Source organism: Nicotiana attenuata, chromosome 8 (genome assembly GCF_001879085.1).
Source record: "Nicotiana attenuata strain UT chromosome 8, NIATTr2, whole genome shotgun sequence".
Classification (NCBI taxonomy): Eukaryota; Viridiplantae; Streptophyta; class Magnoliopsida; order Solanales; family Solanaceae; genus Nicotiana; species Nicotiana attenuata.
The window spans coordinates 4381693-4453781 of NC_031996.1; the positions used below are offsets into that span (position 1 = coordinate 4381693).

The 72089-nt window shown below is 40.1% G+C and overlaps 2 protein-coding genes across 3 annotated transcripts; one reads left to right on the plus strand and one right to left on the minus strand.

The window, feature by feature from the left end:
- On the plus strand, positions 1117-10347 carry LOC109230776 (nuclear transcription factor Y subunit A-1-like). The gene is made up of 6 exons (XM_019396202.1): positions 1117-1273; positions 5293-5589; positions 5935-6050; positions 6173-6241; positions 8337-8501; positions 9546-10347. The coding sequence occupies exons 2-6, from the start codon at positions 5334-5336 to the stop codon at positions 9846-9848; spliced, it is 909 nt and encodes a 302-aa protein (XP_019251747.1). The 5' UTR covers positions 1117-1273; positions 5293-5333; the 3' UTR covers positions 9849-10347.
- On the minus strand, positions 11000-17067 carry LOC109230777 (translocation protein sec62). 2 transcript variants are annotated; one of them, XM_019396205.1, is made up of 5 exons: positions 16851-17067; positions 15038-15352; positions 13386-13587; positions 12145-12373; positions 11000-11434 (listed from the first exon to the last, which is right to left on the minus strand). In XM_019396205.1, the coding sequence occupies exons 1-5, from the start codon at positions 16881-16883 to the stop codon at positions 11185-11187; spliced, it is 1029 nt and encodes a 342-aa protein (XP_019251750.1). In that variant the 5' UTR covers positions 16884-17067; the 3' UTR covers positions 11000-11184. The 2 variants fall into 2 exon arrangements, with proteins under 2 accessions (XP_019251750.1, XP_019251749.1); XM_019396204.1 differs by having other exon boundaries at positions 16803-17067.

Sequence of the window (72089 nt, forward strand, 5' to 3'; positions counted from 1 at the left end):
CATAAAAACTCCGATCCGAGCTCATACACAAATAAGTCAACTCTTGGTCAAACCTTTCAAATTCAAAGCTTTCAACTGAAACTGTTCTTTCAAATTCATTCCAAATTTTCCTGAAAACCAAAACCAACGATCTACATTAGTCATAATACATAACTTATTTTTTATTTTGGTACTATGAAAACTAGGGGGCGTTCAAGCAGTTCGGATTAGATACGAAAATTTCGGTTCGAATTTTCGATTTTCGGATTAAAGAAATAACAATCCGAATCCAATCCAAATAAGCTCGGATTGGATCGGAATTTTTTAAGTTCTATTTCAGATTAATCGATTTGGATATTTTAAATTTTCGATTTTGAGCCTATAAGTTGAGATGCTTATTCTTTTTACAAGAACGAATATCCAAATGAAATACTCATGTTAAGTTGCATGAAAAATATCCAAGTAATGAAATTATTATCAAGGAAGTGAAATAGAAACATTAATACGACCGATAAGAAATAGCAATAGTAAAACCATGTCCAAATAGAAAGTACTCTGACAATAACTTAATAACTAATACTGAAGTATATGAGATAATATGTGATGACTAGGATATTAAACTTATTACTATTAGCATATGGATAATGGACTAAATATAAAGTATAAAAAATTTGGATTTTCGGATATTCAAAAATTCGAAGTATCAAATATTTAATCCGAAATCCAAAAATTTTAAAAATTAAATCTAAAATTAATCCGTAATCTGAAAATCCAAACCAAAAAATAGAAAAGTAATGGAATTTCTATTTTGTCCAAACTATGCTCACTCCTAATGAAAAACAGAAAAAAAAGGAAAAAGAAGCTTATAACCTTTTGGACATGTGTAGATGAGAGAGGTTTCGTCGTTTCGAGGGGGTACGGATTCTAGATTTTCCAACAGGTGACTGTGACTCTATCCTTTCTCTTTTTAATCTTTTTCTTTTTCTTATTACACAGCTGACTCTATCAACTCTTCAGATTTTACGTTCACTTTTTTTTCTGTTTACATCATCAATTTAAGTAGTAAATATATATATATATATATATATATATATATATATATATATATATATATATGTAACTTTAGTACTACATTTTTATCCATAATAATTTCGTCACACTAGGGGAATAGAACTCAATTGACTGCTCTCAATTCTGCCCCCTTTTTTTCAACCCAAAATTCTAGGGCTTGTGTCTTTTACCAATCACTAATCACTCCTCACTTCTCTCTCTTTCTTCTCATATCCTCGTACGGGTAAGTTTCTTTTTCCTTTTTCCGTTTATTTTTTTCATCTTCAATTCTAAAGATTTGAGCTTTTTCATGAGATGGGTAATTTTAATTTCTTAAAAAGGTACAATTTTTGTGTGTTTTTTTTATATGGGTTTGTGTTGGAATCCATGGTTCTTTTCTGTATTTTCTCTATTTGGAGTTTTTTTTTGAATTGGGTAATTGTAATTTATTGAAAAAGGCACAATCTTTATGTGGTTTTTGATATGTGTTTCTGTTGGAATCCATGTTTTTTTTTTCTGTTTTCTCAATTTGATTTTGATTTCGGAGCTTTTTCTGAAATGAGTTATTCTAATTTATTGAAAAAGGCACAATTTTTAAAAAAATATATTTGCTTATGTTGGAATCTTTGGGTTTTCTGTATTCCCTCTTTGATTTTCATTCTGGAGCTCTTTATTTGAAATTGCTAATTATAACTTTTTTGAAAAAGTCACAATCTTTATGCGTCCTTGGTGTGTGTGTGTGTGTGTGTGTGTGTGTGTGTGTGTCATATGGAGCTCTTTCTCTTGGGTGGGAGGAGCTGGGTAGTTCTAATTTCATGAAAAAGGTGCTATCTTTGTGCATTTGTATATGGGATTGCATTAGAATTTGTCAGTTTAGGTTTTGCTAATCCATTTCTGATCATGGTCTGTTAGGGATATTGGATGCTTTAATCTTGTTCTTCTATGGATAAAGAACAAAACTAATCATAATTGTATTTCGATAACTATTGTGCACAAAGAAGCTCTTTATGAAAGCTCGTAGGAGGTCATGAATTCTCATTCAATGAGTCCCTCTTAGGTGTAGACAATTCTTGAATTTTGGTCGAAGGTGTGATTGTTGATACAAGTGAGATGTGTGATAGTTCTATCAATAGGGGCATCTCATTCTTTACTAGTTGGAAATTTGATCTTCTCTGCAAACAATGTTGTCAAAAGCTCCGAGAGCCTGTTGGGGCTTTAATTGAAATTAATTAATTAAAGTGTGTTTACTAAAGAAATGCGCAAGGAAAAAAAACAAAATCATAACGCACACGTATATATATGTAACGCAAGAAAAGAATCTACCAATACAAACAACTGTATGAACAAAGTAATCGAGAAAATTACTAATAAGTTTAATATATCAAATAAAACATGTAAAGTAAGTTAAAAACCATATAATTTTGATTTCGATTGGAAGATTCAGTTTGAATTTTCTAATTTGGGTTAACTGACTAGTCTTGTGTTAACTTTTTAAATTTCTTTTTCTGATAAACTATAAATTCATTCGTAACCTTTCTTTGACAATGAATATGTTTCTTTACCAAGATATATATTGTCTAATATGCGTGTTTGTTATGTGTTTGTGTGAATGTATGTTTTTTGTTTTCCCTCTTTGATTGTCATACTGGACTCTGGAGCTCTTTCTTTTGGGTGGGGGGTTGGGGGAGCTGGGTAATTCTAAATTTCATGAAAAAGGCGCTATTATTATGCATTTGTATATGGGATTGTGTTAGAATTTGTCGGTTTAGGTTATGCTAATCCATTTCTGATCATGGTCTGTTAGGGATATTGGGTGCTTTAATCTTGTTCTTCTATAGATAACAACAACACCAATAACATACCCAGTATAATCGCACAAGTGGGTTATGGGGAGGGTAGTGTATACGCAGACCTTACCCCTACCAGGTGAAGTACAGAGGTTGTTTCCGATAATCATAATTTTGTTCTTCTATGGATAAAGAACAAAATAATCATAACTGTACTTCGATAACAATTGTGCACGAAGAAGCTCTTTATGAAAGCTCCTAGGAGGTCATGAATTCTCATTTGATGAGTCCCTCTCAGGTAATAACAATTCTTGAATTTTTAGATGGGGTTGGTCGAAGGTCGAAGGTGTGATTGTTGATACAAGTGAGATGTGATAATTCTATCAATAGGGGCGTCTCATTCTTTAGCTGGCATTTTGATCTTCTTTGCAAATAATGTTGTGAAAAGCTAAAAGCGCCGAGAGCCTGTTGGGACTTTAATTGCAATTAATCAATGAAGAATTAACCCGAATAGCAGCTCACCCAATCGCTTAAACTAAAAATAGCCGGTGAAGGTATAATATATGCATAATTTATGTATTATATGTGTATAATTATGTATAATCAATGTATAAATTTATATTGCTAGAAAAAGTAAACCATGAATACGACCGGCTATTTGTAGAAAGATCCCTTAATTAATTAAAGGGTGTTTACTAAAGAAATGCACAAGGAAGAAAAACAAAATCATAACGCACACATATATATGTAACGCAAGAAAAGAATATACCAATACAAACAATGAAAAAAGTAATCGAGAAAATTACTAATAAGTGAAATATATCAAATAAAACATGTAAAGTAAGGTAAAAACCATATAATTTTGATTTCGATTGGAAGATTCAGTTGAATTTTCTAATTTGGGTTAAATGACTAGTCTTGTGTTGACTTTTTAAATTTCTTTTTATGATAAACAATAAATTCATTCGTAACCTTTCTTTGACAATGAATATGTTTCTTTACCAAGTTATATGTTGTCTAGCGCCATTTTTGTTCCAAGGTAGGGTTCCTGGGTGATGAGGCACAAACCTTAGTGCGCCTCACCTGCACTGAGGTGCTGCTTAAGCGATGTGAAGCGCCCCGGCACAGATTCATGTCGCTTCAAGGTCTTAATGCCTCAGATGAGCTTCGGCGACATTGTTTTAGGAGCTGAAGTGGTGTTTGCCAGCCGGGGTGGATTTTATTCCCTTTGGGTGATATTGCCACGAGTTAAGGCATCCAAGGATGTGGCCTAACGGTCAATCAAATGAGATGAAAGGTTTGGGAGACCTTGAACTCAGCAGAGACAACATGCTTGGTCATTTTTTCCATTTTGCCTAAGCCTTGGTGGGTAGTGGGTTTACTAGGTAACTATATTGGTGGAAGGTAGAAGGTATACAATGCAATAGTCAGCCGGTCCAGACACCAGCAGTTCCAAAAAAAAAAAAAGATGGTTGATACAAAACGACGTGTTTTCTCTTGCATGTCAGTTGATTATAGTCTGCTGAAGTTCCAGGTAGTTCTAATATAAAACGATGTGTTTTCTCTTGCATGTCAATTGATTATAGTCTGCTCAGGTTCCAGGTAGTTCGAGCAACCGAAATGCCTCATTTACCAGTGGAATCACTCTGCTTTTTGTGGGTTTTTGTTGGCCGTGGAAGTTGCTACAAATTTAAATAATATGGGTTTCTTTAGTTTTTGTGTGCAAGATTTAAGGGGGGAAAAGGATTTTGCATTGTGTCTATAAATTGAAGAAGTTGTTCTATCTTTACGTTTTCTTCCCTTTTTGGGTTGAGGATTATATCTTATGAGAAAGAGTATTGTTGGTATGAGAAGTCTTGACTAATCTCTGATCAAAAGGTTCATAATGTCACTTTACTTGGACAATCAAATAGTCTTAACTAATTACCCAAAAAAAAATAGTCCTAATTCTGCAATTTGATATAGAAATACCTCCACTTGTGAAAAATGTAAATTTGAAAAGTGCTTTAAGGGTTCTGCTTTAGCTTTTAGGCAGTTGTGCCTACTTAGTTGCTAGATGTGAGGTTATTTTAGACCGGCACTTTTGTGTAATTGATATATTGGAGAGTAAAGTTTCTTACCTTTTTTTTTCCTCTTTATTCCATTTAGCAAAAAGCTTTTGGCTCCTTACGCTTGGGATTGAAGCACATTTGTTATTGTTGTACTTTCCGTTTTGAACTTACTAAAAGATGCACATATATCACTTGGACAAAAGACTTGAAAAGATAAAAGTGTTTTTCCAAGTGAAAATGAAGGCCATGATTGTTAAATTCTAGTCAGCAAATCCCATGTTTCCTCCATAAAAGTGTAGATCTAGAAGTTATCTGAATGTGTTGTTTTCAGTAGCTGGACTTGGAACTGCATATGCAGTGCTTCTCTTTAGATGTAAACTCCCTGAACCCGATTTCCTGAACTCGTTTGTTGTCCTTGCAATCAGGACACTCTATTGCGGAAATCTCTGAATAAAGCTACGGCAGTATGCCATCAAATACCAAAAGCGCGAATCGGGAGGAACCCAATGCTTATAATGGTCCACGTTCCGCTGTGTATTCTGAACCTTGGTGGAATAGTGCTGGTTATAATCCTGTTTCCCCTGGGTTGATGAGGGGAACTGCATCAGATTCGTCGTCATTGGAACAATCTATGGATGGCCAATCACAGTCTGATGGTGGAATCAATGAGGAGGATGATGATGCTCCTGAAAAATCACAAAGTATTGTACCTTTGCATGCAGGTATCTCTTCAATTTTTAATGTTGTTAATGATAAAACAATCATGGTCGTTAACATATGGATAAGGTCTGGCTTTGGTGATTGGTTGGTTTTATAAAAGTTCCGACTTTTTTTTTGAAAATGATAACAGAAAGAATTAAAAAAATTAAAAACTAAAGGTTCCTCCTTTTTTTTTCCAAAAAAATATCTTTTAATTGTCTTTACCTTTTGTGAAAATTACTAAGTAATTGTCCTTTGTTGTCTGCCCGTAATTGTATCACTTAATTCATTTTCTGAAAAGCAATCTTATTGATATTGTTATACTAGTTAAATGTGTTGGTGTTAACGACATCTTGTTTCAAGATTAGATGGGAGTTACGGGCAAGCGGATCAAAATTTTCAGCCAGCTGCGCCAACCATACCTCCAAAACTTGATGGCACCCTAACACAGACCCAACAGCTTGAACTTGTTGGGCACTCTATAGTAAGTATGTTTGACTTTTCTATGGGTTTTGAGATCTGTTATAGTTATCTGTTTTATGGAGTTATTGAATTGATAATGTCATATGGCTAATGTGAGAGTTATTCTGTTTGATTGACATCCAGGCCTGTGCTCCTAATCCGTACGTTGATCCATACTATGGTGGGATGATGACAGCTTTTGGCCAGCCTTTGGTATGCACATATTTAAATTTTCAAGTCAACTTCACGTTTTTAATTCCTTATTCAAATACTTCATCTAAGCTCTTCAAAGTGAAAGATAACCTCACACTCTCAGACAATATTATTGATCATGCTGCTGATTTGAGTGACCGGGGGTATTGTCAGTGCTGGATACCTGCTTCTGTCTTGTTTATGGTGTTTCTGGAAAGTGTTAAATCATATATGTGTGTTTGTCTGCTGCTGAGCCTCTACTAGCTTTTTGTCACTTACCGTTGTTTTAGAAACACTCATCTTCTCAGACACTACTTGCTGTCAAGAGCTTGTGCTTTACTGCCTTGGAATATATTTTGGTAGTGTATTACTTTCTCCGCTATTGTTCAGGAAGACTGGGATAGCCCATTCTTGTGGAAGTTTTAGGTCTGATTTGTACGTCTATGGATGCACTACACCAGCGCCATTATTAGGCGTTGCAGGCACTACGTTTAAGTGCTTCGTTAAATTTCCAACCAGAATGATTGAGAAAGACTCATTACTTAAAGAATGACTGAGAAAAATTTACCTAAGTTCAATCTTATAATACAAGAAATCTTAAGAGTTTCTTGTAGCACTAGCAGGAGCGAAACGGTTCTGAAAAGGAAGCTTGTGCTTTTGCGCAAATGGGAAATCTAGAAACAAGGAGAGATGTTACAACTCATTGTCAGTAAGGGAGTTTGGATTCTTGATTTGGGGGTGGGAGGTTAGTGAGAGCATCTTTGATTCCGTTATAAGTGAACCAACACAGTCAAGTGTAAACTATATAACACTTGTTTACAAAGTTTACAAGGTCGCCTTCCATCCTAATCAATATACTTGGCGTTTTCTTATGAAAATTGTTGCTATATACGGGTTACTGTCTTCCGCAGAATTGAGTAGTATAAAAGGACACTCTTCTCTGCTTGTTAAGTCATTAAGTTTATTTGGTATCATTTTAGTTCAAACATATGATGCTATGCGTCTTCTTTGACATCTCTTTGAAGAATATTTCCTTGTTCGGTTCTACTTAATTTCAGGCGCTAGCGATCAGTCCTAAAAGATGAAGCTAAGCTGTCACTGATTCTGATATTCATTTTTAATGGTACACGATGCGTGTCTGTTTTTTCTTTAGGGTTAGGTACTAGCATATCATCTCTCATTCCGGGGATACCCTTGGGTTGGAATTTTCTTTCTATCTATTTGTGCCCTTTTTCATGATGTCTTCATATGATCATTTTGCCAAACCAACACCCTTGACTTTGTATATTCTTCGAATCACAATTGGTCAGAGAGCAGCAGTTGCACAACTCCTTAGCCTGTATCAGTAACATCTCTTTCTAACTGCCAGGATAGTAGCATTTTGAATTTGAATCACTTAGCACCTTGACATGCAAATCCTCCTCTTATTTTGCTGAGAATCCTCAGAGAGTTCCCTTTGGCCTCTTTTTTTTCCCAATAACCGTGGTGTCCGGGCCAGCTTGCGCGCACCTCGACTAAATCCATGGGATGCGTGCTACCTCTCACTATCAAGAGGTACCAGGTAACTCTATCCACCAGGCTTGGGAAGAAATCACCTAATGGAAGTGAACCTGAGACTTCATGGTTATAACCCACTTCATTGACAGACCATACTCCCTTTGCCCTCTTTTATCTTGAAAGCTGAAGATGTGAGCTCGTGCGCATTTCTGCATCTCTATTCTTTTCTCAACTTAGAAAGCTGAATCCCATGGAAATAAAGGCTATTGCTCGATCTTCGCTTCATGAATGACTCGTCTATGACATATTGTTGAAAATCACCTATTGGAGCGTTTTGTGCCAAAAGAGCTCTAAGATGCATTTCGCATTTCACCTGTTTCTACATTCCTCTTTTACAAGTTGGATTGGCTAAATGAATTCTCAAATTCATCCGTTCTGTTCCATTTGATTAGAAAAACAAAATAAAACATATAACACTAGTGAAAAATGACATGAAAAAATATCAGTATGTCAGCTTAAGTCTGATCTGGTTGGTCTAATGAGCATTATTTAATCTTAGCTCTAATTTATGGCAATATTTTTGTTTTTTGAGGTCCTTACATATTGTTGAACTATTTAGGTTCCTCCACATGTACTTGATATGCACTATGCAAGGATGCCCTTGCCACATGAAATGGCTCAAGAACCTGTTTATGTTAATGCTAAGCAGTATCGAAGGATCCTGCAGCGACGACAGTCACGTGCCAAAGCAGAACTTGAAAAGAAGCAGATAAAAGCTAGGAAGGTTAGTATGTGCTCCACCCACAGGCCGCTCTTTCCATTTTCTCTTTCCTCCCTTTCTGTCTGGAAATTGTTTGGCACCTTTTACGAGTACTTACCACATAGTGCAAGTGTTCTGGAGATATATAATCTTTGACCAACTGCTTGTACCAATCCAATTGGTATAGAGGCAGATCTGTCTTAGGCGCTGATGGGACTTCCATATTTTCTGACTGGTTATAACAGTATGTAATGAAATTCTGCTGTATGAAGAATTTTATATTTCAATGGAGGAGGACAAAGAACTGATGTCCTTATCGGAAAAAAGGACAGAAAACGGATGATATATTCTTTTTGAAGTAAGTAAAAAGTATATGGCATTAGTGCCCTCTAACTCAATACACCTTTTCTACGAGGAAATAAAGGCCATCAACGCTAAATTTGGTCACTGTCCCTTTTGATAAATGTGGGACCAAATAGGTTTATTTGCTTGTAACTGTTGTTTCCTTCTACTTTTCCTATTCCAGCTTTTACAGGAGTTCGTAATTCATTGAAAAGGAAAACTTGTACCCTTTTTTTTTTTATGAAAAAGGAAACCTTGTACCATTAGTTTTATAGAAATACTATTCCCTCCATTTTAATTAATATGAAGATCTTTGAGTGGGTACAAAGTTTAAGAAGGAAAGAAAGACTTGGAACATGTGGTTTAAGCATGCCATTAACTTTCTGTGGCCATAAGATCCTGTCATTAAGGATAAAACTGAAAGTATAGAGTTATATTGTTTCTAAACATAGAGAGGTGTCGTTCTTTTTGGAACAGACTAAAAATGAATGAGTGTCACGTAAAATGGAATCGGGGGAGTATTATTATTATCCGTCCCTATAACTACATTGGCAAGATTATGGGATGGGCTGGAATTGGGTGGCACAACTTTCAGGCTTGATATATGAAATTTTTAGTAGTTCCACTATGTCATCTATAATATTATGTCCTCTGTAGTCACTTCCGAATTTAATGATCTGGTGCATTTTCAAGGCAATGATACTGTATCCTTTCCTCATATTACAGCCATATCTTCACGAGTCTCGACATCAGCATGCACTGAGAAGGGCAAGGGCTTCCGGAGGACGTTTTGCCAAAAAGACAGATGCTGATGCTTCTAAGGGAACTGGTTATGTGAGTTCATCGGGCTCTGAACCTTTGCAGTTCAATGCTGCTGATGTTCAAAATAGGCACGTAAATGGAAGGTTGGCCGAGCATCAGCATTCTTATTCCAATGGTAGCAGTTATGGAAATCAAAGTAGCTTTCAGGAATCAAAAGATGAGTACCAGTCTGCTGAAAGCAGGGAAGGAGGTTCCTCTGGCAAGTAATTGGGGAGACGTTCGTGTCTAAACCAGCCTTTGCACTGCAACGAGGCTCGAGTATGGATAGAAAAGTTTACAGTTTTTGTTTCATTTCTTGGCTTCTTTGAGCTGGGCGGCAAATCATTCTTGGCTTTTACTTTAGTGTTCACGGGAGCATAGAGACAACGAGCGTTGCAGTGTTGCAGCATTGCTTGGAAATCTACTTCTTCCCTTCTGTACAAATAGATAGAGTAGGACTAGTGTTAGAAAGTTGTTTAGTAGGCTTATAGTTGGCCATTTACTGCAGTTTAGAAGACCATGTAAAGGGGTTGTTTTGTTTGTATACTTGTCTTATTTCCTTTCACTACTTTTGCAGAAATTTAGAATTTGGTTTGATTAGGGAGCTAGATATGGTAGGATACAATGGCAGATTTGAGGTGAATGGTCCAATGATGTTTTACTTTGTTTATTTTCTTGAGGTTTAATTTGCCTTTTCAATGGTTAAGGTGTGCAAAACTCACAACTACAATGAAGATCATATTTGTTGAGCAGTCGTTGGTTTTAAAAGAATGTCTGACCAACAAGAATATTCTACGCTGTCTAATTACTCGAGAACATTGAACGTATGTAACACGTAAACATAACTATATACTTATTCACCTTAAATAGGCATGATTGATCTTTTGAGTGTCTGCTTGTAAATCAACTAAATTTTTGAAGGGAAAAAAAGGTGAAATAGCACTGGCTAGTCAGTTTTCGGACTGGTAATTGAAAAATAACCAGCATTTGTAAAGTCATTGAAAAATAGATTCTATTTTGTCGCAACACGGAAAGTTCCAACATAATATATTGGAGATTGGTGCACCTGAGTATGAACTTCTACTATATTATGTCGTTAGTCCAGTATATTATGCTGGAATATTTTCCGGATTTTGAACAGTATTTCAGATTTATTTTTACATGAAGAGTGAGTAAAATTACTTTTGAAACTGTGACTATTTTTCAATTACACTTGTAAATTTGGCTATTTTTGTATTTCACCCGGAAAAAAAAGAAAATGAATATTTTCTAAAATTTTGTAAGACGAAGTCCTGATACTACTTCAGAAATGTTCCAATGAGGAACCATAACACAACTCAAAACACTTGGTCTTCGAAATTTGCAGTTTGCAGCTACCATGAGTCCAAAATAAAGTATCATATATGGAAGATGAAATTCTACAACAATAAAATTATTCTCGTCGACTTTACTACAAACTTCTACACTGATACATATTGAACATATAAGTAAAAGTTGAGGAAGGAAAGAAATAAAAAATTGCAATCTGCTGCTTCCCTGAAAGCACATGTTCTAATAGTATAAATTATAAGTTTTTCTGATGATCACTATCTTCTACATTTTCAGAGACTTCTTCAACTTCTTCTTTGGGTGTGGATTCATCATCTACATCAGCTGGGGAAAATACCTTTTCATCACTACCCTTGCTATCAGTTACATTATCATAAGGCTCGGTAACGTTCATCACAGTTTGCTTTTCCATCATGCCCGACAAAGCCAGACTTGGAGACCACTCTAGTACATCGTCAATAATGTTAGAAACCCGCCTCTGATACCTGCAAGAAAGGAATTCTTTTTCAGGGACAAATCACAATTGTGCATAACATTCTCGTATCCTTGTAGAACAAATCAATAGATTATACGATAACATACCCAGTATATTTTCACATGTGGGGTCTGGGGAGGGTAGTGTGTACTCAAACCTTACAACATAGTTTCATCAGAATTGCCAAGTTAAGCAAATTGAGTCTATAATTACAAAACTAAGATTCCACATTATTTGCTAATGTAGCTGCGTAGATATTGGTATTCTGGAATCGTCATTATGCATAGGTTGATCATTCAGTCTTTTTCTTGCTCTTGATTTAGTTTCCTAGTCTCATACTATCTTTGAAAAATTTAAGATCATGATAACATCTGATCCCATCCTATTTTAAATTTTAAGAAAATTAAGCTAGATCTAGTTCAATCCAATTGGTGTTTGATCTTTTCTTCTTCTTCTTTTATGTCAGAAAAGGTTCGCTGTTAGTAAGGATTTGCAAATTTTCTTGGCAAATTTATGGATCTAGATTCAATTTCCAAAAGTTGCAGTTAATGTTTAATATATACCATAGTATAAAATAGTAATACGTTACAAGTACATAAAATGCATTATATAAGGTAATAGAAAATCATCGTAATAAAACAGATAAAGTTTGCTCCCACTGTATCTGGATTTTCATAAATCATCAAACAGGTATCGGAGTATAAGTGCAAGTAAGCAAACCTGGCTCTTGCAGCCTCATCAGGAGCATGATGCCTCAGGATCAAAATAGCCACCACAGCTACAATTGTATAGAAGAGCCTCGCAGTCCACTTAGGTCGCTCGCCCTCATCTTTCTGGGGCCAAAACTGGAACAATTCTTTGAGTGTTGCCTCCTCAGCAAGAATGTTGGGGAAAAGCCAGACTCGTTTGCCAAGAAGAATCCAAAAAGCACCAAAGACCATGGCTCTCACTGCAAGCATCGGCATATTCTTTTTCGGTAACCATCAATTTATTCTTTCAAATAGCAGTTAATTCAAATAGCATTGCGAAGATATACTAGACAGAGCTAGATGGGCATGATTTATATGTACTAAAAAAAAAACAAAGATTTTATGGGAACTAAAGCGACAGTTTCAGGATGTTGGCTTGAGTATACTTAGGGGTCCTTTGCTATAAATTACATCCATTAGATAAATAACATACGATATTATTTCCAACTCTTGTGTTTTCGTGACCGTGTCTGACATGAACCTAGTGCCCTATATATTTGCTACCTAGACGAATCAATACATTTTAACAGTGAGCTGAATCTATTAAATATAACCCACAAACAGCTGCTAGGATAATAATGCCAAAAGACACACCACAACTAGGTACTTTTCCTTTTTAATCTACTCATTATGCAGTACTAATTAAGAAATTATCAACAGAATCACTTCAGACCGCTTATATAAGCCACAACTTTCAAAAGAGTTGGTCAAACAACTTGACAAGGACAATATCAACTGACCAAGCAACCAACAATACAATTCTTTTGTGCACCTCTTTACTAATTTCCGTACAACTTACTTGGGAATCTATGTATTATTTAACACGGAATAGAATGTGTAATATGTATTATCACTATGTGGATAAGATTATCTAAAGACAAAAATGCTCGTATGTTAGGCAATCCTTGCATAACAATCCATGCATTAGTATTTACCGCATAGCAATTCTTATATTATTATTTACAACATAAACAATCTCTGCATTATAATCCCCACATAACTAGCTATAATCTAAACAACGCGAACATCCTGAACCTGTTGCTTTGGTCATTCAAATAAAGTATTTGGTTTCGATGTGATATATAAAACAGCTACTTGTTTGTACTTTATGAGAAACTGCCATAATTTCAGGTTTCACGACCACATTATCATATTTCTCTAAAATCAGAAGACAAACAAAAGATGAAACTGAAATAGGCACCAGAAACTTACACAAAAGCAGGCAAAGTATAAGGAGGAGGAGACCAGCGCAGGAGTAGAGTATAAGCAGTTTGACCTGATGGGGATACACAGGAAACAAGCAGATTGCTAATGTCAAAACTGGCCAGCAGAATGAGAGAAGTGTTTGCCACAGGGGCCTTCTTTTAACGAATGTCCACGCGAAAAAGGCGTCATTTTCAGAAAATACTTGATCCTGCATACAGAGGTGAAGACATAACCTCAAAAACTGCAGAAATACCATGTAAAATGCATTACTCTAGGGTTACAGAATAAAAAGGTCAGTATATCCAAGTCAAGAACATTTAAAGAGGACAAGGATAAGCTTTCTATAGATAAATACACCATATATTTGACGTCTAGCTTTTGATAGAGTGTAGACTTGGTTTTGACAAAAATAGGAAATTGGGAATAGCTTACTTACAGAAAGAGGAAATCTGAGACAATAATATAAGCCATCAGCAAATATGGTGATCATTCTTATCTTCCGATTTAAGAAAGGAGAAGATTTTAGCAACAGAGCAAGGAAAATTATGGGTGAAAGGATAGAGAATAAGACGTCCTCGGTTCCTTTTGGTTGTGATGTTTATAAGAAAGCCTTTCTTAATCAGTGAATAGCATGACTTATAAAATAAATCTGCAGAAAGATTACTTTTGTTTCTTACAGATTCCAAGGTAACAAGTACTCCAGTAACTATCAGGAATTGCATGCATCAACTAATTTTTACTTGAGGATTCTGGTATATATCCAGATGTAGGACATATGAATAACAAAGGATTTAAGAGTGCATCGCATGATGTGTGAGTCAGGCGCACGTCATGGATTCAACCCTGCTGCAGGCAAAAGTCTAGTATAAGTGGAGAAGGGTAGATGGATCCACTGAGTTTTGAACCGTGCACCACAGGCCCCTGGAGATTTCCGTGTTATAGAAAAAATGACAAAGGATTCAAGATTTCTTGGAATGGAGCCACAGTAATAGCCCGTTTGGCCAAGCTGCAAAAATTAGCTTATTTTGAGAAGTACTTTTCCTCAAAAGTACTTTTGGTGAGAAGCAGTTTGTGTTCGGCTAATTAATTTGAAAGCACTTCTGAACAAAAATTAGTGTTTGGCCAAGCTTTAAAAAACTGCGTCTAAGTGTATTTTTTCTCAAAAGTGCTTTTCAAAAAAGTGCTTTTGGAGAGAAGCTACATTTTTTGCTTCTCCAAAACTGCTTCTGCTTCTCCTCAAAAGCACTTTTTTTCCTTTCAAAAGCTTGGCCAAACACCTTAATTTTAGAAAAAAACCCTTTTGACCAAAAAAAGCGATCTTGCCTCAAAAGAAGCTTGGCCAAACAGGCTATAAGACATGTAAACTATACAAATGGATGTTCCACAGATTAGATACATGCCCTTTCAAGCAAAAGCATCAGCTGTATTGCAAATATATGATTGGTTTTTTTTTAATTGTGTGGATAAAGAATAGCAAATATATGTTCATGCTAAATTTATGATCACACTTCCGTTAAGCAAATACACAAAATTTCAAAGCCATTACTAATCCACGGAAAGAGTAAAAACAAATGTATTTATAACTGAATAGGGCAAGGTTGACAGGAAGCCAGAAATATCTCAAAATAACTAGTAATAGAATCAAGAAAGGAACTCACATGGTATATCTCCAAATGCGCTGGAAAAGTAGACAATTTCTTCTTGCCAGGCCGAACAGTTTTTACAACACGATCACATCGGACTAAAAGGTTCTTCTTAAGCAGAATGTTGGCAATATCTTCTGGTTCCAAACTTCTATCCAACTCGAGTATGTCTTTCAGTTCTAAATGATTTCTCACAAAACTAACAAAATCTTTTCCTCTGAAATACTCTACCCGTGTTTCCTGTAGAACAGCCCAACGTGACACCAAGTCCTTATGATCTCTAACTTTCTCGGCAAATAGCTGGAAGACATCCTTTTTTGCAGCTTGCTTCTGAAACTCAAAGTAAATAGCATGAGTATGAGCATCATAAAATAAAAAGGGCAGAAATAGCGGTAGGAGGAGAGTGGACGAAGCTGAGCACGTCTCAGTATATTCGATGACAAGAACCTTTATTTTTTCATCTTGTTTTTCAAGGGTGCCAATATGGTTATTGTCCACTAATAGTGTAGTTCAGCAAGATGATCAAAAGTGAAACTACCCACAACCCCAAAAAAAGAAAAAGAAAACGAGAAGGTATCCCCTATAGTGCTAGTCCTAATTAGTTCATTTCAAGGATTTAAGATAAATCCAATACATTTCGCAAACTAAATAGAGCGGAACGAATCACGCATTAACTACACAGGACAAAAATGAATCCCGACTACCCAATTAGAAAAACAATTCAACATGTGCCAACTATCATTCAATACTTAGTCCACTGCAAGTTTACCAAACACCTTCGCAAATTTCTCTCATCTCCCAAAATCATCCACAATCAGTTGACAATATAAAGTTAAAATGATCCAAGAAAGCAAAAGTTCGTTTTCAATCCCTAGAAATATATTTGCAATATTCACACTTTCAGCTAGCAGAAATGGATACCCTCTATCACACGCTAGCGGAAATAATACCAAAATTTTAAGTTCAAAATCTCTTTGTCGCAATGACTTAACTACAGCTACGTCTCAGCCCCAAACAAGTTAGGGTCGGCTAGACGAATCCTCATAGACCACGTTACTCCATTTATTTTAAACTCATCTCATGCCAATCAAAATCACTAAATCTCAATCAACTTCACAAATTCTTCGAGGAAAATGCAAGAAAATATTCAATTAAAATTTTGATCGGATTATGATCTTTAAAACCTCCTGATTATACATTTCAAAATTACTTCCTAAAATCAAATCTTTTTCAAAAACTCTTTTCGGAAATGTAAGAAAACCATTTTTTATGACGGTTGTGTCTGGGCCACCTTGTGCGCACCACAACTATTCTACAGAGTACCTGCTACATCCCACCAACACAGGTACCCCATAACTCTGAAATTAAACAGACCCATTTTCCAAAAAGACCACAACTTTGTAAGGATTTAGAACCCTAAGACATCCGATCCTACTGTATGCAATTCAAATTACCTCCTAAAAACAAGATCTTTTTCTTTCCCCACAAATTCTTTGTTGAGAAATGCATGAAAAAGTCCAAATTAAGAAACCCATTTTCCATAAACCCGTCACCTGGACATGATTTTGAACCCTAGGAATTATGAGTCCCGTGTATACAATTCAAAATTACTCCCTAAAACAAGATCATTTACACAAATTAATTGGGGGAAATACAAGAGTAGTTCCCATCCCATTAAACAAACCCATTTCCCCCAAAAAAACGAAATCAAACAAAACAAAAAACTACAAAATTGGATATATTTATGCAATTAATTTGGATTAAATTAGAGTGGAATTACCCTAGAAGGAGAATCAGTGTTGGATGCGACAGCTTGTGATCTCCTTACCTTTTTCTTCTCTGCTCCCCCTGCTTTCTTCATCTCTGTCCCTCTCCCTCTGTGTGTACGTATGTGTTTTTTCCCCTTCCTCCCTCTCTGTGAGTGTGTGTGTGTGTGTTTTTTTCTCTTCCTCTGTCTTTGCGGTTTCCTTAGATTTCTTGTGTATGTTCAGGTGGTCGTTGGGGGTATAGTAGAAATATTGAAAGCATTTTTATCAATGTTGTAACGCTTACTATTGGGGTTTGGGTCAATAGATTTGGATAGTGTGAATTTGTTTTGGAGTAAATTCAGTCTCGTAAATAAAATTACTAACAAAGTATTTTTTTACATGAATTAAATAATATTTTAAGAAAAAAATATTTCAAGTTAAGTGAAAAAGAATATTTTAAAAAATTGACTTTGTGTGAGCTTTCTTTCCTAAGTTTATGTTTGCATACAATTTTAGCACAACTTTTTAACTTACTTTTGGAGGGTATTTTCCATGATGAAAAAATATTTATACAATTTTTTTATTGAAGAAATTTCTTTTCAATGTTTGATTATGCTGACTTGTAAAAGATAGTTTACTCAAGAAAAATGTTTTACAAAAGAAAATTAACTATCATTGTTTGTAGGCAGAGACCATCCTTTACGACTAATCAAGATGCTCGATTAGGAAGATAGAGTAAGCCTGATACGTGATGCTAGTGGAAGGTGTATTGTTTGTTCGAACACTATTATTATTCAAATAAAAAAATCTTATATTCCGTGTTCCTATTCGGAATCCTAAAGGATGTGACGAAGATAGCCCGTGGGGACTCTATTTCGTAGTTGAGGTGAAACTTTGAAAACCACTATATATCGACCTCATATTGTATGATGACAATATGCAGTCTGCACATTCAAGATATTGTGACCATATGTGAAATTTGTGAAATTTGTGTGACGAGGCTGTTAATTAATTCTGATTAAGTAGTTTAAGAAAACTTTTAAGTACCATTACAAAGTTGACACACATTTAGTTACTCAAACTTGATAATCAATATACAAGGCTAAATGGTAAAATGATCTAGTGATGTGATTTTTATCGAATTCCGAGATGTGGGTCCGGGGGTCGGGTTTGGCCAATATCGGGATTTTTGTTGTAATTTGATTATTTTCGCGTGGGCTTTGTTCCTTTAGCTTATATTGACGGCATGAATCTGGTTTTGGTTAGATTTGGAGCATTCGAAGGTCGAGTCGAGAGGCAAAGGCATCGCGGGCTAGTGTTTGGACCGATTTGAGGTAAGTAATGATTGTAAATGTTGTCCTAAGGGTATGAAACCCTGGATTTCACATCGTTTCACTACTTTAAGGTGACTCACACGCTAGATGACGAGTGTGGGGTCGTGCACCGTTGGGGGATTGTGACTTGGTCCGTCCCGTACGACTATTAAGTCGCATATTTGATTGAAAACTATTTGATACTATTGTGTTTTGGGAAGTGTTACTATGTTTGGGGCTAGATGCCGTGTTTGGGGCTCATGCCGACTGTTTGGACCCTTAAGGGCTTTTTACTATTGTTTCCTCACTGTCTTTGGTTTAATATTTACACTCAGTCATGCTATATTTTACTAATTTCATAACTCGGTTCTATTTACTCCGTTTTGATTCTATAAATGATATTTTGGACCGAGCACCTGTTAGCCCGAGTGGCTTGAGAGGTTTCTGACTGAGTGAGGCCCAGGGCTTGTGTTGTGAGGATATCATGGGATCGGGCTGAGCGCCGCAACATGTTGTACGGATTTGTGTTATATGATAGGCCGAGGGCCTGAGCTATTATTCCACGAGATGGCTTGTGATAGCGCTTGGGCTATTGGAGCCCCTCCGGAGTCTGAACACCCCCAGTGAGCGCGGGTACCCAGTGTGTGTGATGTGATGTTGCCCGAGGGGCTGATCTCTATTATGTTGTTGCCCGAGGGGCTGATTATGAGTGATTGTGAGTAGCCCGAGGCACTGGTTCTGTTGTTGTCTTGCTCGAGGGGCTGTTTACGTTCTTATTATTTTTACATCATTGTTTCACCATTTGTTTGAAACTATTGAAAGATGTTTTTTTTTTAAAAAGAAAGAGGTTTTACTGGAACTGAGTTTGTTCTTATGAGTTAATTTATTTCTGTATTGTCTTGGACATATACTATTTTTGCTGTAGTGTTATGACGTGGAATTATCTGTTTTCTTACTGCTTAACTGCTTTTACTTTTATTACTTACTGAGTTGGCATACTCACATTACTCCCTGCACCTTGTGTGCAGATCCAAGAGTTGCGGGTCTTGATAGCGAGCATTGATCGTTCATTCAGCAGGTCTTGGAGTCGACAAGGTAGATGCATGGCGTTCGCAGCCCTGTTCTTCTCCCTCATATCTTCCCTAGATTTTATTTGTATTGTCTTCCAAACTTTGTTAGACTTTATTGTACTTAGACAGAGTTGTAGTTGCTCGTGACTTGTGACACCCCGATATCAAGATTGTGTTATTTTTCATCCGCATTGGTTATCTAAACTTATATTATGAGATTTAGTTAATTAATGGCTTAAAATGACTTTTATGAAATTCTGGTTGGATTTGGTTTTGTATCGGCAGGCCTAGTTTTACGATAGGCGACATCACGACCGGGTCGGTTTTAGGGCCGTGACAACCAATAATATAGTAAATCGAGGTTTTCATAAAAATGGATGTAACTCAATAGCATGAGGCAAGTAAACAATTCTTTCATTTATAGAAAATTACCAAATTCTTTTTCATCATTTATACATTTATCTCATGTCAGGGAGAAATAAATATCAACATCTATGAATTTCAAGGCAAGCAATACAAGCATGCGGAAATCATGTCGAGGTCGTACGACCTGATCCAACAAATATTTAAACTGTGCACTGCTAGATGGTCGAATGGCGGACGAACCATATATGCATCTATTTAATCTACCGAGGCGTTCGGCCCATTCCAAAATAGATAAACACATCCAAACAATCAATCAAGAATTCATCAAGGACCAATTATCCAAGAAAAGACAATTTCTCTTTTAAAAATCAAGAAACAATATCTAGTCTTTTAGAAAGTCATTTACACGTTCGATATGTTTTAAGCATTTTAAATTGACAACAAGATTGCAAATATTACAAGTAAAGCATGCTTTTGGGCCCTAGACTACCCGGACTTAAGCATAATTGTAGCTACGCACGGACTCTCGTCACCTCGTCTGTACGTAGCTCCCACAAATAGAAGCACATATCCAATTAATTCACTTATGAGACAATTCCCTCTTACAAGGTTAGAAAGGAGACTCACCTCGCTCCGAAGTTCCATAACTGGCATTCCACGCCCTTCTGAAGACTCAAATCGATGCACACGCTCCAAAACTAGCCAATAATTATGCAAACCCATTAATATATGTTCATTTACTCATAATAATCCGATTTATAATAATTTCTAACCTCGATCGAAAAGTTGACAAAATCGCCCTCGAGACCACGTGCCCGGATTCCAAAAAATTTCGAAGATAACATTTGCCCACACCCTCACAAACTCAAATATATAATTTACTCTCAATTTCATGTCCAAAACCGTGAACAAAATCCAAAAATACCAATTTTCTAGGTTTTTCCTCAAACCCCAATTTTTTTCAAATTTCCATACTTTAATCCGTATCTAAATCATGTATTTAACTTGTAATGAGTGAGAACAACTTACCTTGTGATACTTGAAGAACATCTCCCCTTGAAGCTCTCCAAAATCGCCCACACCAAATGAAAATGGGAGAAAAATGGCCAATTCCCGATTTTTAAAGAACACACTGCCTCCAGCCTTTCTGCACCTGCGGTCACATGACTGCTTCTGCGGTTCCGCAGGTACGGCCCCACAACCGCATCTGCGGTCCCACACCAGGCCCCCTTATTCCACTTCTGTGCTTCTCCTTCTGTAGGTACGGTCCCGCTTCTTCGGCAAGATGATCGCATCTACGGTCCCAGCCTAGCCCAGCCACTTCCGCTTCTGCGGCTCCGCACCTGCGGCCCAAGCCTCGCAGGTGCGGTTACACCAGAAGGCAACTGCGTCTTTCCTTCTTGAAATTTCAAGTTTGATCCGTTAATCATCTGAAATCCACCCAAGGCCCCGGGACCCGACCAATAATACTAGCAAGTCCTTAACCATAATACGGACCTGCTCGAGGCCTCAAATCACATTAAACAACGCTAAAATGACGAATCACACTCCATTTCAAACTTGATGAACTTTAGAACATCGAACTTATTCATTCGATGCCGAAACCTATCAAATCATATTTGATTGACCTCAAATTTTGTACAGAAGTCATATTGGATTACGGACCTACTCCAACTTCCGAAATTGAAATCCGACCCCGATATCAAAAAGTCCACTTCCGGTCAAACTTCTCAAAAACCTTCAATTTTCTAACTTTAGCCAAATGACTCCAAAATGACCTACGGACCTCCAAATCCACTTCCGGACGCACTCCCAATACTTGAATCATCATACGGAGCTACTCCCAGGCTCGGAATCCCAAACAAACATCGATAGCATTGAAATGCACTTCAACCCAAATTTATGAAATTCTTCCAAAATGCTAACTTCCACAATAGGCGCTGAAACGCTCCCGGGTCATCCAAAAACCGATCCGGACATACGCCCGAGTCTAAAATAATCATACGAACCTGTTGGAACCTTCAAAGCCTGATTCTGAGATCTTTTACTCAAAAATCCAATCCTTGTCAATTCTTCCAACTTAAAGCTTCCAAGATGCGAATTCTATTTCCAAATCAACTCCGAACTTCCCGGAATTCAATTCCGACCATGCGTAGAAGTCATAATACCTGAAGTGAAGCTGCTCATGACCTCAAACTACTGAACGACATGCTAGAGCTCAAAACGACCGATCAGATCGTTACAATAAGATTGATATTAAGCTTCAATACTGACAATCTCAAACAACATTATTTTATACATACTATAACTACAATTTTATATTATTACATGTGAAAAATTACATACATAAGATAAAAAGTTAATAAAAATTAGTTACATATTTACAAATGTAACATAAATTTTGTCTAGAAATTAAACTTAATACTTTTTCAATCATTTAGTTGCATTTATTATATTTTCAAAAGATATTAGATTAAATATGTCAAATGTAGTCGTATCCTAGCTTTATTATGTCATTTATATTAATAATATTAAATATTTAATTTTAAAATAACTAGGTTTGTGATAATTATTTTGTTATTGAATTTGCCGAAAAAAGTAATAACCGAATAACTTATGCTTAATATCTTATTATAATGTTCAATCCAAACTTATATACATTGTTAAGTTTTATAATGGGTCAACATTTTTATATTTACCTACACATAAATCAATAAAATATAATAGATAAAATCAATTCCTATGGATATTTTTTACATATTAAGTTTTTGTAACTTTCAGAAAAAATATAATTTAAAATTTAAAATTAGCATCTTCTTAAATATGTAGTTATAGAATCCTAATGTAAATTATCAAGTCGTATATATCAAAGTAAAACAACAACAGTAAATTTTTTATCTAAATCCTAAGAACAAATCCCCAATAAAAATTATATCATGAAATACTCAAATAAATTCTCAACAATTAATTTCCGACTAAAACCACACATATAATCCTAGTTAATTTCTTAGGTAACAAAATTTCTAGGTAAATCCCAAGCTATACCATCAAGAATACATTTCTAGAAAACATTACGTTAACAAAATCTCCATGTATTTTCCCCATATAAGTAAATTCCCCAAGAAAAAGATTCTAACTAAATTCACATCAATAAAATCTCTAGATATTTTCTCTTGTAAGAAAATTTTAAAGTAAATCCCCAAAACAATACCCCTAACTTATCCACAGCAATATTCCCGGGTAATTCCCCAACTAAGAAAATCCTCAAGTAAATCCCCAAGAAAAAATCCCCCGCTAAATTAGCAGCAACAATATCCCAAGGTAATTTTCCGAATAAACAAATCCCTAGGCAAATCTCCAAGAAAATATCTCCAGCTAAATTCGCATGTAGAGTTACCTAGGGATTTTCCTTTGGATTAACATAGAATTCTTTTTCATTTTTTTAATCTTTTACCAGTGGATTTTCTTACGGAAATGTACTTGCCGATTTAGTTTTGTAGGTAATATTTTAGCACATAATGGCGCCAATGTTACCTACAGATTTTCCTGGGAAAATATTTTTCGCAAGTAAATATTTTGAATTTAGGTTTTTTTTTTATGTTTTCCATGAAAATCCGCACGTATTATCTACGAATAAAATCTCCATGTAATTAGCACTTTTCTTGTAGTATGCTCCATCAGTCACAAGAATAACCTAAGCTCTGATACCACTTGTCACAACCCAATTTAGGGTCATGACCGGCGCTAAGGGATAGGATCCCAAAGCACGCCTTAACGAGAATTTAGAGAAAATTGGGCAAAGTTTCTCTTGTTTTTAAGAAAATCAACAAACTTCCGTGTCTCAAAATTAACTACAGAGATAACCTATATCAACCTAACAAAGCGCAATCATCCTCAATCCACCATATTCAACATAATAATACTAAAACCATTTCCAAAGTACGGGAAGAACATCTAATACTAGTCATAAGTCTTTAGTAAGAGAAAAAAGAATAGATAACTGTGCATTTACAAATTTACCCAAGACCTAGTAGTGCGAATCACGATCTTCTAAGATTTGAAATTTTAAAAACTGATAGAAATAAATACACGTTTTGTTTGAAGGTTACATAAACGATTAGACATAACCTAAGCTACCAAGGATAAGTGGCAGCTATAACCAAACGCATGAACATCTTCCGTATTAGCACCCGACGTCACCAGCAGCTCCGCTCCAAAATCTGTACGCAATATGCAGAAGTGCAGTATCAGTACAACCTACCCCATGTACTAGTAAGTATTTTGTCTAACCTCGTCGAAGTAGTGACGAGACTTTTAGTTAAAATATGCTTATTATTATAACATGTACATCAGATTAACAGTAAAAGCAGTTCAAAGCATAACAGATAAAAGTACCGTATACCAATCTGCGAGACAGTCAACAATTACTAAAAGGAATCACGGTACTAGGTTTACAATCTTTCCTGGCATAAGAAGTATATCCAAAATATCAAGTCACATGGCACGGTAACACCCTTCGTGCTTCTACCTCATCCTCACCATGTATAAATAAATTTATGTAACACTCAATTAGTACGGCAATACCCTTCGTGCGTTCAACTCATCCTTCCAAATGTACGTATAGCAGAACCAACCATATAACAGAAACACAATAACATAAATTACAAAGTAAATAATACGCAAGTAACAACAATGGACAAGGATATACATGTGGGCAACAGCAAAGGACTAAACTAAAATGTAACGACCCGACCGGTAGATTTGAGCCCTAGCTCGCCGTTCATCAGTTTGAGGCCTTGAGCAGCTCCATTTCAGGTATTACGACTTGTACACATGGTCGGAATTGAATTTCGGGAAGTTCGGGGTTGATTCGGAAGGAGGATCTTCATTTCGGAAGCTTTAAGTTGGAAGAATCAACTAGGATTGGATTTTTGAGTAAACGACCTCGGAATTGGGATTCGAAGGCTTCAGAAGGTTCGTATTATGATTTCGGACTTGGGCGTATGCCCGAATCGGGTTTTGGATGACCCGGGAGCGTTTTGGCGCCTATTGTGGAATGTCACGACCCCAATCCCGGTCGTGATGGCGCCCAACACTAATGCTAGGCAAGCCCGACCAATTTAAATACTCTCAACCCAGATACACAATCCGTTAACAAATAATACGATAAAAATAGAAAATATCAAGGTTCCAATCCGAAACTAATAATATAGTATGGAAAAATAATAACGAATATCCCAACATTCCCCAATAGATCTGGAGTCACGAGTCTAGAGCCTCTAAATGTAACAGAGTGTTATATTCATAGTAATAAAGAAAAGTCTAGGATAGGAAAAGACAATGCAATAAAGGGGAGAAGTCGGGTCCTGCAGACGTCAGGCAGCTACCTCAACAACTCCCAAACCGAAATCCAAGATGACAGTAAGCAGCTCCACTAAGTCTCCGGAGCACCTGAATCTGAACACATGGTGCAGGGAGTAAAGTGAGTACTTCCAACTCAGTGAGTAATAAACATATATAATGGCTGAAAGTAAGAAATCCCGAAATATTACAATATAAAGCTACAATCAACGATTCAGCATGTTAAACGATCAAACAACAGCAAACAATGACAATTAAGGCCAACAGATATAAAATGCATGAATGCAATGCAATGCACATGACCGCTGCGGCGCGCAGCCCGATCCATTTGGGTACCCGCGCTCACTGTGGGGGTTCAGACTCCGGAGGGGCTCCTACAGCCAAGCGCAATATCATCGTAGCATTCGCTGCGGCGTGCAGCCCGATCCATACTCAGTCCCAGATATATATATATGCATGCAAGCCACTCGGGCACAGTCAAAGTGTTCATCTTTTAGTTTCAATTATTAGGAGTTATAGAGCTATGTGTTTAAGTCTTCATTTATTTACTAAACATTTCAAAACAGTGTCTAACTCAGGACTGATATCCGTGGAGCATTTTGGAGCCATTTGGCTAAGGATAGAAATTTGAAGGTTTTTGAAAAATTTGACCGTAGGTGGACTTTTTGATATCGGGGTCGGAATCCAATTCCGAAAGTAGGTCCGTAATGTCGAATATGACTTGTGTGCAAAATTTGAAGTCAATCGGACGTGATTTGATAGGGTTAAACACCGGAAGTAGAAGTTTGAAATTCTAAAGTTCATAAAGCTTGGATTGGAGGTCGATTCGTGGTTTTAGCGTTGTTTGATATGATTTGAGACCTCGAGAAAGTACGTAATGTGTTATGGGACTGGTTGGTATGATTGGTTGGGGTCCTGGGGGCCTCGGGTGGATTCCGGGTGGTTAACGGATTGAAAATGGAATTTTTGGAAGGCTGAAGTTGCTGGTTGCTGGTGTAACCGCACCTGCGAGAATAGGGCCGCAGGTGCGGAGCCACAGAAGCGGCCCAATAGTCGCAGATGCGGTTTTGGCAAAAGAGAGCTGGGACCGCAGATGCGGTCGTTTGGCCGCAGAAGCGGGACCGCATCTGCGGGAATAGAAGCGCAGAAGCGGAAAAAGGGGAGCCTGGAGGAAACCGCAGAAGTGGTGGATTGGCTCGCACCTGCGGAACCGCAGAAGCGGTCAAGGGACCGCAGGTGCGGAAAGTGCTGGAGGCAGAGATGTGTTTTAAAATCGAGATTTGGCCATTTTCTCTCATATTTTCTTGGCTTGGGCGATTTTTGGGAGAGCTTCAAGTGGGATTTTTCATCATCAACGACAAGGTACGCTAATCCCACCTATCTTGAGTTAAATACATCGATTATGTATGGATTTTAGCATGTAAATTGGTAGAAATTTGGGGTTTTGGTAGAAAGACCTAGATTTGAGTTCGTGAGGCTATGGGTAAAAACTTATTCTTCGAAAATTTTGGAAATTCGGGCACGTGGGCCCGAGGGCATTTTGTCAACTTTCCGATCGGGGTTAGAAATTGTTATAAATTGGATTAATATGAGTAGTTTATCGTATATTAATGGATTTGCATAACTATTGGCTAGTTTTGGAGCGTTGTGCATCAATTTGAGTCTTCGGAAGGGCGTGGAATGCCGGTTATGGATCTACGGAGTGAGGTGAGTCTCCTTTCTAACCTTGTAAGAGGGAATTGTCCCCATAGGTGAAGTAATTGGTAATGTGCTCCTATTTGTGGGGGCTACGTACGCACGAGGTGACGAGAATCCGTGTGTAGCTACTAATATGTGTAAGTCCGGGTAGTCTAGGACCCAAAAAACATGCTATACTCGGAGTATCTGTGAACTTATTGACAGTTGAATTTCTTAAATCTTATCGAGTTGGTCAATGAATTTCTAAGAGGATTAAACTTCATTTTCTTAAATCATTAAAAGAGAATTGGCTTTTATTTGGATAAATGTTCCCCGATAAATTCTTAATTTGCTGTTTGAGCATGTATTTCTATGTGTACCCGCGTCGCATGTATGATTCACGAGCAGGGTGATTGTTTAGTTAAATTTGACCGCGTCGCATGTGTGATTCGCGAGCGGGGTAATAGATGCATCTATGGTTCGGGCCGCTCGACCCTCGGCAGTGCACATTTTAAATATTGTTGGATCGGGCCGTACGACCTCGGCATGAGTTGCGCATGTTTGTATTGCTTGCTTTGATATTTGTTAATACTAATATCTTCTCTCCAGACTTGAGAAAATTTGTTAATTAATGGATTATGAATCCGGAGACTTTTAATAAAGAGGAACTTTTACCAGTTTAGTAATTTACTTGAATCTACTGTTGTTCTTAATAAATCAGTGAGTCATCGCATTAATAATAATATTACTGGACCTTTAGTAAGTGTCGAAGTTGCCATCTCGTCTCTACTTCTTCGAGATTAGGCGGGATACTTACTGAGTACACGTTGTTTTTGTACTCATACTACAATTCTGTGCATTTTTATTGCACAGGCATATGCGCCACTAATGACTTAGCAGGCGTAGCAGCATGGTTGACACGGAGACTAGGTGAGCTGTATTTCCTCGAGGCGACCCGCAACTAGTATAGTCTCGCTCAGGATTCTATTTATCTTCTGTCCAATTGTATTCCGGACAGCTGTTGTACTTTATTCGATTTTTTTTCTTAGAAATTGCTCATGCACTCGTGACACCGGGTTCTGGGATGGTTATAAAGTATTTTGTATCAATTGCTTATTATTTAATTGGATTTGAGACGATTATCTTTTTAATTGGTAAATTTGAAGGAAAATCATAGATTTCAAGAGTATTAAAACGAGAATTTAATTAGGTATTTTGGTTGGCTTGCCTGATAGTGGAGTCCGGCGCCATCACGACCTTAGTGGATTTTGGGTCGTGACATAAAAGCACATGAGTAATAACAACAATTGGGAAGCAAAGGGTATCAACGTCAATTAACTAGTATATTGGAGGCCTAAGTAAAAATAAGACAAATAAGAAGGAAACGCATGATCTTCACAAGTTAACAAGTAAGGGCATGAATGACTAGCATGATGGAATGCTTAAACTAGAGTGCGACAGAATAGGTATGACATGAGTATAATTTCAAAGCAGGGAAATGGGCATGGTATATGCAAGTTAAGCAAGTATAAGACATGGACAACACAACAACAATTGAGATAGAGGTCAAGTACGGGACAATAACAACATCTCACTCAGAATATTTAATTACGACAATAACAGCTCAAGGTAAAGGCGGAAATGTATACAAGGAGAACATATATCACATCATAATGCATGTCCCTCATCCTCACATGCACGGAAAGACCCTCCGTGCCATGACCTCACAATATTAAAAGCATAACAATATAAATGAAATGTCACGGCATCACCCTTCATGCTTTACACTCTTCCTCACATGATAATGTATATGAAATGTCACGGCATCACCCTTCGTGCTTTACACTCTTCCTCACATAATAATGTATATGAAATGGCACGGCATCACCCTTCGTGCTTTACACTCTTCCTTACCAAGCATATGATATCAATAAAATGACAAGGCAAGAAGTACAAATAACATCGAGGAGAGTGTTCAAATGAATATTCCAACAAATTCTAAATCATGGAATTTCTAGCCAACAATGATTCAATAAGCCCTCAAGGGCCGTATAACTCAAGTACTTACACGAATATCACATTTTGTCAGAAACACAAGTATAGAATTCATCATCTCAATATATCGACCGTAGCAATGTAGTAGTGATTACGCATAAAGATGACCAAACTAGACACATCAATATATTCTCAGAATTTTATCAAATTTGATCAAGTTATATTAGGCTAAGTCTTGATTACTGACATTTAATACTACGTTCTTATATCGGTAAATCAAGTGAGGCATGAAGCAAGGAAGTTATGTAATTCTACAAGACACAATTATAGCACAATCTACCCCCGAGCATAATTGACCCCGGCACATACATATACGCTTGTCACTTCATATATATATCACCCTCGCATGTAGAAAATAATGACAAATAGGAGGAAAAATTCCCTCAACAAAGTTAGGCAAAACACTTACCTCAATTCAGCTAACTGAAAATTCACTATAGCCTTTTTCCTTAACAAATTCGCCTCCGCCCCGGCTCAATCTAGCTATCAACGACTTGAATACATCACACAATGCAAAAGAAAACAATTTCAATTAATAAAGCTGTAATTTTTATTAGATTTCCCAAAAGTCAAACCCTAGGCCCGCCCGGTCAAAACCTGGATCCAAGGGTAGGCCTTGACTACCCATAGCCTTACGAGTCCAAATATGTGTTTTGTTTTCAAATTCGAGTCATATTCGACTCTCAAATCCTAAATTTTTATTTTTCAAAACTTTGACAAAATCCCCAAATTTTTTCCATAGATTTCTCATGGATTTGATGTTAAATCTTGTATAAAATCATGAAATATAGTTGGAAATTGATTAAAGATACTTACCCAATGTTTTGGTATGAAAATCCCCTCTCAAAATTGCCTCACCTCGAAGCTAGGGTTCAAAAATATAAAAAATGAAGCAAAAACTCGGAATTCTAAGCACATAAAAGGTTGCAGATGTCGCAACTGCGACAAGGGGGTTCTCAAATGCGAACCACGCAAGTGCGACGGATTCATCGCATTTGCGAACCTGAAGGAATTCTGTTGATGACTTCGCAAATGCGAAGACCCGCTATCGCAAATGCAGATGATCAATCGTAAATGCGAAAAGCTGTCCAGCCGCCCAGGAATCGCAAATGCAAGGCTTCTTCGCAAATGAGATGTCTGCATTTGCAACCAAAATATCGCAAATGCGAAGAAACCAGAACCAGAAATCAAAATTCATGAAAACCATTCTGAAACCAATTTGAAACTCACACGAGCCCTCAAGGCTCCAACCAAACATGCACACAAGTCTAAAAACACAACACGAACACGCTCACGTGCTCAAATCATCAAAATAACTTCTAAAACCACGAATCAAACGCCAAAACGCATGAAAATCAAACTAAACTTCAAGAACTTCTAGAATCGCAATCGAGCGTCCGAACCATATCAAATCAACTCTGAATGGCGCCAAATTTTGTAGACAAGTTCTATATGACAAAATGAACCTACTCAAAGCTTCAAATCACGCGTCACAACCTCGAAACAACGAATCACACCTCAAGTCAAAATCAATGAACTTTGAAACTTTAACTTCTATAACCGATGCCGAACCATATCAAATCACCTCCTATTGACCTCTAATTTTGTACACAAGTCACATTTGATATTATGGACCTATCCCAACTTCCAGAATCGAAATTCGACCCTGATATCAAAAAGTCCACTCCGGGTCAAACTTCACAAAAATTCAACTTTCGCTATTTCAATAATTCAACTACAGACCTCAAAATTACAAATCGGACGCACTCTTAACTCCAAAATCACCCAACAGAGCTAACAGAACTGACAATTCCGAGGTCAAATGCTAAAAAGTCAAACTTGGTCAATTTTTTCAACTTAAAACTTAAATCTTGAAGTTCATTCTTCCAAATCGATTCCGGATAACTTGAAAACCAACACCGACGATTTACGCACGTCATAACACATCATGCGGAGATACTCGAGCCCTCAATATACCGAGTGAAGTGCAGATTGCCAAAACGACCAGTCGGGTCATTACAGGGCGACTCTAAGAGATATTAAAGGAAAAGTACGATAGGAAACAAATAACTTCTAGCCTACATGAAGCAATGCAGGGCTCACTAGAATCTGTCAACTCGTGCACTCTAGTTATCGAAATTCTCACCAACATCACCTACGATTGCTGTAAAAGAAATAGGAAGGAGTGAGACGCTAGCTCAGTGAGTAATAACACTTAACCACAACCATTTTAGTGGGGACAAGTCAGAAACCATGTTTGTAAAGTAATCAAAAAATATCATGAAATAAATACCCTTTTCAGATACCGAAACAAATATCAGTCTTGTCTGTTTTCATGTAAGCAGGAATCAATTAACAATTCAGTAATAAACTCTGTCAACATTGTCATATCAAATCTTATGTTTGGGAGGTTTCCAAGACAGGATCATGTAATCTGTGTCACTCTGTGGACCCCTTCGTAAAAGGAGTCAGATATAACAGTAGGTCCCTACTAGAGGGAAAACTGTAACTATATACTAGTTCTATCTTCCCATTAGCGAGGGCTATAACTGTAATCGTAATCTGTAAATACAAGGTGCACCAGGTCTAACGAACCCGTCGTTAGCTGCGGATCCTTCAAAGTCTCCTCCCATTTTCTTGTAACCACTAAATATTCATAAGAAAGCATTTTCACAATAATAAAGGGCATATCAGTTCTTATCAAATCATGTAAATCCATTTTGGTAATGGTAACCATATCTCAAGTAACAATAAAACATGTCTAGTAACAGTAAGACATGTTAAATAACGGTAAACATCTCCAGTAAACTGTTCAGTACCATATCAAGTAAAGTACTTGTCCCACATGCAATTTCAAACATTCTGTAACACATTTTATTTTCAAAATAACGTATAAACCATGGAGGTTATGTAAACACAAATTGTGATAAGATTACTACTCACAATACTCTTGTTTAAACTATCAAACATATAGCCTCGAGCAATCCGTACAACTTCCTTCGATCAATCTCTTATCACATAATATCAACCTCGTGTTAGTTTCCTCGTTTATGCGGATTTAGAACTAATCAGAGTACACAACTCTCAGTTTCATGTTTAAATCACTATTTTTTTGGGTAATGGTATATTAAAACATCCATATACTCCAAAATTTTGGAGAAAGCACCGGTGTCAAAGAATGACTGATAGCATATGACAACGTATGGATTATGGACAAAGGGATGACTAATTAATTCTCAATTCTTGAGCAATATGCTTGTGCTTGGACTCTTCAATATTCATCTGAATAACCTCTTTTACATTGCAATTTGACTTTCACATTATTTCAATCTCTTAAATAATTTTATATTATAATCACCCTTTCATGCTGCAACTTAGTTTGTTTCTCTCCTATAATTTACAATACCAGATTTTCCGTTCATATTACATAATAGTAGTAGGGGTGTACATGGCCTATTCGATTTTTATGAATATCATACCAAACCAACTATATCACTTTAGTTTGGTTCGGCTTTGTCTGGTTTTTCGAATTTTTTTGTTACATGAATGTTATTTCAATTTTACTTTGTTAAAGTTATAGACAAAATAAATATATGTATAGTAAAATTGAAAAACTTGACATACACATGATCTAATAAAATTTTTTACCGGAGAACTTTTTTAGTAGTACATGTTAGTAATTTTCTTAGCCGTCTAACAATAATTTTTTGTTGATGTACGCTTTCAGGGTTAACCGAATCTAATAATTAAATATACAAAATGAATATGATACTTAAGTAATGATATGTTCTATTCAATTTAAAAATACCATTTTAAATTCGAAAAACATATAACAAATTTTGACATGTGAATATGAAAGAACAAAGAGATGATTGGCGCATTTCAATGTCACGACCCAAATCTACCATGTCGTGATGGCGCCTACTCGAGGAACTAGGCAAGCCGACTCTTTTATAAAAAACAACCCGATATTTCAAAATAAAGATTTCTCCAAGCTATTTAATTAATAATACTTCATAAGATAAATCTGAATAACAAAGTGCGAAAGAAAAGCACGACATCGGGGTGTCACTAGTCATCAACATCTACTAAGTGTTGTCCAATAATACTAAGATTAATATAGTCTAGAAAATAACTAATAACATCTATAGGAAGATAGGAAGGAGAAAAGCAAGGTTGTGATCGCCATGCAACTACCTTGCTAACTCCAACAGATCTGACAGATGAAATCAACGCTCGTTAGCACGTCCAGCAACCTCTGGATCTGCACACAAGGTGCAGAGAGTAATGTGAGTACGCCAACTCAGTAAGTAATAAAGGTAAATAAAGACTGAGCAGTAGAAAACACATAAAGTCCACATCATGAAATCTCCATAAGCACAACATGCTTTCAAATCAATATGTGAGTCAAATCATCTCGTTTAAAAATCCAGTTTTCGGTAAAACATCATTTGAAGATATTTTTCAACAGCTTCAAGAGAGGCTCAATGTAAAAGAGAGTAAAAGTAATAAAAATCATAAACAGCCCCTCGGACAAAACATCGCTCGTATACAGCCCCTCGGGCAACATGAATAATAAACAGCCCCTCGGGCATAACATCACTCAGAATCAGCCCCTCGGGCAAAACTCACAGTCACTTGTATACAGCCCCTCGGGCATATATCATATCACTCACTCAGGGTACCCGCGCCCACTAGGGGTGTGTAGACTCCAGAGGGGCTCCTACAGCCCAAGCGCTATAACAAGCCACCTGTAACGGCCCGACCGGTCATTTTGGGCCCTAGCGCATCGTTCAGCAGTCCGAGGCCATGAGCAGCTTCATTTCAGGTATTATGACTTGTACGTGTGGTCGGAATTGAATTTCGGGAAGTTCAGAGTTGATTTGGAGAGAGAATTCTCATTTCGGAAGCTTAAAGATGAAGGAATTAACCAAGATTTGGATTTTTGAGTAAACGACCTCGGAATCGAGATCTACAGGTCCCAGCAGGTTCGTATGATGATTTCGGACTTGGGCGTATGCTTGGATCGAGTTTTGGAAGACCCGGGAACGTTTCAGCACCTATTGTGGAAGTTAGTATTTTTGGAAGAATTTCATAAGTTTGGGTTGAAGTGCATTTCAGTGTTATCGATGTCCGTTTGGGATTCCGAGTCTGTGAATAGCTCCGTATGGAGATTATGGTGTTGGGAGCGCGATCAGAAGTGAATTCAGAGTCCGTGGGTCATTTTGGAGTCATTTGGCTAAAGATAGAAATTTGAAGGTTTCTAGGAAGTTTGACCGAGAGTTGACTTTTTGATATCGGGGTCGGTTTCCGATTCCGGAAGTTGGAGTAGGTCCGTAATGACGAATATGACTTGTCTGCAAAATTTGAGGTCAATCGAACCTGATTTGATAGGTTTAAACATCGAATGTAGAAGTTTGAAATTCTAAAGTTCATAAAGCTTGGATTGGAGGTCGATCCGTGGTTTTAGCGTTGTTTGATATGATTTGAGGCCTCGAGCAAGTCCGTAATGTGTTTTGGGACTGGTTGGTATGATTGGTTGGGGTCCCGGGGGCCTAGGGTGGATTCCGGGTGGTTAACGGATCGAAAATGAGATTTTTGGAAGGCTGAGGTTGCTGGTTGCTGTCATAACCGTATCAACGGTTTTTGGAACGCAGATACGGCACTTCAACCGCAGATGCGGTTTTGGGCTAGAAGAGAAGGGACCACAGATGCGGTCATATTTCCGCAGATGCGGGACCGCACCTGCGGTGGAGAAGTCGCAGAAGCGGAAATAAGGGGGCCTGGGAAGGACCACATATGCGGTAGAGTGGCCGCACATGCGGAACCGTAAAAGCGGTCATAGGACTGCAGGTGCGGAAATTGCTGGAGGCAGAAGGGTGTTTTAAAATCGGGGTTTGAGTTCATTTCACCCATTTTTCTCTTGGTATGGGCGATTTTGGAGAGCTTCAAGTGGGTTGTTTCGTCATCATCGACAAGGTAAGCTAACCCCACCTATCTTGAGTTAAATATATTGATTTTGTATGGATTTTAGCATGTAAATTGGTAGAAAATTTGGGGTTTGAGGAAAAAACCTAGAAAATTAGTATTCTTAGATTTTGACCACGATTTTGGGCATGGAATTTAGAGAAAATTATATATTTGAATTCGTGAAGCTATGGGAAAACTTTATCTTCGGGAAATTTTGGAATCCCGCACGTGGGCCCGAGGGCAATTTTGTCAACTTTTCGTTCGGAGTTAGGAATTGTTATAAATTGGACTATATTGAGTAATTGAACATATATTAATGGGTTTATATAATTATTGGCTAGCTTTGGAGCTTTGTTCATCGGTTCGAGTCTTCGAAAGGGCGTGGAATGCCAGTTATGGATCTTCGAAGCAAGGTGAGTCTCCTTTCTAACCTTGTAAGAGGGAATTATCCCCATAGGTAAATTAATTGGTTATGTGCTCCTAATTGTGGGAGCTACGTACGCACGAGGTGACGAGAGTCCGTGCGTAGCTACATTATGCTATTGTCCGGGTAGTCTAGGACCCAGAAGCATGCTATACTTGGATTAATTGCAGACTTATTGACAACTCGAATTGGTTAAACCATATCGAATTAATAAATAAATTTCAAAAGGGATTAAACTTCTTTTCTTAAATTGTTAAAAGAGAAAGTGGCTTTTATTTGAATAAATATCCCCCGATAAATTCTTAATTGGCTATCTGAGCATGTATTTCCATGTGTACCCGCGTCGCATGTATGATTCGCGAGCAGGGTGATTGTTTATTTTATGTTGACCGCGTCGCATGGATAGTTCGCGAGCGAGATAATAGATGCATCTATGGTTTGCGCCTTTCGACCCTCGGCAGTGCACGATTTATTTTCTGTTGGAGCGGGCCGTACGTACCACAGTGTTATTTGCGCATGCTTGTATTGCTGCCTTGAACTTATTGAAGTTTTTATTGCCTCTTCATGGCTTGAGAATATTTGGATAAATAATGAAAAGGAATTTTGAGAAAACTTCCTATTAAAGTAATAATTGTTTACTTGTTTCCTCCTATTGGATTAAAAATCATGTTTATAAGAGTCCACGATTTAATGAATTATTGACATCATTATTGGACCATTAGAAAGTGTCGAAGTCGACCATCTCGTCTCTACTTCTTCGAGATTAGACGGGATACTCATTGAGTACACGTTGTTTTCCTACTCTTACTACACTTCTGTGCATTTTTGTTGCACAAGTATATGTAACTCTAGTGGCCTACTGAGCGTAGCAGCACGGATGATTCTGGGACTAGGTGAGTTGCATTACTCGAGGCGGCCCGCAGCTAGTATTGTCCCTTCTAGTATATTGTATTTACTTTCTGTCCACTGTATTCCAGACAGATGTTGTATTATATTATTTCTTAGAAATTGCTCATGCACTTGTGACACCGGGTTCTGGGAATGGTTTTGAAATATTTTGTATTAATTGCTTGTTATTTAATTTGAATTGAAGCAGTTGTCTCTTTACATATGAAATTAGAAGGAAAAATCTGGGTTTTCAAAATGGTCTAAATTAGAATCTAATTAAGTATTTTAGTTAGCTTTCCTGACAGCAGTGTCCGGCGCCATCACGACCCTTAGTGGATTTTGGGTCGTGACAACATGGTATCAGAGCACTAGGTTCCTAGGGTCTCACGAGTCATGAGCAAGTCTAGTAGAGTCTCGCGGATCGGTACGGAGACATCTGTACTTATCCTCGGGAGGCTGCAGGACTGTTAGGAGTACTTCCCTTCTTGATTCCTTATCGTGCGATTTGATCCTTGGAGGCGTATGCCTTTAATTCATTCCTACTCAATCTTACGCGACGCGAGCCACTTGTTATAAATCGAGAATTGAAGAACCGTAAGGGTACTACAGATGTGATACGTGATGTTTCTCCCAGTATAGCTGATCGAATTATTATCGTCGCTTTATGGAAGAATATTTTATTGTTTCAGCCCAGTAGCGGTACTTCTGAGGGCTCTGAGGCTAGGCACAAGTTGCCATGATGCTTATGAACTATTGTTCCGCAGTATTGATATGATGGTAGGACATTTGCCTACTTGTCGGGGCGTTGAATGACTTGATGGGAAGTTTACTCAGTGCATGATTTAGAGATTCGGTATTTTATTCCCGGAGGGGAAGAGGCAATCAGGCTGAGAGTGTTCAGGTTTGGGTTGATGGGGTAACGGGACTTGGTATTTGTGAGCGTGGTGGAGTTTTCTTCTATGATGAGGTGTCATTGTCCTTATTGAACGCACTAAGCTCGCCGGTGTTATGGTCTTCTGCAATTCGCCTTTGGGGAAAGCTATTGGGAGGTAGTATCGAAGATGCGGCTGTCAGATATCGCAGGGTGCAGTAGTCCAGGGATGAATCAGTGTTTCTAATGTCGATCGTATGAGAAAGATGATCTTCCGAAAGGTGTAAAGTTAGCAGCAATCGTGGGTTCAAGTGCCACGAAGATAGATTTTGTTTAAGTCAGCAGCTGAAAAATAAAGGATGAGGAAAGACATGTGAGAAGTGTCAAGCGGTGGCTAAACTTTCTAGAAGGCCGAGTATAAGAGGCCAAGGGTCGAGTAATCGATTAAGGGGATGAGTTCCGCCAAAGTGGGAGAGTGGCGGAGTTGCATATGGGCTTTGCAGTGGGATGACCACGTACTTTAAGGAGAGTTTGGAGTGATTTGAGAATGTTAGTGATTGGTGATTGGGGTCTACGGATTTAATTTGAAGTATGGGCTATTATGCGGCAGGAGATTTGGTATAACGGGAAGGAGCTGCTTTAAAAGAAGAAGGATACAACATAGCTTTGAACTGGAAGAATGTTGCCGCACGTTTAATTGATGTCCACGAGGGGTGAATGGACTTGTGCAGTTAGAGAGTGAGCTCAGACTCAGGATCGATTATTGATGTCGTAGTGATTGTACCCCGTACAACAACATTGGAAGATGTTGGGGAGTGATTTCTACAGGTGGGTTATTCCTGTGAGTAGGTTAGCGGCCGCGTGGTTGGCGAGGCTTCTGCGAAGAATTCTAGTGGTTATACAACGAAGATGTCGGTCGTGCAAATGTGGTTGATGATTCAGAGTATAAAAAGGGGGTTTTACAGTAAGATTTCGAGAATTTTGGCGGTTGATTGCGCAAGGTTACGTCAATAAGAGATAAAGAGTCCTGGTGAATGCCAGAGTTGTGTAATAATGGCTTCAAGCTAAGTGGGAGAGTCCTACCGCCTATGATTGGGTTGCATGGTTAACTACTTGCGAGGTTTCTGGTTATTATCATATTGATGGGTTACTCCAGCTACGGGAAAAGAACATAAGTGGTAATTCGAGCAAAAGAATTGTTAAAGGTGTGCTATCGTTGGCCTTATTGGCCCATGTTCAGACTTGGGGAGGGATTCAGGACTGTGCTTTGTAAAGATGCGGGTTCCAAGGGAAGTGATTCTGCCAGGTGCTTCACCCAGAGGGTATTCATGTGCTAGAAGATTTATGGAATTGATTATATTTGGGGCCAAGTCAGAGCGGGTGGCTCTCAACAACGGTCCTAGTGAACTCAAAAGTTAAAGTGCGATGCCTAATGATTTCGATCCTATAGTTACGGTTAAGAATCAAGCTTGATAGCAGCCTATGAGAAGAGGCACAGAATGTTCTATGATGTTTTGACTTGCGATGTAGCAATTGGGAGGTACGAAATGGTTCGTGGGATTTGAGACAGCATGGTCTCGTGATTCAGGGTCACTCGGGATGAGTGTGGATGGAGTGTGTTAAGTGTTGAATGGGGTTATCATTGTTTGTATGGCCATTAAGGATAAATTGGAAGAAGAGGGATTGGGTAGCCATAGTCGAATTGGCATGTTGCTGGTAATGATCAGTTCTTTCAGCGTGATCAAGTTATGCAAGTGAAATGTGGCGGTGCGTGCGAGGCTTGTCGGCCGCCGTAGTTGGTAATATTCAGAAAGTACTCTAGTGTTATGGCCTGTTATGTGTAGGCGGACCCAGAAGGGCTATGGTGGCTTAGACCACTACCTAGAGATTTGCATATTCTACGGTCATGAGAATTCACCTGTGTGTTGCTAAGGTTCTCCTGAAGTGAGTTAAGTGGAAAGTTTTATATAATGAAGTGTTAACCTAATAGTGGTTCCAAAGCTAAGATGAAAAATGAGTTCTATCATATATTGGCATGTTAAGTGCAGTGAGTGGTATGGGATTTGAAGTGAAGATCAAGGTAGCAGTTTGGTGTTGTCAAGGATGTCATGAGCTCGGATGAGCAGGAAAGGAGTTTCGATGTTTAAGGTAAGTTGGTTTTGTCATCAGCGTCACCTGAGATTGGTGTTTTGTAAAAAGGGCTTTGCATCCTGGTTAATGATTCTTGATCGCTTTTCAGCGTTAGTGCGGTCGGTGGTTTGGAGGTACGACCTAGTTATTTGTTATGGTAGGTTATGGGAGTGTGTCCCACAGGAAGATTGTATAAGTGTGGCAGGTAGTCATTGGATTGATTAAAGACTTAAACCAAGTATGTTGGTTGTGATGATATCGTTGATTTGAGAATATATGCCTGGAGGGCACTCAGTTTATTGGGTTGTGGACTGCGGAGGATTACTCTTGTTGTGATGGTTGTTCTTGTGTGTTATGAGAAAAGGGAAGTTAGTATGGACCTTTGAAGGGTCATTGGCCTAGTTGGTACGATCAGGGTCGACTTGAGGTCGGTGGATGGATTTAAATGTGAATATGGGCTCTATATCAGGCCAAACGTGTTCAATTCAGTAATGCGCTCCTTATGGAGGAGTAGTCAGGGTGTTATTTTGTTGTCAGATATTTCATGTAGTGATACGTTGCGCCGTGTGAGTTGGGAGGCGGCTTGAGAAATTGCTTATGTGTTGAGGATCCGCGTAGAGATGATGTTATATGAGCAGGATGGCTTTTGAGATTTCAAATCGTATATCGCACCTCAGTTGTGCTTGAGTTTTGCGGCTTCTGGCGCTATATGTCTCCCCAGGGATGGAATTATGCACTTAGTGTGCTTGTGACCAATATTCGGTATATTATTGAAATGAGCAATCTAGCTCGGTGCGTATCTCCTTATGCGAGTTTTATGGGTGGATCGGGTGGCACGCCGCCATGGTTATGTTATTCGGATCGGGTTGCGCGCCGCAACAGTGTGAAGCTGAGTACAGTTCCCCGTATCTGCTTTTATGTGTTTTGTTTCCTATTTTACGAGGAAAGCTTATATTAGCTGTGTGCCCGCGTCGCATGTATGATTCGCGAGCGGGGTGTTTGTTTAATTAAGTCGACCGCGTCGCATGTATGATTCGCGAGCGGTGTAGTTGAATTTCCTTCTCAAAGTTTGCTTTCCTTTATATATCGCGTTCGATAGGGTAGCCTATTGGCACATTATAGCATCATATGGGACTTTTGGTCATGTCGGGGTGGCTTATTGCCTGAGCAGTTCGTACTGGGTGAGACGTGATCATCGAATTCGAGATCTGTGCAATCTGAGTATATGAAGTATATTAAGGAGCTAAGACCATTGTTTAGTTTAGAATGAGGTGATAGTTCTTGCCAGGAGTATAGACCCCAATGAATTGTTGTTTCGGCAGTGGTTATGAATTTATACAGATATCATCCGTCGTGTCGGTATTGTAAGAGTTAGAACAAGACCTATGTATGTCATGCGGTGCAATGGGAGCATCAGATTCGTGGAATTTCGATTAAATTGATCAGAGAATGTTATTGTGGTCCTATGAGTAAAATGGTGCGAGGGGTAAATTCAGCTAAGGTATGCAGTCGTGTTTTGGTGCTGCGTGTAGATGTTGATATGGTGAGCGTATGTTGGAAACAGGCCTAGCATTGAATTCCGGATGTTGGAATTGGACTTTAAGGCTTATTTGCTTGAATAAAAGGAAATATCTTCAGAATTGATCGAGCTAATGTGCTCAACTAAGTTATGGTAGCACGGGAAGGTGCATGAGGTGTTAAACAGTGATTTCAGACTACTTCAGTGTAGTTCTCAGCACGTTCAAGGACGAACGTATGTTTAAGTGGGAGAGAATGTAACGACCCGACCGATCGTTTTGGGCCCTAGCGCGTCGTTCAGCAGTCAGAGGCCATGAGCAGCTTCATTTCAGGTATTATGACTTGTACGTGTGGTCGGAATTGAATTTCGGGAAGTTCAGAGTTGATTTGGAGAGAGAATTCTCATTTCGGAAGCTTAAAGATGAAGGAATTAACCAAGTTTTGGATTTTTGAGTAAACGACCTCGGAATCGAGATCTAAAGGTCCCAGCAGGTTCGTATGATGATTTCGGACTTGGGCGTATGCTTGGATCGGGTTTTGGAAGACCCGGGAACGTTTCAGCACCTATTGTGGAAGTTAGTATTTTTGGAAGAATTTCATAAGTTTGGGTTGAAGTGCATTTCAGTGCTATCGATGTCCGTTTGGGATTCCGAGTCTGTGAATAGCTCCGTATGGCGAATATGGTGTTGGGAGCGCGATCGGAAGTGAATTCAGAGTCCGTGGGTCATTTTGGAGTCATTTGGCTAAAGATAGAAATTTGAAGGTTTCTAGGAAGTTTGACCGAGAGTTGACTTTTTGATATCGGGGTCGGATTCCGATTCCGGAAGTTGGAGTAGGTCCGTAATGACGAATATGACTTGTCTGCAAAATTTGAGGTCAATCGAACCTGATTTGATAGGTTTAAACATCGAATGTAGAAGTTTGAAATTCTAAAGTTCATAAAGCTTGGATTGGAGGTCGATCCGTGGTTTTAGCGTTGTTTGATATGATTTGAGGCCTCGAGCAAGTCCGTAATGTGTTTTGGGACTGGTTGGGGTACCGGGGGCCTCGGGTGGATTCCGGGTGGTTAACAGATAAAATGGGATTTTTGGAAGGCTGAGGTTGCTGGTTGCTGTCATAACCGCATCTGCGGTTTTTGGACCGCAAATGCGGGACCGCAGATGCGGAACTTCAATCGCAGATGCGGTTTTGGGCTAGAAGAGAAGGGACCGCAGATGCGGGACCGCACCTGCGGTGGAGAAGTCGCAGAAGCGGAAATAAGGGGGCTTGGGAAGGACCGCAGATGCGGTAGAGTGGCCGCTCCTGCGGAACCGCAGAAACGGTCATAGGACCGCAGGTGCAGAAATTGCTGGAGGCAGAAGGGTGTTTTAAAATCGAGGTTGAGTTAATTCACCCATTTTTCTCTTGGTATGGGCAATTTTGGAGAGCTTCAAGTGGGGTGTTTCATCATCATCGACAAGGTAAGCTAACCCCACCTATCTTGAGTTAAATATATTGATTTTGTATGGATTTTAGCATGTAAATTGGTAAAAAACTTGGGGTTTGCGGAAAAAACCTAGAAAACTAGTATTCTTGTATTTTGACCACGATTTTGGGTATGGAATTTAGAGAAAATTATATATTTGAATTCGTGAAGCTATGGGTAAACTTTATCTTCGGGAAATTTCGGAATCCGGCACGTGGGCCCGAGGGCAATTTTGTCAACTTGACGTTCGGGGTTAGGAATTGTTATAAATTGGACTATATTGAGTAATTGAACATATATTAATGGGTTTATATAATTATTGGCTAGCTTTGGAGCTTTGTTCATCGGTTCGAGTCTTCGGAAGGGCGTGGAATGCCGGTTATGGATCTTCGGAGCGAGGTGAGTCTCCTTTCTAACCTTGTAAGAGGAAATTGTCCCCATAGGTAAATTAATTGGTTATGTGCTCCTAATTGTGGGGGCTACGTACGCACGAGGTGACGAGAGTCCGTGCGTAGCTACTATTATGCTATTGTCCGGGTAGTCTAGGACCCAGAAGCATGCTATACTTGGATTAATTGCAGACTTATTGACAGCTCGAATTGCTTAAACCACATCGAATTAATAAATAAATTTCAAAAGGGATTAAACTTCTTTTTTTAAATTGTTAAAAGAGAAAACGGCTTTTATTTGAATAAATATCCCCCGATAAATTCTTAATTGGCTATCTGAGCATGTATTTCCATGTGTACCTGCGTCGCATGTATGATTCACGAGCAGGGTGATTGTTTATTTTATGTTGACCGCGTCGCATGGATAGTTCGCGAGCGGGGTAATAGATGCATCTATGGTTCGCGCCGTTCGACCCTCGGCAGTGCACAGTTTATTTTCTGTTGGAGCGGGCCGTACGTACCACGGTTTTATTTGCGCATGCTTGTATTCCTGCCTTGAACTTATTGAAGTTGTTATTGCCTCTTCATGGCTTGAGAATATTTGGATAAATAATGAAAAGGAATTTTGGGAAAACTTCCTATAAAAGAAATAATTGTTTACTTGTTTCCTCCTATTGGATTAAAAATCATCTTTATAAGAGTCCACGATTTAATGAATTATTGACATCATTATTGGACCATTAGTAAGTGTCGAAGTCGACCATCTCGTCTCTACTTCTTCGAGATTAGACGGGATATTCATTGAGTACACGTTGTTTTCGTACTCATACTACACTTCTATGCATTTTTGTTGCACAGGTATATGTAACTCTAGTGGCCTACTGAGCGTAGCAGCATGGATGATTCTGGGACTAGGTGAGTTGCATTATTCGAGGCGGCCCGTAGCTAGTATAGTCCCTTCTAGTATATTGTATTTACTTTCTGTCCACTGTATTCCGGACGGATGTTGTATTATATTATTTCTTAGAAATTGCTCATGCACTTGTGACACCGGGTTCTGGGAATGGTTTTGAAATATTTTGTATTAATTGCTTGTTATTTAATGTGAATTGAAGCATTTGTCTCTTTACTTATGAAATTAGAAGAAAAAATCTGGGTTTTCAAAATGGTCTAAATTGGAATCTAATTAAATATTTTAGTTGGCTTGCCTGACAGCAGTATACGGCGCCATCACGACCCTTAGTGGATTTTGGGTCGTGACACCCCCTCGGGGCATAAATCAATCAGGCCCTCATCCTCTCATAATCATAAATCAGTAACAGTATGCTGCGGCGCGCAACCCGATCCTATAATATCCTTACAAGAACAGGCCCTCGGCCTCACTCAGTCATAAACCTCTCAAGCCACTCTGGCTATCAGTAAAAATCAGGGTGATCAGCCCAAAATAATATTTTATATGCATCAAAATGGTGTAATAAAAACTGAGTTATGAAATCAGTAAACATAGCATGATTGAGTATAGATTTTCAATCAAAACAGTGAGAGGATATTAAGAAAAGGCCCGTAAGGGTCCAAACAGCTTTGGCACGAGGCCCAAATATGGCATTCAGCCCAAATTTATAGGAATTCTTTCTAAAACACATAAGTATCATATAGTTTCAATCAAATACGCAACTTAATAGTTGCTACGGGACGAACCAAGTCACAATCCCCAACGGTGCACGCCCACACGCCCGTCACCTAGCATGTGCGTCACCTCAAAGTAGTAAAACAATGTGAAATCCAGGGTTTCAATCCCTCAGGACTAGATTTACAGTCATTACGGGTCAAATCCCTACTCCGCGGTGCCCTTGCCTCTGGAATCGTCCTCCAAACGTCCCAAATCTAACCAAAAACACTACAATTATCACGATCCCCAACCACCCCGGCCGTGATGGCGCCTATCGCAGTACTAGGCCAGCCGATTCAACCTTGATAACATAAAGGTATTTTGTAAATTCATTTTTTTCTAATCAAGTATGATCACAAATCTTTCTTTTTAATATATCAAAATGAGTGGAAAACAAATACGCAAAAACATCAACACTGCCTGATCCCAGTGTCACTAGTCATGAGCCACTAAAATACAACCTGATATTGTCTACTCAATATAAGACGAATTTGATAAAAACAAATACTAAAGATAAGAAGGAGAAAGGCAGGGCTGCGGACGCCATGCAGCTACCTCGCAATCTCCGGAAATGCTTTGAAGGCAAGAGACAACCCTCACTCGGATGCTCTAGCACCTAGATCTGTACACAAGGTGTAGGGAGTAATGCGAGTACGCCAACTCAGTAAGTAACAATTATGAATAAAGGCTGAGTGCAGTGACAAGCATTTAAAAAATCATGTACATATCATATCATAAAAATCTCAAGGAAATGACAAGATCAAATCAGTAGATAAATTCTAAACATCCAGTAAAAACTCAAGTTTCAATGTAAAGTCGTTAAATTATTTGTTCAATATTTTCATTAGAGGCTAAGTATAAAAGAAGAGTGAAAATAGTATTTTCCATAAAATACAGTCCCTCGGGCAACGTGTCACTCACATATATAGCCCCTCGGGAAGCCTCTCAGTCACTCGTGACTCAATTATCATCAATCAACACTCACACTCAGTACTCACGCTCAATAGATATCTCATAAGAACCGCAGCGGCGTGCAGACCGATCCATAATATATAGTCGACTGCGCTCACTGGCGGTGTGCAGACTCCGGAGGGGCTCCTACAACCCAAAAGCTATATCGCTGCGGCGTGCAGCCCGATCCAATACATATCGGTGCAACGTGCAGCCCGATCCATAACTATCTTCACAATCCGGACCTCGGCCTCACTCACTCATCAACCTTACAAGCCACTCGGGCATCTCAGTACAAACTCAGGGAACTCAGCCCAAAACACTTTCATAAATATAAAAATAGAGTGAGGAACAAGATTTAACAATAAACAGGTATAAACCATTACTGAGGATAATGCTTTCTATCAAAAACAAGGTGAAGATAACAGTAAGATGCCCCTAAGGGTCCAACAGTACGACACAAGGCCCCAAACATGGCATTCAACCCAAGTTAACATAATCATTTCTAAAACACATAGATATCATATAGATTTTATCAAAATATACAACTCTACAGTTGCCACGGGACGGACCAAGTCACAATCCCTATGGGTGCACGCCCACACGCCCGTCACCAAGCATGTGTGTCACCTCATTTATCAAAATAGTACAAAATTTCGGGGTTTCATACCCTCGGGTCTAGATTTACAATCGTTACTTACCTCGAACCGGATGAAAATCTACTCCAAAATGCTCTTGCCTCTCGACTGGGCCTCAAATCGCCCCGAATCTATCCAAAGTCAGAGTCATAACATCAATACATGCCAAAGGAACGAAGCCCACGCGAAAATTATCAAATTTAATCAAAAATTCCCGAAATTGGAAAAACCCGACCCCCGGGCCCACGTCTCGAAATCCGATAAAAATCACAACACTATAATCCTTATCTTCTCACGAGTCTATACATACCAAAATCATCAAAATAGGACCTCAAATGGCCCTTCAAATCCCCAATTTAAACTCTCCAATTTCAAGCCCTAATTCCCTAATTTTCACCCTTAAATTCCACAAATTTCATGCTTAATCAACTAGGAATCACAATAGAATCGAGTTTTAGGTTCAAAAACATTACCTCAACGAGTTTCCCCTTGACACCCTCTTCAAAACCCTCCAAATGCTCCAAAAAATTGAGTTGAAATTGTGAAGAACACCCAAAATTCGCAAAGGGTTCCTATTTATACTTTCTACCCAGGCATCTCGCACCTGCGGCTCCCTTTCACGCTTCTGCGGTCAAACCAACCGCACCTGTGGTTTTCACTTAAAGTCCCCAGGTCCGCATCTGCGCCCAGGCACCGCATCTGCTGTCCCGCAGATGCGCCCAACATACCGCACCTGCGGTTCTTCTTCTGATGGCCAACTTCTGCATCTGCGGTCTCCTCCACGCACCTGCGACCTCGCACCTACGGTCCCCAATTCGCATGCGGAAATGACAGAAGCAGCAAAATCTGATGCATCAACTTAGTTCAAATGCTTCCCTCAACCATCCAAATCTATCCCGAGGCCCTAGGGACCTCAACCAAACATACCAATAAGTCACATATCATCATTCAAACTTATACCAACCCTCGGAACACTCAAAACAACATCGAAATACCAAATCACCCTCGGATTCAAGCCAAAGGATTTCAAAACTTCCGAATTCCGCAAACGATGTAAAAACCCATCAAACTTCATCCCAGTAACCTGAAATTTTGCACACACGTCACAACTGACACAACGGACCTACTCGAATTTCTGGAATTCCATTTCGACCCCGATATCAAGATTTCCACCGCCGACCGGAAAATGCCAAATTTCCATTTTCGCCAGTTCAAGCCTAAATCTACCACGAACCTTCAAATAACATTCCAAACATGCTCCTAAGTCCAAAATCACCTAACGAAGCTATCCAAACCATTAGAATTCACATCCGAGACCTTCTACTCATAAGTCAACATCTGGTTGCCTTTTCCAACCTAAGCTTCCAATTAAGAGACTAAGTGTCTCATTCCGCTCTAAAACCACTCCGAACACAACACAGCCAATACGATATGATCAAATACAACTGAACAACATACAAGGGATCAGAAATGGGGGGAAACGGGGTCGTATCTCATGAAACGACCGGCCGGATCGTTAGATCCTCCCCCTCTTAAACAAACGTTTGTCCTCAAACGAGTCAAGAAACATACCTGAAACCTCAAATAGGTGAGAATATCTGCTCTGCATCTCCCGCTCGGTCTCCCAGGTAGCCTCCTCCACGGGCTGACCTCTCCCTTCACCTTCACTGAAGCTATATCCTTTGATCTCAACTTCCGGACCTGCCGCTCCAAAATAGCCACTGGCTCCACATCATAAGTCAAATCACCGTCTAACTGAATCGTGCTGAAATCCAAACATGAGACGGATCGCCAATATACTTCCGAAGCATAGAAACATGAAATACTGGATGCAAACCCGACAAGCTAGGTGGCAACGCCAGCTCATAAGCCACCTCCCCATTCCCCCGAAGCACCTTAAAAGGCCCAATGAACCGAGGACTCAATTTACCCTTCTTCCCAAATCTCAGAACACCCTTCATGGGTGAAACCTTCAGTAGAACCTCCTCCCCAACCATGTAAGACGCATCACGAACGTTCCTGTTAGCATAACTCTTTTGTCTCGATTGCGCTGTACGAAGCCGCTCCTGAATCACTTTCACCTTGTCCAAAGCATCCTGCACCAAGTCTGTACCCAAAAGCCTGGCCTCGCCCGGCTCAAACCATCCTACTGGAGATCTACACCGTTTCCCATATAAAGCCTCATATGGAGCCATCTGAATACTCTACTGATAGTTGTTGCTATGCAAACTCTATGAGCGGTAGAAACTGATCCCATGAACCTCCAAAATCAATTTCACAAGCACGCAACATGTCCTCCAATATCTGAATAGTACGCTCGGACTGCCCATTCATCTGAGGATAAAAAGCTGTGCTCGACTCAACCTGAGTACCCAACTCTCACTGCACGGCTCTCTAAAACCGCAAAGTGAACTGAGTACCCCTATCTGAAATGATGGAAACTAGGACACCATGCAGGCGAACAATCTCTTAGATATAAATCTCTGCTAACCGCTCTGAAAGAAAAGGTAGTGCACACAGGAATGAAGTGCGCGGACTTGGTCAGCCGATCCACAATCACCCAAATAGCATCGAATTTCCTCAATGTCCGTGGGAGTCCAACTACAAAATCCATGGTGATCCGCTCCCACTTCCACTCTGGAATATATAACCGCTGAAGCAAGCCACCCGGTCTCTGATGCTCATATTTCACCTGCTGACAATTGAGACACCGAGCTACAAATCCCACAATATCCTTCTTAATTCTCCTCCACCAATAGTGTTGTCTCAAATCCTAATACATCTTCGCGGCACCCGGATGGTACAAGATAGTGATATCATATTCATTTAGTAGCTCCAACCATCTCTGCTGCCTCAAATTGGGATCCTTCTGCTTGAACAAGTGCTGGAGGCTACGATGATCAGTAAAAACCTCACAAGACACACCATAAAGATAATGCCTCCAAATCTTCAACGCGTGAACAATGGCAGCCAATTCTAAATCATGAACAGGGTAGTTCTTCTCATGGGGCTTCAACTGACGAGAAGCATAACAATCACTCTACCCTGCTGCATCAACACACACCCAATACCAACTCTCGAAGTATCACAATACACCGTATAAGAACCTGAAGTTGATGGCAAAACTAACACTGGAGCTGTGGGCAAGGCAGTCTTGAGCTTCTGAAAGCTCGCCGCACACTCATCCGACCACCTGAAAGAGGCACCCTTTTGAGTCAATTTGGTCAAGGGTGATGCAATAGACAAAAATCCCTGAACGAACCGACAGTAATAACCCTTCAAACCAAGAAAGCTGCGAATATCTATGGCTGAGGACAGTCTGGGCCAACTCTGAATCGCCTCTATCTTCTTCGGATCAACCTGAATACCCATACTGGACACCACGTGCCCCAAGAACGCCACTGAACTGAGCCAAAACTCACCATTGGAGAACTTTTCATAAAGCTTCTCCTCTATCTACCGCTGCAATACAACTTTCAAATGCTCAGCGTGCTCCTCCTGACGACACGAGTACACTGATTATCGTCAATGAATATAACAACAAACGCGTCAAGATAAGGCCAAAACACGATGTTCATCAAATGCATGAATGTTGCTGGGGCATTGGTCAGCCCAAAAGACATCACCAGGAACTCATAATAATCGTATCGGGTCCTGAAAGTTGTCTTAAGAATGTCCGAGTCCCTGATCTTCAACTGGTGATACCCTGACCTGAGATCAATCTTGGAGAACACTTTCGCTCCCTGAAGCTGGTCGAATAAATCATCAATATGAGGCAAAGGATACTTGTTCTTGATTGTGACTTTATTCAACTTCCTGTAATCAATGCACATCCTCATCGCGCCATCCTTCTTCTTCACAAATAGAACAGGCGCACCCCGAGGCGAAACACTAGGCCGAATAAACCACTTATCAAGGAGTTCCTGAAGATGATCCTTCAAGTCCTTTAACTCAGCTGGTGCCATACGATACAGTGAATAAAAATGGGCTGAGTGCCCGGCACCCAAGTCAATACCGAAGTCAATATCCCTGTCCGATGGCATGCCCGTCAGGTTTGCAGGAAACACATACGGAAAGTCCCTCACTATCGGAACTGAATCAATGGAAGAATTCTCTGCACTGACATCCCTAACAAAAGTTGACATCCCTAACAAAAGCCAAATAAGAAAGACAACCCTTCCCAACCATCCACTAGGCCTTCAAAAATGAAATCACTCTACTGGTAACATAATCCGACGAACCTCGCCACTCAATCCGTAGCACCCCCGGCATAGCCAACGTCACTGTCTTAGCATGACAGTCCTAAATAGCACGACACGGAGACAACCAATCCATTGCCAATATCACATCAAATCAACCATACTAAGAAGCAAAAGGTCAACTCGGGTATCCAAACCCCCAATAGTCACCACACATGACCGATATACGCAGTCCACAATGATAGTATCGCCCACTAGAGTAGATACACGAACCGATGAAACAACAGACTCGCGGGGCGTATCCAAATAATGAGCAAAATATGATGACACACATGAAAAAGTGGAACTAGGATCAAATAATAAGAGGCATCCCTATGGCAAACTGAGACAATACCTGTGATCACAGCATTTGAAGCAATAGCATCTGGTCTGGCTGGGAGTGCATAGAAACTGGCCTGACCACCACCTGATCGACCTCCCCCTCTAGGCGACCCCTAGCTTATTGTCCTCCACCCCTAGGTTACTGGGCGGGTGGTGAGGTAATTGGTGCTGAAGTCAATGGCTGACTCCTCTGCTGAGGCGAACCCCCATGACGACGAGGACACTACCTCCATATATGCCCAAACTCCCCACATTCATATTACCCCCTGGTGCTAGTGGCGGGGACTGAAGGGAACCCCTAGCACCGGGATGACTGGTAGAAGAACCTGGCATGGAGGAGCCCTGAACTGATAGAGCACGGAACAAACTCTGGGCTGGGAGAGCACTAAGTGATGAATGACCCTGATGAGAACTGTGAGAACCATGGCCAGATGATGTCCCACGGTGAACTGGGCGAGCTGACTGAGCATGTCTGAATGGACGGCCTCTGCCGCGCTGAAGCTGACCCCCATGAGGAGCACCCCCAAAACTACCAGATCCACGAGGCCTCTTGGCCTCCCTCACCACTCGCTCCTAACGGAAAATCGACTCTATGTCCCGAGCAATGTCAACAACCTCCTCAAAAGAAGCACCAGATTCCCTGTCTCTAGTCATAAGAATCCGCAACTGATATGAAAGGCCATCCAAGAACCTCATGATCCTCTCCCTGTCTGTGGAAACCAACCAAATAGCATGACGAGCTAACTCAGAGAACCTCATCTCATACTATGTTCCTACTCATATCATCCTGAGCAACTGCTTGAACTGTCTGCGCAGTTCCTCTCAGCGAGACTGCGGCACATACTTCTCCAGAAAGAGAACGGAGAACTGCTGCCAGGTAAGGGGCGCTGCACCAAAAGGCCTACGCCTCTCATAAGCCTCCCACCAAGTAAAGGCAGCTCCAGAGAACTGAAAAGTAGTGAACGAGACCCCACTGATCTCTAGAATACCCGCTGTACGAAGAATCCTCTAACACTTGTCCAAGAAACCTTGGGCATCCTCGCCCTCTGTACCACTGAAAGTCGGAGGCTAAAGTCTACCAAACCTCTCCAATCTACATTGCTCGTTATCAGGCATGACTGGTACCACATAATCTTGAGCAAGTGCAACCAGCTGGGCTAGTGGTGCCTCCGCTGTATATAGTCCCTGAACAACCTGCTCGGATGTACGGGTGGCGGGAGTCTGAGTGCCTCCCCCGGCCTGGGAAGTAGCTGCTGCAGTAGAAATAGCGACCTCCTGAGCAAGACTGGTGCACACGGTCAGGATCTAAGCTAAGGTCTCCTAAAGACCTGGGATAACAATAGGCACAGCCGGTGTCTGAGCTGGTCCTGGTGGAGCATCCACAACTGGGACCTGATCATGTACTAGGGCAGCTTGTGGATCTGCACCTGCTGTCCGAGCTGCTGTGTGGGCTACACCCCTGCCCCTACCACGGCCTCGACCGCGACCTCAGACTCTCGCGGCCCCAACTGGTGGTACTAGTGGCCATCTGTCCTGACCGGTAGCACGTGTCCTCACCATCTGCGAGAGAATAGAATAACAGAAGTTTAATTACCAGAATCAACAGATTTGCACGACAAGAATTCAAGAATGTGAAATTTTCCTAAAGGTTTTGCAGCCTCTCGAAGATAAATACAGACGTCTCCGCACCGATCCGCAAGACTCTACTAAACCCGCTCATAACTTGTGAGACCTATGTAACCTAGGCTCTGATACCAACTTGTCAAGACCCAAATCTACCATGTCGTGATGGCGCGTATCGAGGAACTAGCAAGCCGACTCTTTTATCAAAACAACCTGATTTTTCAAAATAAATATTTCTCCAAGCTATTTAATTAATAAAACTTCATAAGATAAATCTGAATAACAAAGTGCGGAGGAAAAGCCCGATATCGGAGTGTCACTAGTCGTGAACATCTACTAAGTATTGTCCAATAATACTAAGATTAATACAGTCTGGAAAACAACTAATAACATCTATAGGAAGATAGGAGGGAGAAAAGCAATGCTGCAATCGCCATGTAGCTACCTTTACCGGAGAACTTTTTTAGTAATGCATGATAGTAATTTTCTTAGCCGTCTAACAATAATTTTTTGTTGATGTACGCTTTCAGGGTTAACCAAATCTAATAATCAAATATACAAAATAAACATGATACTTAAGTAATGATATGTTCTATTCAATTTAAAAATACCATTTTAAATTCGAAAAACATATAACAAATTTTGACATGTGAATATGAAAGAACAAAGAGATGATTGACGCATTTCAATGTCACGACCCAAATCTACCATGTCGTGATTGCGCCTACTCGAGGAACTAGGCAAGCCGACTCTTTTATCAAAAACAACCCGACATTTCAAAATAAAGATTTCTCCAAGCTATTTAATTAATAAAACTTCATAAGATAAATCTGAATAACAAAGTACGGAAGAAAAGCCCGACATCGGGGTGTCACTAATCATCAGCATCTACTAAGTATTGTCCAATAATACTAAGATTAATATAGTCTAGAAAATAACTAATAACATGTATAGGAAGATAGGAGGGAGAAAAGCAAGGTTGTGATCGCCATGCAGCTACCTTGATAACTCCAACAGATCTGACAGATGAAACAACGCTCGTTAGCACGTCCAGCAACCTCTGGATCTGCACACAAAGTGCAGAGAGTAATGTGAGTATGCCAACTCAGTAAGTAATAAAGGTAAATAAAGACTGAGCAGTAGAAAACACATAAAGTCCACATCATGAAATCTCCATAAGCACAACATGCTTTCAAATCAATTTGTGAGTCAAATCATCTCGTTTAAAAATCCAGTTTTTGGTAAAAAATCATTTGAAGATATTTTTCAACAGTTTCAAGAGAGGCTCAATACAAAAAAGAATAAAAGTAATGAAAATCCTAAACAACCCCTCGAAAAAAACATCGCTCGTATACAATCATAAACAGCCCCTCGGGCATAGCATCACTTAGAATCAGCCCCTCGAGCAAAACTCACAGCCACTCGTATACAGCCCCTCGAGCATATCTCATATCACTCACTCAGGGTACCCCGCTCATTAGGGGTGTGCAAACTCCGGAGGGGCTCCTACAGCCCAAGCGCTATAACAAGCCACCTCGTGGCATAAATCAATCAGGCCCTCGGCCTCTCATAATCATAAATCAGTAACAGCATGTTGCGGAGTGCAGCCCAATCTTATAACATCCTTACAAGAGCAGGCCCTCAGCCCCACTGTTGGCCCAAGATCAGTTGAAGTTTTGAAGAATGACAAACGAACTCAGTGAAGGACCAGGTTCATCTAAGGAGACACAGTTGTTATGGCCCATACACATGAGATGCACGTGAAGAAGATAAGTCCTTGAGATCAAGCAGCAATATCTTGATGAATATCTTCTGAACTGATCGAAAAGATTGCATATAGGATAAGGAGTTGAAGTCTCCTTATGAAAAGAGAATTACATCCGGATCAAGAATATGGATTAGGAGTTAGAGTTGTTCTTGGACTCGAATTGTCAAAGGATCCACAATTCGAGTTCTTATCAAACTCTGATTACTAACTCTATAAATATAACGATTGTTCTCTTTTACAGGTAATGCACATAAGCAAAAGTTAAGCATATTTGAGAGCAAAAAGATCAAGTCTGATTTGCAAGCTACATATGCAAGATACAAGTGTGCACGTCTGAAGCTACATGAACTAAGATAGAAGAACCAGTTTCATCATTGTGTTTATTCTAAGTCTAGTTCAATTGTAGTAGGTTTTCATATTGTACCTTTTAGCTTTATCTAGAAGCAATTATAATAGGTATATTAAGTATTCAAGTTAGAGTTAACTTGAAAGTGTCGCAACAGTTGAGGCTGTGTGCTACACTGGGATTAGAGTTAATCCTTAGGTTTACAAAGAGTTTTGTAAATGCAGTTTTTGGCTCAGTGATTTTAGTGGAGTTGGGGAAAATCCTACTGAGTAGTAGGTCGTGGTTTTTTCACCTTTTGAGCCAGGTGTTTTCCACGTAAAAATCTCTGTGCACTTTACTTACAGTATTTATTATTCCGCAAACTGCTGTAGTTAGAACACTTAGAAGAACCAGGTTCTTCTAACGCGAAAATTAGGTACCACACAAATCACCCCCCCTCTTGTGTGGTATTGACGTTTATAACATCACCCACTCAGTCATAAACTTCTCAAGCAACTCGGGCTATCAGTAAAAATCAGGGTGCTCAGCCCAAAATAACATATTATATGCATCAAAACGGTGTAATAAAGGTTGAATTATGAAATTAGTAAACATAGCATGACTGAGTATAGATTTTCAATCAAAACAGTGAGAGGATAATAAGAAAAAGCTTCTAAGGGTTTAAACAGCTTTGGCACGAGGCCTAAATATGGCATTCATTCCAAATTTATAGGAATTCTTTCTAAAACACATATGTATCATATAGTTTCAGTCAAATACGCAACTTAATAGTTGCTACGGGACAGACCAAGTCACAATCCCCAACGGTGCACGCCCACACGCCCGTCACCTTGAATGTGCATCACCTCAAAGTAGTAAAATAACGTGAAATTTGGGGTCTCATACCCTCGGGACTAGATTTACAATCATGACTTACCTCAAACCTGTCAAATCCCTACTCCGCGACACCCTTGCCTCTGGAATCGGCCTCCAAACGTCACAAATCTTTCCAAAACAATACACTGCAATCAATATAGGCCAAGGAACCAATTCCACACGAAAAACTATTAATTTAGGCCAAAATCCTGAAATTCACCCAAACCCAGTCCTTGGGCCCACATTTCGGAATCCAACAAAAATCACAAAACTAGAAAGCCCTTCACTCACGAGTCCATACATACAAGATTTATCAAAATCCGACTCCATTTGACCCCTCTAATCCTCAATCAAACTCTCCAAAATCTCAAGCCCTAACCCCTCGTTTTCACCCTTAATCACCACTAATTACATGATTAAACCACGGATAATTACCATAAACACGAGTATTAGGGCTCAGATTACTCACCTCAATGAAAACCCCCTTGAATCCCTCTTCAAATTGCTCCCAAAAGTTCCAAATCCAGATAAAAATGGTGGAAGATAACCTAAAATTTGCGAAGTCCCCCTTTTATACATTCTGTCCAGCACTTCCGCATCTGCGGTCCTCATGTCGCTTCTGCGACGCCGCACCTGCGGAATATCCATTGCAGGTGCGGTTCTCACTTAAATCTCAAAACCTGCTTCTGCGGTCCAATCCCCGCATCTGCGGTCTCATAGGTGCGGTCCACTGTTCGCACATGCAGCTCCTGCCCTCCTCAGCCATGGCCGCTTCTGCGGCTGTCCTTTACAGCTGAAGGAAATCTTCAGCATTCCCTCAAATCCCATCCTTGATCCGTCAACCATCATAAATCAACCCGAGGCCCTCGCGACCTCAACCAAATAGACCAACAAGTCACATATCAACATTCAAACTTAGTCGAACCTTCGGAACACTCAAAACAATATCAAAACACCAAATCACCCTCGGATTCAAGCCTAAGAACTCCTAAACTTCTGAATTCCGCAAACGATGCCAAAACCTACTAAATCACCTCCGAATGACCTGAAATTTTGCACACACGTCAAAAATGATACTTCAAACCTACTCCTACTTCCGAAATTTCATTCCGACCCTGATACCAAAATTTTCACTGCCGACCAAAAATCGCCAAATTTCTAATTTCGCCAATTCAAGCCTAATTCTACTATGGACCTCCAAATCACATTCCGGGCGTGCTCGCAAGTACAATATAACCTAACGGAGCTAACCGAATTATCAGAAATCCCATCTGAGATCGTTTATACATAAAGTCAACATCCGGTTGACTTTTCCAACTTAACCTCTAAATAGGAGACTAAGTGTCTCATTCCACATCGAAACCACTCCGGACCCGAACCAACCAATACGATACGATGAAATACAGCTGAGGAACACATAAGGAAGCAGAAACGGGAGAAACGGGGCTATAGTTCACGAAACAACCGGTCGGGTCGTCACATTCAATAACACTTGATAAGAAAGTAATGATACAATCCATTAAAATAAATATTAAATGGATGCACTTCATAGTTCTATTAAATATTACATCCCATGAGAGGATCCCAGATATTTATAGACTTTTTTTAAGGAAAATTCTTTATAAAGTCTTAAAAGTATATATAAAAATTATATATTTATATGTCGGTTTGATTAGGAATTTTTTACGCGATACCAAACCAAATCAAACCAAATTTAATAGGATTTTTTAATCGGTTTCGTTTGACTTCGGTTTAGTGTAATTTTACAGTTCGGTTTGAAGACCCCTAGTTAGCAATTAGATCAGTTTGGGAAAAGAGGCTCTGGATGCAACTTAGCATAGATGTTGATCCTTGTAAGTGGCAATCAAGACATAAATAAATTTAATTAGAGGATAAGGTATAACAGTCTTCACTGAACTCTGAACTGTGAACTCTGAGCATGCAAACTCAACTTCTAAGCACCAAAGTCTCCAGAAGCAAAAAGAACACGCACTAATTTTGACTACCGCTATAGGCAATTATCTTGACCAGTACTTTATTCTCTAGTGGAATAGATAGAAGGAGTTAATTTTTAAGAGAGATTTTATGTGACAAAGGAAAATAAAAAGACTGACATTCCTTGTGGGCTGCGGCTGTGGTTGATAAAGATTATTCTTAAACACCGCAATAAGACAAAAGAATTAATAGAAAAATGATATTGTATCACAATCTAGAATATCAAATTAATATTACAAAATAAATATATGTAGTTGGAAAACACAAATATGATTTAATACATTCACTAAATTAAAGCTCAATATTAGTATACCCCTCTAGATCCCTAGCAAGATGATATTGTATGGTACATTCTTGGATTGATGAATTGTTTAATTTTGTGGCTATTGTTCGTATGTATCAAAGCCGGCGCAGTCAATTTTGATCCTACCCAAATTGAGACTCATCCAGCAAAAGACTTGCTTTGTGAACACTGATTCTTCAATCACATTTTGTCACAAATTCGATAATGTGATGAAGAAAATGTAAGTGTAAAGAGTCAACTATTGCCCTACTTTTCTTATTTCTTAGAAGAATGGCCCCGGTATACTCCTAAAAAGGGGATTCTCGCTCTACTGAATCGAAAGAATGACTCTCGCGACCTTAGAAAAGTTAAGGAATGAAACCAAAGCATTAATAGAAGAATAACCAAAATATAAACACCAAAACAAAATACGTACACCAACAATGGTTGGAAAATAAAATAGGAGCATGATTCAATACTGCCCTAAATTTGTCGTATCTATCCCTTGATAATGGTAATTAATAGAAGGATGATATTATATTACAGTGTTTGGCACATACCTGAATGAATACATTATGCAATTGTGAGAATTGTACTATGCGAAATATGTTTTATAAGATATCGATATAGTGATTCTAACTTGGACGTGGATTATACATTTTGACTTAGACTCAACAATTAATGAAATACTTTTATATTTTTGTACATTAATAATGTTGTAGAGATATATAACCAATAAAGGACATAAAAGTCTATCAATATTATAGGGATATTTTAGTCGACCAACATTTAGCATATATATTCGTGCTTTTATAATGATACTAGTTACTATGTACGTGCATTGCACGTAAATTTTTAGTTTGAACTTTTATGTGAAAAAATAACTAACTAAATTTAGTAACAAATTATTTACACAATGAAATGATCATTGTAAAGTAATTAACATGATAAAAATACAGCAATCATTTATGTGACGACCCAAAGGGAGTCATCACCTGTTTCAAATTAATTCTGTGCCTCCGAGGCCTTGAAAATCTCATTTAGAGCCGCCTCGATTTGCGTGCGCAGTCCGGGCGCGTAGCCGGAAAGCTTAAATATGAAATTCTGTGAAATATGCTAAATTTTAGTGTTAAAATGAATAAAATTGACTTCGGTCAACATTTTGGGTAAACGGACCCGGACCCGTGATTGACGGACCCAGAGGGTCCGTAGGAAAATATGGGACTTGGGCGTATGCCCGGAATCGAATTCCGAGGTCCCAAGGCCGAAAAATAAATTTTTTTGTCAAATTATTTTTTGAAATTGTTTAAGGAAATTTAAAATGAAAATTTATTAGAACGTGTTGGTATCGGGCCCGTATTTTGGTTACGGCACTCGATACATGTCTTATATATGATTTAAGATGTTTCTGTCAAATTTGGTGAAAAACGGACGTCGTTTGACGTGATTCCTAAATTGGCAAATTTGAGATTTTATGAGGTTTGAAAGAATTCTTGGATTTTGGGGTTTAATTCGATGTTTATGATGTTATTTTGGTGATTTAATGGCGCGAATAAGTCCGTAGGATATTTTTGAGGTTGTGTGCATATTTGGTTTGGAGCCCCGAGGGCTCGGGTGAGTTTTGGATAGGCCACGGATGCATTTTTAACCTTTGAGAAAATCTGGTATCATCAGTTCTGCAATTTTCGCATTTGCGAAGCAGGTCTCGCAAATGCGAGCCTGTCATCGCAAATGCGAGAAGGGGAATCCTGCAGCTGGGTCGAAAATGCGACCATTAGGTCCGCAAATGCGAAGTTGAGCCTGTCGCAAATGCGACGTTTTGGCTCGCAAATGCGAAGCTTGGTACATCGCAAATGCGACATCTTTGTCGCAAATGCGAAGTCCTCATTTTTGTTCAGTGTTCGCAAATGCGAACGTCAGTTCGCAATTCCCATGGCAGGTTGGGGTTCGCAATTTCGAACCCCTGTTCGCAATACCCATATCTGCAACCCGCATATTTTACACTTAGCCGAATTTTGAACCATTTTTAACATTCTTTCAACACACAAACTTCTTTGGGCAATTTTTCAAGAACAAGTTTTCTTCCAAATCAATTGTAAGTTAGTTTTTACTCATTCCTTTCAATTATTAACATCATTTAACATGTTTTCAACTTAAAAATCAAAGATTTCCATGGGAGAATTGGGGTTTTTTGGGTAGAACTTAGGGTTTTTCTAAAAATTGGGGATTTGGACCTTAATTTGAGGTCCGATTTCAAAATAAATCATATATTTGGGTTCGTGGGGGGAATGAGTAGCCGGGTTTTTGTTCGAACCTCGGGTTTTGACTACGTGGGCCCGGGGGCAATTTTGGACTTTTTGGGCAAAACTTTGGGAAATTCATTTTCATGCATTCAAATTGATCCATTTAGCATTTATTGATGTAATTAAGTAACTTTTGACTAGATTCGAGCGGATTAGTGGTGGAGTCGAGGGGTAAAGCTATAATTGAGACTTGAGTTGAATTTAAAGCATCGAGGTAAGTGTTCGGTTTAACCTTAGCTTGGGGGATTAGGAGTTGAGTCATATTTGCTATGTGTTTCTTGTGGAGTAGACGTATAGGCATGGTGACGGGTATCTATACGTCGATGTCGAGCATGACCGTAAGTCTTAAATTGACATTTGTTGTGTCCTTGAATAATGCTATGGATGAAATAGTGAGTAGACTTGTGATATTGAGCAAAGGCTTAGCTTATTTTCGTGGAAGTTAAATTATGAGTTAGAAATGGTGATAATACAAATGATAAAAAAATTCGAATTGAGATTGGTTATAGCTGGTTCTCCCTTGCTGGGATGAGTATACTTGTATTGTTGAGATCCCTTGCCGGGATAGAGTATTTTAAGATTAATCCCCTGCCGAGATTTGTGGTTATGATTACTGTAAGCTATGTATATTTGGAACGGGTTGCGCGCCGCTACATACATTATATTGGATCGGGTTGCACGCCGCAACATATACCATAATGGTTCAGGTTGCACGCTGCAACATATATTGTATTGGGTGGGGTTGCACACCGCAACAGGTGTATATTATATTTATCGGAACGGGTTGCACGCTGCAACAGTTATATTATACGTACGGATCGGGTTGCGCGCTGCAACAGTAGTGCAATCATATTGTTTTAGACATTGTACTGTTTCTTCATATTTAATTCAGTTTCTGCTAAGTTGAACTGTTTCCCCGAGGCATGTACCCCCTCCCTTATAACTGCTCATTACTTGTTTATTTTTCTGCAATATATTATATAACTGCACAGGTTTGTCTGGAGTCTGGTACTAGCCTCGTCACTACCTCATCAGGGTTAGGCCAGACACTTACCAACACATGGGGTCGGTTGTGCTGATGCTAAACTCTGTGCTATTTTGCACAGATCCAGGTACCAGAGCAGCATACGGTGCGCAGCAGTAGTTCGGGAGCTAGTCTTCAGTCCACGAGATTCCCGAGGTATTCCTGCAGGCGTCCGCAGGCCCGACATCTCCTCTATCTCTATTTATGATCTGTTTCCTTTTGTATCCGAGAAAGACTTTATTCCTTGTTTCAAACAGTTGTATGTAGTAATCTTAGATAGTCCGTGAATGTTGTGACACCAGTCTTGGGTAGAGGCATATGTGGATTTCCCTTGTTATTATGGTTTACTCCGTTTAAGTCTTCCGCTAAATTGTAAATTCCGCTGTTGTTTGGTTATTTATATCCTGTTGATTTAATGGGCAAACATAGATTTAAAACAAAAGATTTATGGATTCTAAATGTGTGTCTTGCCTAGCTTCTCCGAGTAGGCGCCATCACGACTCCCGAAGGTGGGAATTCCGGATCCGCCAAGACTTGGTGGAGGGATTATTGTTTAGCTAGACCAGTAGGATCTCCAGCCTTGACTTGGGAGCAGTTCACACATCTATTTCCGGAGAAGTTTCTCCCTATTACACAGCGAGAGGCCTATCGGAGGCAGTTCGAGCATCTCCACCAGGGATCCATGACAGTCACCCAGTACGAGACTAGGTTTATTGATTTGGCTCGCCATGCTCTTGTTATACTTCCCACTGGGAGGGAGAGAGTGAGACGGTTTATTGATGGACTCATTCAGCCTATTCGTCTCCAGATGGCTAGAGAGACTGGGAGCGAGATATCCTTTCAGGAGGCGGCCAATGTGGCCCAGAGGATTGAGATGGTATTGTCACAGGGGGTGGTCATAGGGCAAACAAGAGACCCTGTCAGTCAGGCCGATTCACTGGTGCCTCATCTCGAGGTAGAGATTCGTATGATAGGGGTCATCCTCCTAGGCCCTTCCAGTCAGCGCTCCAGGTTTCCCACGGTGCATCAGGAGACCGTGGTTTTTGCGGGCAGTATTCTGACCAGCAGTCCTACAGTGCACCATCAGCTCCTATCAGTGCACCGCCGCCCAAAGCTTCCGGGGTGGACATTCAGGCCGCCAGGGTCAGCCTCAATTTCCTCAGCCGTATCATTCGGGTGGATGTTATGAGTGTGGTGAGTATGGTCACATCAGGAGGGCTTGTCTGAGGTTGAGGGGTACTCAGTCGCAGCAGCAGGGTCCCCGTCCTATGATTTAGGCATCGGATGTTCCATAGGCCGCCCAGTCAGCTAGAGGCGGGGGTAAAGGTACTAGAGGTGGAGGTAGAGGTCATAGAAGTGGAGCTCAGACCGCCAGAAATGGAGGCCAGCCAGCAGCAGGCCGTCCCAGAGAGGTAGATCAGAGTGGTGGGCCCAACCCCGATGTTATGCTCTTCAGGCCAGGCCCGAGGCAGAGGCTTCAGATGCGGTTATTACAGGTACGGTTCTGGTTTGTGATAGAGATGCTTTAGTGTTGTTTGATCCGGGGTCTACGTATTCGTATGTGTCATCCTATTTTGCCCCGTATTTGATCATGCCTAGTGATGCATTGGGTATTCCTGTTTATGTGTCTATACCGGTGGGTGACTCTATTGTGGTTGATCGAGTCCATCGTTCTTGTGTTGTGGTGATTGGGGGTCTGGAGACTCGTGTAGATCTGTTGCTTTTAGATATGGTCGACTTTGATATTATATTGGGGATGGACTGGTTATCACCCCATCACGCTATCTTGGACTGCCATGCCAAGACTGTGACCTTAGCTTTATCGGGTATGCCTCGTTTAGAGTGGAGAGGGACTCCTGGTCATTCTACCCGCAGTGTTATATCGTATGTGAAGGCTCGGTGTATTGTCGAGAAGGGGTGTTTGGCCTATTTAGCCTATGTTCGGGATTCCAGTGCTGAGGTTCCCTCTATCGATTTTGTGCCCGTTGTTTGTGAGTTCCCTGATGTTTTCCCTTCAGACCTGCCGGGTATGCCACCCGACAGGGATATTGATTTCTGCATTGATCTGGTTCCGGGCACTCAGCCCATTTCTATCCCACCATATCGTATGGCTCCGCCGGAGTTGAAAGAGTTAAAGGAACAGTTGCAGGATTTACTCGAGAAGGGTTTCATTAGGCCCGGTGTCTCTCCTTGGGGTGCGCCGGTGTTATTTTTCAAGAAGAAGGATGGGTCAATGAGGATGTGTATTGATTACCGGCAATTGAACAAGGTAACGATCAAGAATAAGTATCCACTGCCGAGGATTGATGATTTGTTCGACCAGCTTCAGGGTGCCAGGGTATTCTCCAAGATTGACTTGCGATCTGGCTACCATCAGTTAAGGATTAGGCCTCCGATGTCCCTAAGACAGCTTTCCGCACTTGGTACGGGCAGTATGAGTTCTTGGTTATGTCATTCGGGTTGACAAATGCCCCAGCAGCTTTCATGGACTTGATGAACCGAGTGTTCAGGCCTTATTTGGAATCATTCGTGATAGTTTTCATTGATGATATATTGATATACTACCGCAGCCAGGAGGAGCACGAGCAGCACCTTAGAGTGGTTCTTCAGACTCTGAGGGATAGTCGGTTATATGCTAAGTTCTCGAAGTGTGAATTCTGGTTGGGTTTAGTTGCATTTGTGGGTAATGTTGTATCAGTAGAGGGTATTCATGTGGACCAAAGAAGATTGAGGCAGTCAAGAACTGGCCTAGACCAGCATCAGCTACAGAGATTCGGAGTTTCTTGGGATTGGCAGGCTACTATCGATGGTTCGTAGAGGGGTTTTCATCTATTGCAGCCCCGATGACCAGATTGACCCAGAAGGGTGCCCAGTTCAGATGGTCGAAGGAGTGTGAGGCGAGCTTTCAGAAGCTCAAGACAGCTCTGACTACGGCACCGGTGTTGGTTTTGCCCACAGGTTTAGGGCCCTATACAGTCTATTGTGATGCTTCCCGTGTTGGGCTTGGAGCAGTGTTGATGTAGGATGGCAAGGTCATTGCCTATGCTTCGAGGCAATTGAAGATTCATGAGACGAACTATCCGGTTCATGATTTGGAGTTGGCAGCCATAGTTCACGCATTGAAGATTTGGAGGCATTATCTGTATGGCGTGGCATGTGAGGTGTTCACGGATCACAAGTCTTCAGTACTTGTTCAAGCAAAAGGAGTTGAATTTGAGGCAGAGGAGGTGGTTGGAGTTGTTGAAGGATTATGACATCGCCATTCTATATCATCCGGGGAAAGCCAATGTGGTGGCCGATGCATTGAGTAGGAAGTTAGCCAGTATGAGCAGTCTTGCTTATATTCCGATCGGTGAGAGGCCGCTTGCTTTGGATGTTCAGGCGTTAGCCAATCAGTTTGTGAGACTGGACATTTCTGAGCCAAGTCGTGTGTTAGCTTGCACGGTCGCTCGTTCTTCATTATTGGAGCGTATCCGTGATCGGCAGTATGATGATCCCCATTTGTGTGTCCTTAGAGATACGGTGCAGCGCGGAGGTGCCAGGCATGTTACCTTAGATGACGATGGAGTTTTGAGATTGCAGGGTCGAGTATGTGTGCCCAATGTAGATGGGCTCCGAGAGTTGATTTTGGAGGAGGCCCATAGCTCTCGTTACTCTATTCATCCGGGCGACGCGAAGATGTATCAGGATTTGCGGCAACATTACTGGTGGCGTAGAATGAAGAAGGATATCGTAGCATACGTGGCTGGTTGTTTGAATTGTCAACAGGTTAAGTACGAGCATCAGAAGCCTGGTGGGGTATTTCAGAGGATTGAGCTTCCCGAGTGGAAGTGGGAGCGGATTACTATGGACTTTGTTACTGGACTTCCGCTGACCCTGAAGAAGTTCGACGCAGTTTGGGTCATTGTTGATAGGCTGACCAAGTCAGCACATTTCATTCCTGTGGCAGTCTCCTATTCTTCTGAGAGGTTGGCTGAGATCTACATTCGGGAGATTGTTCGCCTTCATGGTGTGCCCATATCTATCATTTCGGACCGGGGTACGCAGTTTACCTCGCGCTTCTGGAGAGCAGTTCAGCGAGAGTTGGGCACACGGGTTGAGTTGAGCACATCATTTATCCCCATACGGACGGTCAGTCCGAGCAGACTATTCAGATCTTAGAGGATATGCTCCGAGCATGTGTTATTGACTTTGGAGGTTCATGGGATCAGTTCTTGCCTCTAGCGGAGTTTGCCTACAACAACAACTACCAGTCGAGCATCCAGATGGCTCCTTACGAGGCTTTATATGGTAGGCGGTGTCGATCTCCGGTTGGATGGTTTGAGCCGGGAGAGGCTCGGTTGTTGGGTACGGATTTGGTTCAGGAGGCCTTGGACAAGGTCAGGATCATTCAGGATAGGCTTCATTCAGCTCAGTCTAGGCAAAAGAGCTATGCAGACCGCGAGGTTCGAGATGTGGCTTTTATGGTTGGTGAGCGGGTATTGCTCCGAGTGTCGCCTATGAAAGGCGTGATGAGATTTGGGAAGAAGGGCAAGCTTAGCCCTAGGTTCATTGGTCCGTTTGAGATTCTTGATCGAGTGGGAGAGGTGGCTTATAGACTTGCCTTGCCGCCGAGCTTATCAGCTGTACATCCAGTGTTTCATGTGTCCATGCTTCGGAGGTATCACGGCGATCCAACCCACGTGTTAGATTTCAGCATAGTCCAGTTGGACAAGGACTTGTCTTATGAGGAGGAGCTGGTAGCTATTCTAGACCGACAGATTCGTCAGTTGAGATCCAAAAGTTTTCCTTCGGTTCGTGTTAAGTGGAGAGGTCAGCCTCCTAAAGCATCGACCTGGGAGTCCGAGTCCGATATGCGGAGCTGTTATCCTCATCTTTTCCCCGACTCAGGTACTTCTTTCTTCTGTCCGTTCGAGGACGAACGGTTGTTTTAGAGGTGGAGAATGTGACGACCCAAAGGGGGTCATCGCCTGTTTTAAATTAATTCTGTGCTTTCGAGGCCTTGAAAACCTCATTTAGAGATGCCTCGACTTGCGTGCGCAATCCGGAAGCGTAGCCGGAAAGCTTAAATAGGAAATTCTGTGAAATATGCTAAATTTTGGTGTTAAAATGAATAAATTTGACTTTGGTCAACATTTTGGGTAAATGGACCCGGACCCGTGATTTGACCGTCCCGGAGGGTCCGTAGAAAAATATGGGACTTGGGCGTATGCCCGGAATCGAATTTCGAGGTCCCAAGGCCGAAAAATGATTTTTTTTGTAAAATTGTTTTCTGAAATTGTTTAAGGAAATTTGAAATGAAAATTTATTAGAACATGTTGGTATCGGGCCCGTATTTTGGTTCAGGCGCTCGGTACAGGTCTTATATATGATTTAAGATGTTTCTGTGAAATTTGGTGAAAAACGAACGTCGTTTGACGTGATTTGGACCTAAATAGGCAAATTTGAGATTTTATGAAGTTTGAAAGAATTCTTGGATTTTGGGGTTTAATTCGATGTTTATGATGTTATTTTGGCGATTTGATCGTGCGAATAAGTCCGTAGGATATTTTTGAGGTTGTGTGCATATTTGGTTTGGAGCCCCGAGGGCTCGGGTGAGTTTTGGATAGGCCACGGATGCATTTTTAACCTTTGAGAAAATCTGGTATCATCAGTTCTGCAATTTTTGCATTTGCGAAGTAGGTCTCGCAAATGCGAGCTGTCATCGCAAATGCTTGAAGGGGAATCCTGCAGCTGGGTCGCAAATGCGACCATTAGGTACGCAAATGCAAAGTTGAGCCTGTCGCAAATGCGACGTTTTGGCTCGCAAATGCGAAGCTTGGTACATCGCAAATGCGACATCTTTGTCGCAAATGCGAAGTCCTCATTTTTGTTTAGTGTTCGCAAATGCGAACTTCAGTTCGCAATTCCCATGGCAGGTCGGGGTTCGCAATTCCCATATCTGCAACCTGCATATTTTACACTTTGCCGAATTTTGAACCATTTTTAACATTCTTTCAACACACAAACTTTTTTGGGCAATTTTTCAAGAGCAAGTTTTCTTCCAAATCAATTGTAAGTTAGTTTTTACTCATTCCTTTCAATCATTAACATCTTTTAACATGTTTTCAACTTAAAAATCAAAGATTTCCGTGGGAGAATTGGGGGTTTTTGGTAGAACTTAGGTTTTTTCTAAAAATTGGGGATTTGGACCTCAATTTGAGGTCCGATTTCAAAATAAATCATATATTTGGGTTCGTGGGGGAATGAGTAGCCGGGTTTTGGTTCGAACTCGGGTTTTGACCATGTGGGCCCGGGGGCGCTTTTGGACTTTTTGGGCAAAACTTTGGGAATTCATTTTCATGCATTCAAATTGATCCATTTAGCGTTTATTGATGTAATTAAGTAACTTGTGACTAGATTTGAGCGGATTGGTGGTGGAATCGAGGGGTAAAGCTATAACTGAGACTTGAGTTGAATTCAAAGCATCGAGGTAAGTGTTCGGTTTAACCTTAGCTTGAGGGATTAGGAGTTGAGTCATATTTGCTATGTGGTTCTTGTGGAGTATGACATATAGGCATGGTGACGAGTATCCATACGTCGGTGTCGAGCATGACCGTGAGTCTTAAATTGACATTTGTTGTGTCCTTGAATAATGCTATGGATGAAATAATGAGTAGACTTGTGATATTGAGCAAAGGCTTAGCTTATTTTCGTGGAAGTTAAATTATGAGTTAGAAATGGTGATAATAGAAATGATAAAAAAATTCGAATTGAGATTGGTTATAGCTGGTTCTGCCTTGCCGGGAAGAGTATACTTGTATTGTTGAGTTCCCTTGCCGGGATAGAGTATTTTATGATTAATCCCCTGCCGAGATTTGTGGTTATGATTACTGTGAGCTATGTATATTTGGAACGGGTTGCGCGCCGCAACATACATTATATTGGATCGGGTTGCACGCCGCAACATATACCATAATGGTTCGGATTGCACGCCGCAACATATATTGTATTGGGTGGGGTTGCACGCCGCAACAGGTGTATATTATATTTATCGGATCGGGTTGCACGCCGCAACAGTTATATTTATACGTACGGATCGGGTTGCGCGCCGCAACAGTAGTGCTATCATATTGTTTTAGACATTGTACTGTTCCTTCATATTTAATTCAGTTTCTGCTAAGTTGAACTGTTTCCCCGAGGCATATACCCCCTCCCTTATAACTGCTCATTACTTGTTTATTTTTCTGCAATATATTATATAACTGCACAGGTTTGTCTGGAGTCTGGTACTAGCCTCGTCACTACCTAGCCAGGGTTAGGCCAGACACTTACCAGCACATGGGGTCGGTTGTGATGATGCTACACTCTGTGCTCTTTTGCACAGATCCAGGTACCGGAGCAGCATACGGTGCGCAACAGTAGTTCGGGAGCTAGTCTTCAGTCCACGAGATTCCCGAGGTATTCCTGCAGGCGTCCGCAGGCCCGGCATCTCCTCTATCTCTATTTATGATCTGTTTCCTTTTGTATCCGAGACAAACTTTATTCCTTGTTTCAGACAGTTGTATGTAGTAATCTTAGATAGTCCGTGAATGTTGTGACACCAGTCTTGGGTAGAGGCATACGTGGATTTCCCTTGTTATTATGGTTTACTCCATTTAAGTCTTCCGCTAAATTGTAAATTTTGCTGTTGTTTGGTTATTTATCTCCTGTTGATTTAATGGGCAAACGTAGATTTAAAACAAAAGATTTATGGATTCTAAATGTGTGGCTTGCCTAGCTTCTCCGAGTACGCGCCATCACGACTCTCGAAGGTGGGAATTCCGGGTCGTGACAATTTAAATACTAAAAATATACTTGAATTCAAAATGATATCGTCTTAACCTATACGATCAATTTAGTTAAGTTAGAAAATATCTAATTTATAGTGTATAAATATTCATTGTGTCAATATCATATCTAATACTTCTTTGTAGATGATGCTTTTAGTATATATTTTCTATAACTTTGGTGTCTCTCTTTTAAAAGTAAAATATATAGTTGTCCATCTTTGAATCACCTCCAAAAAGTACTACTTTTTCTCTATTTTACTTTGACATATTTGTGAGGGTTGTCTCAATTATTTATAAAATTATATCAAATTTACCTTATGACGTACATAACCCAAGTAAAATTATTACTGCTTTGTCGTATTCAAAGAAATAAAATATTGATTATAAATATTTATATTTTAAAAAATTATCATTTTATTATTTTATTATTATTCAATAATTTAAAAATTAACTCAATTTATGTGAATTATGTAGTAACTCTGTCACGACCCAAACCCAGACCCGGTCGTGATGACGCCTCTCGTGGGGACAAGGCCAGCCAACTAAACCCAATTCATCCTTTTAAAACAGTTGAACAGTTCATAAGCAGTTTAAATATGATTTAATGATAATAATTAGCGGAAGTACAACTCGACACAGCCCAAACCGGGGTGTCACAAGTCACGAGCATCTATTAAAGTATGAATACAACTGCGAGGTCTGAAATATACAGAATAGGACTAATGAACGAAAGGGAGAAAAGCGGTGCTGCGAACGCTGGCAGTCACCTCGCTAAACTCCGATAACTCTGCCTCCGGTCAGCCAAAACCCGCTACCGGGTGTATAAATACCTGCATCCGCACACAAGGTGCAGTGAGTAAAGTGAGTACTCCAATTCAGTGAGTAATAAAGGTAAATAACAACTGAGCAGTAAGAAATCACGTATGGAAAATCATCATGCTGAATAGAAGCAATATAAAACCCTTTGAGAAAAAAAGCAGTGAAGCTGTGAAATCTTAGAAAACATCTTAGCTCAGTTTAAACCTATTTTGAAAATGACTTTTTTAACAATTATGCAAATGAATGCAAAACAATTAGTGCAGATAAACACAGAAATCCGCCCCTCGGGCACAACACTCACTCAACAGATAATGCCAGGCAATCAGGTAGATACCCCGTGAAGTAACACAGACAATAGATAATGGCAGACAAATGAAACAAAGTAAACACATAGATCAGTAACATATAGTAATCGCTGCGGCGTGCAGCCCGATCCATCTATCGTTGCGGCGTGCAGCCCGATCCATATATTTCGTCGACGGCGCTCACTGGGGGTGTGCAGACTCCAGAAGGGGCCCCTTACGGCCCAAGCGCAATATCAAGCCATCTCGTGGCATCAAATCTAGGCCCTTGGCCTTATATCGGTACCGGTATAACACTGCTGCGACGTGCAGCCCGATCCAAAAGTATCCTCACAACACAGTCCCTCAGCCTTACTCAGTCAAAAATCACATAGGCCCCTCGGGCAACGGTAAAACACGATGCTCAGCCCAAAAAATAGTATTGGAAATATCATTTCAAGTGTTAAAGCAAAATAAACATGGCTGAGTTTTGAAAACAGTGGAAAATACATGACTGAGTTCAAGTATAAAATCAAAACAGAGAGGAAATATCAACAACCATCCCCGCAGGGGTTCAAATAATTGGCACGAAGCCCAAATATGGCAATCAGCCTAAATCATGATGATAACAAATAAGTTTCAGTCAAATATGCGGTAAAATCATCAATTGGGATGGACCAAGTCACGATCCCCAACAGTAAAAGACCCCAAGCTCATCATCCAGCGCGTGTCTCGCCTCAATACAGCACTACGATGTGCAATCCGGGGTTTCAAACCCTCAGGATATCATTTACAATCATTACTCACCTCGAACCGGCGATATCTCTAGCTCACGACGCCTTTGCCCCTCGAATCGGCCTCCACGCGTGTCGAATCCATCCAAAGTCAGAACGAATACGTCACAATATGCTAAGGGAACAAAGCCCAAGTGAAAACAATCGAAAAATATCAAAAATCCCAAAATTAGCAAAACTCGAGCCCCGGGCCCACTTCTCGAAACTCAGAAATTATCACATCAACGGGTTCCTTATCTCCTCACGAGTTCATACATACCAAAAGTTCTCAAATCTGACCCCAATTGGTCCTTCAAATCCCCAAATCAAATTTCAAAATCCCAAGCCCTAGTTTTTTCCATTTTTGCTTAAGTTCCATGAATTTCTAGGTTAATTTCACAATAAAATCACGTTTTAGGTTCAAAAATCTTACCTCCAATCAATTCTCCTTGAATCCCTCTTTAATCACCTTCAAAAAGCTCCCAAAATGCTCAGCTATGGAGGAAAAATGGCTCAAAATCGCGGATGAAATGCTTAATAAACTCACTGCCCAGTTCTGGAAATCCTTCATCGCGATCGCGACCAAGGTCTCGCGATCGCGAAGCACTAAATTCCGGCTTCTCAAAAACACTCTATGCGAACACGACCATAGCAATGCGAACGCGATGCTTTGGCTCTCGAACTTACGCGAACGCGTCCCTTTCCATACGAACGCGAAGAACAATTACACCTGGACCACAAAGCCTTCTACGCGAACGCGAACTCTCACCTGCGAACGCGTAGCACAAGATGCTCACCCTCCGCGAACGCGAGCCCTCAGGCATAAACGCGAAGACCAAACTCAGACCAGCCCACATTTATTCTACGCGATCACGAAGGCCAAAAATTGCCTGCAACTGCTACTGCATTTTCTGCAATCTTCAAAGTCTCAAAACTTCCCGTTAGCCATCCGAAATCACCCCGAGGCCCCCGGGACCTCAACCAAAAGTACCAACATATCCTAAAACCACATTCCAACCTGTTCCAATCATCAAAACACCTCAAACAACACCAAATCCATCAATTCACATCGAATTCAAGCCTAAGTTTTCTCAAAACTTCCGAAACACGCTTTTGATCAAAAACTCAACCAAACCATGTCCAAATGACCTGAAATTTTGCACACACATCCCAAATCACATAACGAAGCTACAGCAACTCTCGGAATTCCATTCCGACCCTCGGATCAAAATCTCACCTATCAACCGGAATTTCGCCAAAATACTAACTTCGCCAATTCAAGCCAAATTCTACACCGGACCTCCAAAACCAATTCCGATCACGCTCCTAAGTCATAAATCACCCAACGAAGCTAACCAAATCATAAAAACTCCGATCCGAGCTCATATACAAATAAGTCAACTCTTGGTCAAACCTTTCAAATTCCAAGCTTTCAACTGAGACTGTTCTTTCAAATTCATTCCGATTTTCCTGAAAAACCAAAACCAACGGTCTACATCAGTCATAATACATTACACGGGGCAAGTCATGCCTGAGAACTGGCGGTGAAAGTGCAAAAGCTCAAAAGGACCGGTCTGGTCGTTACATCCTCCCCCACTTAAACACACGTTCGTCCTCGAACGTACTCAGAGTTGTTCCAAAAGCCAACCAATCGCTGAATAACCTTGCCATGCATATACCCGGGGGTGATCCCACGTCACCCTATCTCATATAAGTCCGATAACACATAGAAACTGAAATTACACAACCCAATCTAGCCCATGAATCATAGAACTACACCTTCACTTCTGAAACCATCAATACGATCAAAACCTCACACCTATACTCTGAATAGGCCCGAACCAGCTGTAATAGCCCATGCCTGCAACCTCAGGTGCGATTATATGATATACCACATAACTCAAACACATGCAGCGATAACTTCCATTCACAGCAGCTGCCCACAACAACCAAATACCGATAGAAAACCTCTTATTAGCTAAAGTCTCATTCCAACACTTTCATATACTGCCAACGATAATGAAACACGCAGTAAACCATAACCATTTTCTCAAATCAACTATTCATGAAGCCATCTCTCCTCTGGCAATTACCATAGAACAT

What these genes read in the sequence shown, in the direction of transcription:
- LOC109230776 (XM_019396202.1), top strand. Translation starts at nt 5,334, where the DNA reads ATGCCATCAAATACCAAAAGCGCGAATCGGGAGGAACCCAATGCTTAT. An exon ending in CAGCTTTTGGCCAGCCTTTG is followed by an intron (nt 6,242 to 8,336) that starts GTATGCACATAT and finishes TGAACTATTTAG; the next exon opens with GTTCCTCCACATGTACTTGA. An exon ending in AGCAGATAAAAGCTAGGAAG is followed by an intron (nt 8,502 to 9,545) that starts GTTAGTATGTGC and finishes CTCATATTACAG; the next exon opens with CCATATCTTCACGAGTCTCG.
- LOC109230777 (XM_019396204.1), bottom strand. Translation starts at nt 16,883, where the DNA reads ATGAAGAAAGCAGGGGGAGCAGAGAAGAAAAAGGTAAGGAGATCACAA. An exon ending in ACACTGATTCTCCTTCTAGG is followed by an intron (nt 15,353 to 16,802) that starts GTAATTCCACTC and finishes TTTGAGTTTCAG; the next exon opens with AAGCAAGCTGCAAAAAAGGA. An exon ending in GATGAGGCTGCAAGAGCCAG is followed by an intron (nt 11,435 to 12,144) that starts GTTTGCTTACTT and finishes CCTTTCTTGCAG; the next exon opens with GTATCAGAGGCGGGTTTCTA.